Source organism: Panthera uncia, chromosome C2, assembly GCF_023721935.1.
Source record: "Panthera uncia isolate 11264 chromosome C2, Puncia_PCG_1.0, whole genome shotgun sequence".
NCBI classification, from domain to species: domain Eukaryota; kingdom Metazoa; phylum Chordata; class Mammalia; order Carnivora; family Felidae; genus Panthera; species Panthera uncia.
This window is the reverse complement of record NC_064810.1, coordinates 70,219,566-70,289,819: the sequence shown is the minus strand read 5'-3', so window position 1 is coordinate 70,289,819 and position 70,254 is coordinate 70,219,566. Positions and strand designations below refer to the sequence as shown.

Here is a 70,254-nt window from a genome sequence, read left to right as displayed (position 1 = left end):
ATAAATGTCCTTATAGCTACATTAGAAAACTAAAAAGAAATATGTGAAAATGTTCTATATTTAACTCCATATATCCAAAATACTGTCATTTCAACAGGTATGCATTAAAATTACTGCCAAGATATTTTATACTCCTTCAGAGTTAAGTCTTCAAAATCCATTGTACTTCTAGCACATCTCAATTTGGAATACCCGCATTTCAGGTGCTCAATAGCTACTTACGGTGAGTGGACACTGCTGCTGTATAGCAAAAGGCATAATTGGTAGGGCTTGCTTGCTTGCTTTTTTTTTTAATAGGCTTTCTGTGCAATTACCAAAACCATCATACGGTTTCATCTCATCACTACAAGTGCCAGCTGGGATCCTTCAGTATGATTGCAGGAATTGCAGCCCCTAGAATAGGGAGGCTTTTTAATTGCTTCACCTGTGTCCAAGCTTGCCCTTGTGAGAATTAGTAGCCACATGCATATCCTTGAGGAAGAAGCAAGACAGTAATGAAACTGCTTTGTTCTATAGAGGGGAAGTGCCTACATGAAAGATGGTGAGTGAGGAGACAGGCCTAAACAAATATATTTGAAGACATCTGTTTATTTATAAGATACACTTCCCTTGGAATATAATACATCAGAATGGCTTCCTTACGGCTACCAATGGGTTTACTGTTTTAGGTGATTCAGTCAGAGCCTTTACCATTTGCTACATCTAATGCATCTCACATGGATTTCTTTGATTAGTTAATACCTTTTTTGAAAATCTGTACATACTAATTAATGGTCAATGTACAGAACGGTCTGATTGAAAACTTTTTCTTCTTGTTTTTCACAATTTCTCCCTCTTTCCACAATCCCCAGTTTCCTGCGTATACTTTCAAAGTAGTCTCTGCATAAGTGAAAATGTCCATGAAACCTTGATAAAAGCACACACGGGAGGGTGGTTGTTGGTTCCACTATCACAATGGAAATCCCTGCAACCCAACCCTCCGACTGCTTACAGTGATAAACTGGTTAAAATAGAAAATATTCTCTCTCCCTGCCCCTCCCCACTCTCAAAAATAAATAAATAAAACTTAAAAAAAGAGAAGGGGAGGTGCCTGGGTGCCTAAGCATCAGACTCTCGATTTTAGCTCGGGTCATGATCTCACTGTGAGATTGAGCTCCATGGGCTCCACGCTGATAACGCAGAGCCTGATGGGGATTCTCTCTCTCCCTCTTTCTCTGCCCCTCCCTTGCTCCTGCACCTGGGCGCTCTCTCTCAAAAATAAAACTGGGGCACCTGGGTGGCTCAGTCGGTTGGGCATCCAACTTCAACTCAGGTTATGGTCTCAGAGTTCGTGAGTTTGAGCCCAGCGTCAGGCTCTGTGCTGACAGCTCAGAGCCTGGAACCTGCTTAGGATTCTGTGTCTCCCTCTCTCTCTACCCCTACCCCCCTCACACTGTCTCTCTCTCAAAAATAAACATTAAAAAATTTTTTAATAAACCTTTTTTAAAAATAGAAAAAAAAACAAGAAAACCACCCAGGGACTTTAAAAAGTAAATAAAAGCAAACAGACTGGAGGGTAGTAAAACCTGAAGTGTTTGGCAAGAACAAAAAGAAGAGACAAAAAACTAATAGAATAATGGTATTCCAGAGTCCAACCAAATCAATAAAATTACATTATTGATCTATTAACATTCTAATTAAAAGTCTGTTAGTGGGTTAGGGGGGGAAAAAGCTCATTCATATGCTGCCTATAAGAAACACTTTATTTTTATTTTTTAAGATAATTGTTTTTGGGAGAGCACAAGTGGGGGAGGGATAGAGAGAGGGGGACAGAGTATCTGAAACCGGCTTCATGCTGACAGGCTTGATGGCAGTGAACCTGATGTGGGGCTCAAACTCACGAACTGTGAGATCATGACCCGAGCCAAAGCCGGAATGAGTTTAAGGTTAAAAGATGGAAAAAAACAGAATAGGCAAATTAGCATAAGACTAGAGTGGCTATATAAATATCAGGTAAAACAGACTTCAATACAGAGATTATTACCATGGATAAAAATTAGGAACATTTCATAATGATAAAAGGAACAATTCATTAAAAAGATAGTACAAGTATAAATGTGTATGTGCCTAATAGCCTTAAAATATGTGAATAAAACGTTTAAAGAATTGAAGGAAGTAACTGACAATTTTGCCATAGTAGATTTTTTAAAAATTAAAAAAGAATTTTTTTTTAAATAGGCTCCATGCCGTATGTGGGGCTTGAACTCATGACTCTGAGATCAAGAGTCACATGCTCTGCTGACTGAGCCAGCCAGGCGCCCCACTGTAGTAAATTTTAAACACCCACTTAGTAGTTAATAGACAAATCAGGACAAAAGATTTGAACCACTTTATCAGCCACCTCAATCTACTTGACATTTATAGAATGCTACGTCCAACAACTGCAAAACACATTTTTTTAGGTACGCGTGGCATATGCGTCAAGATCCAATGTATTCTGGGCTGTAAAACAAGTGTCAATGGAAGTATTGAAATTATACATAGTATATTCTCTGACCACAGCGGAGCAAGAAATCAATGACAAGATATCCAGAAAAAGCCCAAAACATCAGGAAATTAAGCCACGTTTTTTAAAGTAATTGATGGGCCAAAGATGAAATCACAAGAGAAGTTAGACAAATTTGAACTTCATGATAATTACGATATAAAGTATGCGGATGCAGTAAAGCAGTAGAGATGCGCCGCTCACTACAGTAGCCACTAGCCACACATGATTAAATTTAAATTACTTAGAATTAAAGGTTCCAAATCCTGGGGCACCTGGGTGGCTCAGTCCATTGAATGTCTGACTTTGGCTCAGGTCATGATCTCGCAGTTTGTGAGTTTGAGCCCCACATCAGGCTTGCTGCTGTCAGCCTGTCAGTGCAGAGCCTACTTCAGATCCTCTGTACCCCTCTGCCCCTCCCCTATGTGCACTCTCAAAAAATAAAAACATTTTTTAAAAATCTAAAAAAAAGTTCAAATTCCTCAGATACACTGACCACATTTCAAGTGCCCAGTAGCTACACATGGCTAGTGGCTACTGTATCGGACAGCAGAAAATTGAATATTTCCATCACTGCAGAAAGTTCTATTAGTCATGGCTTAGAGGGAAACTTATGGTTTTAAATATATCAGAAAAGAAACCTTTAAAATCAATGACCTGTTTCCACCTTAACAAATTAGAGACAGAAAAGCAAGGTAAGCCCAAATGAAATAGGACAAAGGGAAATACTATACAGAGCAAAAATCAATAAAGTGGAAATCAGACAATAGATAACAAAGCCGAAATCTAATTCTTTGGAATGAAAAGCACAATTGAAAAACCCCTAGCTGGACTGATGAAGAAAAACATAGGGGTGTCTGAGTGGCTCGGATGAGCGTCTGACTCTTGATTTCAGCTCAGGTCATGATTCCAGGGTCATGAGACAGATCCACGTTGGGCTCTGTGCTGAGCGTGGAGGCTGTTTAAGGTTCTCTCCCTCTGCCCCTCTCCCCTGTTTGTGTGTTTTCCCTCTCTCTCTCAAATAAATAAATAAAAAACATATAAAACAATCACCAATGTCAGGAATGAAAAAGATTATCACCACAAGTCCTTTGGACATTAAAGGAGAATAACGGTATACCATGAGCAACTTTATGCCAGCAAAATTAGACCACTTACATGAAGTAGATACATTTATTTATTTATAATTCAACTTAACCAAAATTAACATAAGAAAAATCAGGAAATCTGAATGGCTCTGTATCAAAGAAATAAAATTTATCAAAACTTTCCAAAAAGGAAACTCTAGACTCAATTTCATTGGTGAATTCTACCAAACATTCAGGGAAGGAATACCACCCATCTTACACAAACTCGTTCAGAAAACAGAGGAAGAGGAAACTGTTGAGGCTAATACAACATACCAAAGCCTAACAAAGATGTTACAAAAACTACAGACCAATATTATAATGAACATAGATTCAAAAATCCTAAACAATACTAGCAAATTGAAAACCAACAACGTGTAAGAGGATTATATATCATGATCAAGTAAGATTTCTTCCAAGAATGTGGGCTTAATGCTCAAAAATCAATGTACACAGCAATATCCCACCTATGTATATACCTCAGTGAGATGAAAACATGTCCACATAAAAGCTTACACGTGAAAGATCGTAGTAGCATTATTTCTAATAGTCAAAAACTAAAAACCCAAATGTGGTATACACATACAATGGAATATTACTTGACAATAAAAAGGAATGAAGTGAAGTAATGTCATGGAAGATGGCAGAGTAGGAAGCCATTCCTTCACGTAAATAGCTATTGAGCTGGCAAGAAGTGTCTGAAGTAATTATTTTGGAGCTCGGGAGTCTAGTTGGATGCTTGCAAAGTCCAGGGTAGAGCTTGATGAAGAGGATAGTAAATTTCAGTAAATTCTAGTCAGTTTTAGCCTCCCCCACTTCACAGCCTCAGAGCAGAAAGCTGAGAGGAGGGATGGTGGCCCATGATCCTGGTGCAGCTTCCTGGAGCCAGGGTAGGCAATAAGGATCTTGTCCTCTAAATATCAAGAGTTGTGTGTTTTGATTGACACTTAGTGCTTTTGATCACTGCTTTTGAGCCCCTGTTGGCTGAAGTGACTTACAAGGGTTTTAAAGAGACATGATTTCTCTTTGGGAAACAGACATTTAAGGAAATCTTTGTCAGGTCACTGGCTGACTGCAGAGATAACAGAACAGAAACTTGAATGACCACACACAAGCAATACACACTTTGCAAAAATAGTTTGGAAATGTCACAAACACATGGCTTTAATCCTTAACAAGCAAGATTTAACAATCTCTGAGGAGTGAGAATTAGATTTCCAGAATTACCACAACATAATGCTCAGTATGTCCAATTCTCAGTAAAAAGAACAAAACAAAACAAAACAGGGAACAGAAAGTACAGCCCACGGTGGGGGGAAAAGTTGACAGAAATCACTCCGGAGGAAGCCCAGATACTGGAATTACTCACTAAAGATGTTAAATCAACTGCTTTAAATATGTTAAATGAGCTAAAGGAAACCATGGACAAATAACTAAAGGAAATTAGGAAAACTATGTAGAACAAATGAGAGTATCAGTAAAGAGATAGAAATTATAAAAAGAAACCAAACACATTCTGGAGCTGGAAAGTAAAATAAATGGAAAACTCACTAGAGATATTTGATAGCAAATTTGAGCAGTCAGAAGAAAAGATCTGTGAACTTAAAGATAAGGCCATTGAAATTATCCAGTATAAGGAGCAGAAAGGAAAAGGATAAAGAAAAATGAACAGAGCCTAAGGGACCCATGGAACATCATCAAATGTACCAGTGTAGGCATTATCCCTGTGCTAGAACCCAGTCCCGGCCTTCGTTGATATCCAGCTGGTCCTCTCAATGAATCCCTTAAGGTGCTATCTCATCACCCCCAACCAAGTGCATAGAGACTGGGCTACATCTAATCCTTATATGTAAGTCCTCAGCTCCACTAAAATAATGTTCACTCTCTTCCACTTGTTTTTGCAGCACAGCTTTGGAATAGCATATACATGTATGTGCTAGAGCAGTTAGGGAGTTGGGTTAAAAGAGAATCAGAGTTTGTATCTGGGTCATGGAAATGCTAATCCAAATTCAGTCACCACTCTTAAATTGTTGGGTATCCTTGGGTAACCTGCTATACCTCTCAGAACCTCAGTGTCCTCACTTCTACATGAGGGGGTTAGGCCTGATGTTCTCTGATATTCCTTGTAGCTCTAACACAAAATCCCTCTCTCACTAAGAATGTGTGTTTCCTCTTTCCAACCCAGATTCAGTTCTCTCCTTTAAGGGTGCCATTATAATCCTTTCTTCTCTTTCCTAAGAGCACAGATGTACTATTGATGAGACTGTGTTAATCTGAATTTATCTTGTAGACATTCTTCAGGCACTTGTTCAGGTATCCTGGGTGTTCCCCTTGGTCTAATGATCTGATCACCTCTTTTGGGGCTGTTGATATTAAGGTGTCTTAGATGACTAAAACTGATATTCCAGAACTTGCCTTTTTACTATGGACAAGCCCACTATTGCAGGAGTTGTAGGTTAGTATCCTTGCTGATGGTGACTTGTATTTGCTGTTCTGGATGCTTTCCTGGTTTCTGACATACTGACTGCCTTATCTTCTGGAAACAGAATTTTCTTAAGTTCTAACCCACAGACCTATCTATCTTGACCTCGTTTCAGCTTGGTGCTCCATCTGGACCCAATTTCCCACTCTATTACCATAACCGATCACTTGCCGTGATTTGCAGACTACCTAGGGGGAAGTGGAGAGCAATTTTAAGTTCTTGAGTAAGGGAGTAGGTTAAGCAGTGTTTTAGAAAGATTAATGGAGAATTAACATGGAGACAGAGAGGCTGAAGTCAGTAAGGTCAGGAAAGAACATTTCCAGTAAAACACCATTCAAGAGTATAAATATCACAGTATCATCGTGTCACATCCTTAAAGTTTCCAGTGAAGGGAGAAACAGAGGCCTTCTGATGAAAGGCTTTGTTCCACTTCACAGGGAAGTAAATGCATAATTAGATACGTAGCATTTCAAAGGTGCTTGATTACTATTTATTTATTTAAATGCTTACTTACTTATTTTGAGAGAGAGAGAGAGAGAGAAAGCGGGGGAGAGGCGGAGAGAGAGGGAGAGAGAGAATCCCGAGTAGGCTCTGCGCTGTCAGCCTGGAGCCCGATGCAGGGCCCAGTTTCACGAACCATGAGATCATGACCTGAGTGAGCCGAAATCAAGAGTCAGATGCTTAACCGACTGAGCCACCCAGGCACTGCCTTGATTACCATTTTTTTTTTTCAACGTTTTATTTTTTTTTATTTTTGGGACAGAGAGAGACAGAGCATGAACGGGGGAGGGGCAGAGAGAGAGGGAGACACAGAATCGGAAACAGGCTCCAGGCTCCGAGCCATCAGCCCAGAGCCTGACGCGGGGCTCGAACTCACGGACTTCGAGATCATGACCTGGCTGAAGTCGGACGCTTAACCGACTGCGCCACCCAGGCGCCCCTAACCATTTAAATGAATAAATGGTGTGGTGAAGGTGGGCCCTGGGCCTGGATTCTCCCTAACTGCGCTGAGGTGGTGGCTGAGAGGAAGCCAGTCTGGAGACAAGGCAGGAGGGTGGAGCCCTGCGGTGTTTGGGGTCTGCACAAAGTGCTATAAGAGTCGCTGGATAAAGATGCTGTAAAGGACCTGAGGCTGGTTTCTGGGCAAATGAGAGAGCTAGGGGAGTAGGGGAGACAGAGCTGGATTTGAGAGTTTGGATTCGGTTGCCCCTTCCTCAGATTGCTGTGACCAAATGCAAGTGTCTGGGAGTCAACATCATCACTCTGGAGGCAGCCACCGATGTGGGAGGCTCTATCCACGCAGGCCTCACTAATTCGGATGTGTGCGTGTATGTGTGTGTGTGTGTGTGTGTGTGGTGGGGGGAGAGGTTAGTAGACATGAGCTCACCAAGCTGAGAGGGTGTCTCAAAAAGCAGCAGGTAGGGGCTTCTCTGGGATGGTCATTGTTGGAGCAGCAGGAGAAAGGAACAGACCACAAAGGACTGTGTTGTGTCTACACTACCAATGGGGAGATTTAACAAAAGGAGAGAGGAAAGGTGAAAAAATACCTCCTCTCCATTTAAGGATAAGCCCTGACAGCTCATTTCCAAACTTAGTACAGTGAATTCCAGGGGAAGCTAGATTTCAGGGACGTAAAGGAGTAGGTAGAGCATAAAAGGAGCCAGGCTTCAATATGTTTAGTCACTAGCAGTTTTTGGATTATGTACATTGGGCCATGTCTTACATGACCATGCCAGACACTGGCTGGACACAATAAAATCTTGAGAACCTGTGCCACTTGGTCCTTGTGCGTTACTAAACTTCAATTCTAGGTGTCCACCAGGGGGCATCGGAACCCAGGTCTGTGGTGTTCCTTTCTGAATAGCCCGTGTTGATCCAGGGTTTGTAATCTCTTGGCTCATTTAGCCCTTTCTCTAGCTGGGCAGAGGGGCAGGTGCGTGGGAGCAGCTGGCAGCACCTCCTCCCAATGCCCTAGTAAGGTTTTGCAACTGTCTGAATTGCTTAGGGGCATATGAGCCGGCCCATCTGAGCAGTTCCAGGGAGCTCTGGCTTGCTTGATAGGGTAAAGGCACAGTGTGTTCTCAGTCCTGGGAGGACATGGCCTGGGCTAGCAGATAGCCCCATGCCTAAGAATTCCTTCAGAAATCCCTCCCCTCAACCTCCTCCAGTAAGAGACAAATGGTCTCTTAGTCTCTTCCCGACTAAGAAATCTTCTGCCCTTTTTCAAATTGGTTTGTTTGCAAATTGGTTTCCAATTTAATTACTCTGGGGTGGGGCCTGGGCATCATTGTTTTTAAAAGCTTCTCATGTGATTCTTATGTGCAGCGTAATTGAGACTCTCTGGGTCCAAGGCCTTGCTGCTCAAAGTGTAGACACTTGATAGGAATGTAGGGTCTTAGCATCCCCTTCCAAACCTGCTGAATCAGAATCTACATTTCAAGAAGATCCCCAGCTCATTCAATTGCACACTGGAGTTTGAGAAGCACTGATATAATCAGTATATTGTTCTGCTTCACCCATGCTCATTACCTGGCCTGAATCGGAGCCTCCACAACTTTCTCAAGCTGGAGCAGTGGGCTTTGGGAGCAGAAAGTTTTGAGTGTGACCTACAGAAAGAAACAGGTTGTATATCAAGAAGCAGAGCACATATGCACGTATAATGAAACAAAAATGTCACAAACACAATACCTTTATTAGCTGTGATGCACTCTCATTCATTCAATATACATTTCTGGCACCTACTAGGCAGTGTCGTAGGTGTCTGTGCCAATCTGCTCGCAGACAAAAACCTCTGTCCTTGTGGAGTTCACATTCTGTGTGTTGGGAGCGGGGAGGAGGGTTGTCAGAAAGTTAAGTCATGAATATGAAGGGTATGCTAGATTAATATAACAGTTATTTAAAAATTAAATTTGTGGAAATGCAAGCTGGTGCAGCCACTCTGGAAAACAGTATGGAGGTTCCTCAAAAAACTAAAAATGGAAATACCCTACGACCCAGCAATTGCACTACTAGGCATTTATCCACGGGATACAGGTGTGCTGTTTTGAAGGGACACATGCACCCCCATGTTTATAGCAGCACCATTAACAATAGCCAAAGTATGGAAAGAGCCCAAATGTCCATCGATGGATGAATGGATAAAGAAGATGTGGTATATATATACAATGGAGTATTATTCGGCAATCAAAAAGAATGAAATCTTGCCATTTGCAACTACGTGGATGGAACTGGAGGGTATTATGCTAAGTCAAATTAGTCAGAGACAAAAATCATATGACTTCACTCATATGAGGACTTTAAGAGACAAAACAGATGAACATAAGGGAAGGGAAACAAAAACAATATAAAAACAGGGACGGGGACAAACCATAAGAGACTCTTAAATATGGAGAACAAACTGAGGGTTACTGGAGGGGTTGTGGGAGGGGGGATGGGCTAAATGGGTAAGGGGCATTAAGGAATCTACTCCTGAAATCATTGTTTCACTATATGCTAACTAATTTGAATGTAAATTAAAAAAAATATAAAATAAAATCAAAACCAATATGGATAGGGCTAGAGAGTATAATGCTAAGCAAAATAAGTCATTCAGAGAGAGATGAATACTAAATGACCTCACTCATATGTGGAATTTAAGAAACAAAACAAACAAGCAAAGGAAAAAAAAAAAAGAGACAAACCAAGAAACAGACTCTTAACTATAGAGAATAAACAGATGGTTACCAGAGGGGATGTAGGGAGATGGGAGAAATAGGGGATGGGGATTAAAGAGTACACTCATGATGAAAAATAAAATAAAATAAAATAAAATAAAATAATTTTAATAAAATATTGAAAAAATTCTGCTGTATTTTCTCTTTGACACAAAAATTGTTTAATAAACTTTACATTTCTAGGTAGAAGAAACTTTGGTTTCTGACTTTTTTTCCTATTTTCTAATTTTACTGTATTTTAGTAAAAGAATATCGTCTGCTTTGTTTTTTTAAAAAATAAATAAAATAAAAATTAAATTTGGAAGTCCTTCTAGATGCTGGTTATGTCCTGTTTTCTGATCTGGGTGCTAGGTACCTTCACTTTGTAAAATGTGCACGTGTTTGCACTTCTCTTGATGTATGTCATACTTTAATTAAAAGTTCAAAAAAATTACATTCTCATATTTTCTATTGCATTATTGTCCTCTTCCACTTAAAAAAAAGCCAGTTAAAACCTACTGAATTCAGTTCGCCTCCTATGCATAGGTTGCAACAGTAGTTTAAAAAAACATTGCTCTATAAAAAACAAAACAAAACAAAACAAAAAAAAACAGAACAAAAACCCTTCAGCCCAATCACTCAGCAACATTCACCACTCTTCGCTGAGCACTTGCTTGCTGGTATGAGCCAGGCTGCCCCATCACCACCTTCCTTGTCCTCCTGTATACCCTGCAGTGCAGTCATCTCGAGGTGGGGATTCTTAAGGGCACCCCACAAACCTCCCTCAAGCAGCTTGGTTCGCCTCCATTTAGAACTAGAACTGACAAGCCCTTCTCCCTGCAGTCACTCTGCTGTGGGCAACCTTCCTCAAGTTCCAGATCTGGGAAGAGACTGGTACAGGCACGTTAAAGGGTTGGGGTTTATCCCCACAGCCACCTTTAAGCTCCTGAGCCTTATGCTTCTAGACTGTGTCTCATTTCCTCTAATATGCTGTCAGCTCCCTGAGGGCAGAGCCGTCTTCCTAGGTGTCTCTAGGCGATAGTACTGGACTCACAGAACAATGCAGGGGAGACAGCCTGAGGGACCTCTCTCAGCATAGCCCCTGGTGCTCAGCGTGGTGGTGGAGAGAGTCCAAGAGTTGGGACTAAAAAGGATGGAGGAAGCTTTTCTGTGAAACTAAAGCTCCAGATAACCTTGCACTAAGCATGTAAGAAGGATGGATCTGGCTCTTGTGGGCAGGTGGAGGGGAGGTGGAAGAATGGGGACTTGGGCTCCCTTAAGAAAATCACCTAGCAGGACTGACCAGGATACAAGTGCTTTGATTCTTTGCTTTGATGTGGAGCTTGATTTACAGGCAGAAAGCTTGCTCCAAATCAGTTGTTTGTATCTACTGACTCCCAAATTTAGTCAGACTGTATACATCCCAAAGTGAGGCTCCTGGGTTTGGCATTGCTTTGTTGTGCATCAGTGGTATAGGGCAGACTTTGGAGTCAAAAACTGGATCTGAATTCTGGTTTTAATGCCACCAGCTGTATGACCTGGAGCAAGTTATTTAACAATGTAAAGTCCATCTTTAAAATGAGGATGGTAATATGTAACATCATTTGATTGTGGTGGCCGGTAGATGAGAATACATGCCAAATGCAGGGCCTTACCCATAGGAAGTCTCCATAAACCTTAGCAATTGTCATTACCGATGTAGTGTAAAGGAGCTTGGGAGAGGACTCCCCTCAGATTCCTTCTCCCTGACTTTTTCCTCTGAGATCAGGCAGCAAGGGGGAACTTGGCTGAACCCAGAGGTGGCGTCAGGAGTCCTGCCTGCCCTAGACCCTCCCTTGGACCAGGTAGGGTGCATTCACCCCATGCTCTGGCTTCCTGATGAAGGTAAGCTGCTACACACACTGTTACCAAATGATTTAGTGGAAAGATGCCCAGTCTATCTCACAAGGCAAGACACCAAGACCCAAATCCACCCAGTCCAGGCCGCCCTTAGGTGTCTCTAACCCATCCGGATCTGCCCTACTGCTTCCCCCACCTCCCGCCAGGGCCCTTGGGCTCAATGCTGGACAACAAGGGTGCAGAAAGAGTCATCCTTACACAGTTCTTTGATGTCTGATCCTTGGGACAATTCTCTCTGGACTTGTTTTATTATCATACCCATTTCATAGATGAGGTAGTCAGTAACAGTGCCAACTGGCCTTAAACCTTTGGGTTCTAAGCACCATGCCTCAAGGCTGCCTCCAACTAGCTAGGATCTGGGTGCGATAGTTGCTCTATCAATGGGAGGAGGAGCTCTGAATTTTCTCCTTCTTTGTGGGTACAGGGAGGAAAGCACCCAAGAACGAGAGCGGTGCAGGAGGGAGGAAGGCCCCCTTTACCTGGGACTGTTTATGCCTGTGTTCCCAGCAGAAAGTGTCACAGGTCTGAAACCACCTCTCCCTTGTTGAAATGTCCTCCTTTGGCCCCAGAGAAAGGATGGGGGTGGCCCGGGTTCCCAGGCCTCTGGGCTGCTGCTGCTGAGAGATTATGACTCAAGTCCACTTCTGCAAACACTCACTGGATTGTGGCCTTGGAAACTTTCCAATCCAACCTCCTCATTTTAGAAACAAAGCAACTGAGACCAGATGGAAGTGACTTTTTACACTGTCACGTGGTAAGTGAGCAGCTGCTACTGAGAATTCGAGACTCCTGTTTCAGTGCTCCTCCACTGGGCCCAGTTAACTGCACAGTCTCAGTGTAACTCCCTACCTTCGACTTCGTCTCTCCTCCGGTAGACACACAGGAAGGCGCAAGCTGTGCCTGGGGTGGGGAGATTCTGGAGAGTAAAGCAGGAGGATGGGTAGTGGGACTGAAGAGAGGAGAGAGGGGAGGAGCTAGCGGGACCTGGCTCCTTAAGAGGGCGGGCCAACCCTGCTGGACTCCGCCCCCCTGGGGCGGCGCAGGCGCAGGCGGGCTCCAGGAACTCAGGCGGGAGGGCGGGCGCTCCTGGCTCCCGAGCCGGCGCGCGGGGCCGCAGCACCTGCGGGGGCCGGCGCTGGGCGCGGCGCCCGGCGGGCGGACGTAGACGCCGGGAGGCTAGGGCGGGGAGGCGGGCCTGGGACGTGGGGGTGGCCGCGGAACCCGCGGGAAGGCCAGCCTGCAGCCCCCTCCCCAGGGGGACGGGGCGGAAGGAGCGGGGCAGGGGGCGGTGTAAGCGGGCGCCGAGGGCAGCACCATCTGGAGGGGTGGGACCGCGCGGCCTCTTGGGGGCAGGCGAGTGCGCTGGGCAGTGCCGGCGAGGGGCCCCGAGCGGGGAGCGCAGGAGGAGCGCGGCGGACTCAGTCCGGCGCTGCCGGAGCAGCAGCCGCAGCGGGTCGGAGTTCTCAGCTGGGGCCCGCAGCTGCTCCGCGGGCTGAAGCTCGGCGTGGAGGAGCAGGGGGGCGTGGGTCCGGCCGTGCAGGAGGAGGGCGGGGTGGGCCCGGGGGTGCAGGAGCGGGGCGGCCGTGGCCACGAGCCCAGCCTGGGGGTGGTGTGGGGTCCGCCGGACGGCGCGGACTGGAGGCGCCCGCCGCCGTGGACGGGCTCGGCGGGCTGGCCTGTGGTGCAGGAGGAGGGGTTGGGGCCCCGCAAGCAGTACCAGGAGAAGGGGGGAGGCAGCCCCGCAGTGCAGGAGCGTGGGGAGGCCCGCGCCGGGGTGCAGGAACAGGGGGAGGGGAGCCCACGTAGGCTGCTGCAGCAGCCCGAGCCGCTCTCCGAGTTCGGGGACCGTACCTGGGAGCGCGGGGAGGGGCCCGAAAGTTCCGGGGAGCCGGGGGCTCAGCACTGGGAGAGCTGCGGGCACCTCAGGCGGGAGGCAGTGGTCCTGGGAGCGGCACCGACACGCCGCGAGAGACTCGAGCTGGTGGGGAGGGCCAGGCCTGTGGGGCCCCAGGGGCCTGAGGGGGAGGGGCGCCTGGGGGTGCAAGAAGCAAATTGGTTGCCCGGGGTGCAAGAAGGACAGGTGGTGCGGGCTGTCCAGGAGACATACCTGGACGGGAAGGGGTCCCAGGAGGGAGAGGGGCCCCCCGAGGGGCACAGGATCCGGAGGCGCCGGCGGAGGAGGAGGTGGTAACCTACAGGCCGGCTGCCCAGCGCCCGGATCGCTCAAGGGCCGTGGTGAGCGCAAGATGTAGGGGTTTGGGGATTGGAGCATTGGAAGCCACTGCCCCAGAGCGGGCGGTGTGTCCTGCTGGATCCTCTTCTGCCACCTCAGCCTGGACATCATCGAAACTGTGTCTGCAGGGAGGCAGCAGAAGGCAGCAGGTAAGGAAACCCAATTCCCTTCCCAGCGGGAGTTGGTGTGTTTTGAAGCAGGGGGCTGCAGTTATTTCAGGAGAGGGTGGTCTCCAAACTGCTCTTGTTCACTTTGCTGTGTTTAAACCTGGGGAGGAAGGAAGCAGTGCAATTTCAACAGCGAGGCAGGACCCCTCCCCCCAGTACTAAAAATGCCAACTAGAGTGATGGGGCATTTCCTTAGAGTCTAGACTGGAGGTGAGACTGCGAGGCTACCAGGCCTGGGCAGAAGGCAGAGAGGGGTAGCCCTAGGCCGAGGTTGCGGAGGAGGTAGTCACCCCTCCATCAGTCTGCCCCTGGAGATAGGAGTGCCTCCGTGCCAGGGCTGGGATGGTGCAATCAGCACAGGTTTTCTCAGGTCCTCAGAACAGATTACAAAAAAGGGAAGGGGCAGCATTGCATTAACCGGACTTTATCTAGTAACCCTGTTAGCCATGTGATGTGAGTGTGGCTGCCAGTGACTTGAGCACGAGCCTGACCTGCTCCCGCCACACCTTCTTGTCACAGCTGATTAATAATCGAGGGCTCAGAGCCAAGGATGAATAGGGGTAGCAGGGCAGAGAACTACTGGTGAGGCCTTCTGTCTGGGTGTGGGCTCTAGGCCTCTAATTTGAAAGGGACACTTTGAGGAGAGGGTGTTTGTACTACTGGACTCTGGGCATTCTCTGTGGCCCAGAGCTCAGCCCCACCCCATGGAGGTGGACAGCTGTGGCATCATAGGTTCTGTACCAGCCAAGGCCAGCTCCTGTCGCAGCCTAGAGGTGGGGCTTACAGGGTGGGGACTAGATTTGGCTTCCTGTTGACTCCTCGGTGGCCCAAGTGCCAGGCCTACTCATTCCTGGCCCATAGGGGGTTGGTTGGCCAGTTTATGGGCCTCATCCTCCTAGGGTTGTTCACGTCTTACTTGGCACTTGTAAGTTCCTGCTCCTATGGCCCTCACGTTGGGGTGGGTGCAGAGTTGCTGCTTGCCTTAGCTGGGTCCTATGTCTGAGTCAGGTGGCCCCAGCCGCTTGTCTAAACCAGAGTGGGTGGAGATAGTCCTCTCTAGTCTGGACAGGGGGAGTGGTGGTGGTGGTGGCTGGGGCAGCAGAGCCATAGGCAGGCAGCTCCTGGGACTATGCTGGAGGAGCCGGTTAGTCTGCTCCTCATGCAAACCCCAAACTGACTGTCAGCTTCGTCCCACGCCTGCCTGTCACACTGCTACCCCAAACACTCATGCACCGGAAGTTCAGCTGCTGTGTCCACCGTGCCTGGCTCTTCTGGGATGTCCAAACTAGTTCTGGCTCTCTGGAGCCAATGGGGAGATTTGTCTGTTCTAAACACATAGACATAAGCATATACCTTTATCCTGTTTCAGGTCAACTTTTTTGAATTTGTGGTAGATGAAGAGAAGCACTTTGACAGTTCTGGGTTTAGACCATCTACTACCTGTGTAACCTCCTGGGGAAAGATAATGTCTCTGGGCTTCAGTTTCTGTGCAGTGGGCCATGGTTTTCCTTACACTGTCCTGAGAGCAGAGGGCTCAGTCCCCTCTTTGGCAGTTTGGTGCCCACTTTCCCGGGACCCCTGCTGGCAGATGTTGGGGAGGAGGTGTCTGTGCTCCCAGACCTTTTCCTCTGGTCCCTAAATTCACGATTATCCACTGTCCTGTGCTTTATTCTGGAGAAGGAAGTGGTTATTCTTTTTGTTTTTAATAGTGGCTTTATTGAGGTGTAATGATATACAATGAATGGAACATATTTAAAACAGTAGGTTTTAACGTATGAATATATTTGTAAAACCACCACCACAGTCAAGATAATGAACATACCTATTATTCCCAACCACCACCCCCCCACCATAGTTCTTTATGCCCCTTCCTAATTCCTTCTTCCCGCCCCTCCTTTGCCATGCCTTTTCCCCAGGCAACAGACTGGTCTGCTTTCTGTCACCATACATTAGTTCACGTTACCTGGAATTTTATGGAAATGAAATCAGACAGCATGTGTCCTTTTTTGCCTGGCTTTTTTTTTTTTTTTTTCAGCATAATTATTTTGAGATTCATGCATGTTGTGTAAACTTCAGTAGCTCATTTTTTATTGCTGAGTAGCATTCCATTACACATATATGCCACAGTTTATCCATTCACCTGATGATGGGTTGTTTTTAGTTTTTGGTTATTACAAATAAAACTACTGTGGACATTAGTGTAAGTTTTTCTATGGACATACTATTTTATTTCTCTTGGGTAAATCCTTAGGACTGGAATTGTGAATCATATGGTAGGTATACATTTAACTTTTAAGGAAATTGCCAGACTTTTTTTCCAAAGTGGTTGTCTTATATTACATACCTACTAGTTGTAGGGCGCCTGGGTGGCTCAGTCAGTTAAGCTTCTGACTTCGGCTCAGGTCATAATCTCGCAGTTAGTGAGTTGGAGCCCCACATTGGGCTCTGTGCTGACAGCTCAGACCTTGGAGCCTGCTTCAGATTACGTGTCTCCCTCTCTCTCTGCCCCAACCCCGCTCACACTCTGTCTCTCTCTCTCTCTCTTTCAAAAATAAACATTAAAAAACTTTTTTACATACCTACTAGTTGTATATGAAAGTTCAAATTCTTCCACCTCTTTGTCAGCACTTGGTATGGTCAGTCTCTTTAATTTAATTTAGCTTTTATTTTTTTTTAATGTTTATTCATTTTTGAGAGAGAGACAGACAGACACAGAGAGCGAGCCGGGGAGGAGCAGAGAAAGAGAGGCGGACAGAGGATTCAAAGTGGGCTCTGCCCTGAATGTAGCAAGCCTGATGCTGGGCTCAAACTCATGAACCTCGAGACTGTGACCTGAGCTGAAGTCAGATGCTCAACCGACTGAGCCACCCATGTGCCCCAGTTTCTTTAATTTTAGACCTTCGAATAGGTCTGCAGTGGTTATCTCCTTGATTTTAATTTGCATTTCCCTAATGACTAATGTTACTGAGCATCTTTTCATGTACTTATTTTCCATTTGTATATCTGGTGATATGTCTGTTCAAATTGTTTACCCATTTTTTAATTGTGAGGTTTTTTTTTTTTGTATTGAGTTTTATGAGTTCTTTATATATTCTGCATACAGATCCTTTATTGAATATGTTGGGATTGGATATGTTTGATTTGCAAATATTTCCTTCCATCTTTGGCTTACATTTTAATTTTCCTTACAGTGCCTTTTTTGATGAGCAGAAATTTAAAATTTTAATGAACTCCAGTTTAACAACCTCTTTTTTTTGTGGTTTATGCTTTTTGGTGTCACGTCTAAGAAATCTTTGCCTAACCCAAAGCACAATGGTTTTCTCCTATTTTTCTTCTAGACATTTTATTTATTTATTCTTAAAACAATTTTATTTTTAAGTAATCTCTGTGTGCAATGTGGGGTGCGCACTCACAACCCTGAGATCAAGAGTCTCATGCTCTACCGCCTTCCCCCTTCTAGAAATGATTTTTAGGTTTTACATTTAGGTTTTACATTTAGGTTTAATGATCCATTTTGGGTTAATTCTTGTGTATGGTGCAAGGAAAGAATTGAAGTTCATCTTTTTTGCTTGTGGAGATCCAACTATTCCAGCACCATTTGTTGAAAAAACGTGTCCTTCCATGGAATTGCCTTTGCACCTTTGTAAAAAAAATCATTGTCTGTATATGTGTAGATACAATCTGGGCTCTCTTGCTTCATTGGTCATTTTGTCTATCTTTATCCTAATACCACACTATCTTGATTATTGTAGATTTATAGTAAGTCTTGAAATCAGGGTAAAACCTTGAACCTTGTTCTTTTCAAAATTGCTTTAGTTATTCCAGCTTCTTTGCACTTCCACATGCATTTTAGAATCAATTTGGGGATAATTTCTATAAGGAAGGCTCCTGGGATTTTGATTGGGATTGCATTGAATCTGTAGATCATTTTGGGGGAAATGTCCATTATCTTAGCAATAATAAACCTTCTGACCCATAAACAATATATATGTCTGTATATGGACTTTTAAGAATTTCACCAGTGTTCTCTAGTTTAAGTATACAGATTTTTCATGTGTTTTGTCAGATATATACTTAAGTATTATGTATTTTTTTTTGATGCTATGTAAATGGTATTTGGCTTTCTTACTTTTTTATCTTAATTTTGATAAAATATATATAACATAAAATTTACCATCTTAACCATCTTTCAGGGTATGGTTCAGTAGTGTTAGGTACATTTACATTGCAACTATCACCACCATCCATCTCCAGAACTTTTTAATCTTGCAAAATTAAAACTCTGTACCTATTAAACAATAGCTCTCCATACCCTCTCCACCCTAGTCCTTGGAACCACATTCTACTTTATATGAATTTGGCTATTCTAAATACCTCATAGGAGTAGAATCATGCAGTATTTGTCCCTTGGTGAATGGCTTTTTTCACTTACCATACATAATGTATTTGGATTTCGTCCATGTTGCGGCATGTGTTAGAATTTACTTCTTTTTTAAGGCTAAGTAATAACCCATTGTATGAATGTGCTACATTTTGTTTATTCATCTGGTGGTTGTTTCCCACCTTTTGGCTGTCGTCAATAATGCTGCTATAAAATGGTATTGTTTTTAAATTTCTATTTCCTATTGTTGTTAGTGTGTGTGTATATATATATATATATATATATATATGTATATATATATACCCAATTGATTTTTGTATATTAATCTTGAATCGTACCACCTTGATAAATGTATTCTAGTAGCTTTTTGTAGCTTCCATTGGATTTTATACATAGACTGTCATGTCATTTGTTAATAAAGACAGTTTTACTTCTTTCTTTCTGATCTTTATGCCTGATAATTACTTGTTTTTCTTGTCTAATTGCACTGGCTATATCTTCTGGTATAAAGTTCAGTAGAAGAGGGGTTACTTGCTCCTTCAGTCTTTTCACCATTATGCATGATATTAGCTGTAGGTTTTTCATATATGATCTTTATTAAGTTGAAGAAACTCCCTCTGTTCCTATTTTACTGAGATTTTTAAATTTTTTATTAAAAAAATTTTTTTTAACGTTTATTTGAGAGAGAGAGTTGAGAGCACGAGCAGGGGAGGGGCAGAGAGAGGGAGACACAAAATCAGAAGAAGGCTACAGGCTTTGAGCTGTCAGCATAGGCCTGACAAGGGGCTCGAACTCACGGACCGCGAGATCATGACCTGAGCCGAAGTCGGATGCTTAACCCACTGAGCCACCCAGAAGGTCCTGAGATTTTTAATAGGAATGGATGTTGGACTTTGTCAAATGTTTTTTCTGGGGGCGCCTGGGTGGCTCAGTCGGTTAAGCGGCCGACTTCGGCTCAGGTCATGATCTCGCGGTCCGTGAGTTCGAGCCCCGCGTCAGGCTCTGTGCTGACAGCTCAGAGCCTGGAGCCTGTTTCAGATTCTGTGTCTCCCTCTCTCTGACCCTCCCCCGTTCATGCTCTGTCTCTCTCTGTCTTAAAAATAAATAAACGTTAAAATAAATGAATAAATAAATAAATAAACAAACAAACAAAAAATGTTTTTTCTGTGACTATGGGATTTTTTTGTTTTAGTTTGTTAATATGTTGAATTACATTGATTTTCAAATTTTTGTTTGTGTTTTAAATGCTTATATTTGAGAGAGAGAAAGAGAGAATGAGCAGGGGAGGGGCAGAGAGGGGGCAGGGCAGAGGATTTGAAGCAGGCTCTGCACTGGCAGCAGTGAGCTTGATGTAGGGTTCGAATTCACGCACCCTGAGATCATGACCTGAGCTGAAGTCAGTCACTTAACCAACTGAGCCACCAGGCACCCCTGATTTTCAAATGTTAAACCAACCTTGCGTTCCTTAGATGAACTCCACTTGGTCATGGTGTGTTATTCTTTATATGTATTGTTGAATTCTGTTTGCTAGAGAATTTGTTAAGAATTTTGCATCTGTGTTTATGAGGATAGTTTTCTTTCCTTGTACTGGCTATGGGATTCATAATATATACATCTTTATTTTAAATAATTTTTTAAATGTTTATTTTTGACAGAGTGAGCAGGGGAGGGGCAGAGAAAGGGGGGTACAGAGGATCCAAAGCAGGCTCTGTGCTGACAGCAGACAGCCCGATGTGGGGCTTGAAGTCACAAACCGTGAGATCATGACATAACCTGAAGTCAGAAGCCTAACTGACTGAGCCACCCAGGTGCCCCAGGATTCATAATACACATCTTTAATCACAGTCTGCCTTCAAGTGATAATAGTATAAAAACTTATATTTTTATTTCTCTCCTCTTACGCTATTATTCAGAAATTATTCTTACACACGTTGTAAACCACACTATTTGGTATTATTTGTGTTTAAACAATTTATTTTTTAAAGTAATGTACATAATAAAAATGTCTTAAGTGTCTACCCCTGTAGTTGCTATTTCCAGTGCTTCATTCTTTGCATAGATCCATATTTCTATATGGTATTATTTTCCTTCTGTCTGAAGGACTTCTTTTGACATTTATGGTAGTGCAGGTTGGTGATGAATTCTTTCAGCTTTTGTATGCTTAAGTTTATTTAGCTTTTATTTTAAAAAGATATTTTCATTGGACTAGAATTCCATTTCATTAGTTTATTCTTTCAGTACTTTAATGATGTTGTGCCACTGTCTTCTCATTTTCATTTCTGCAGGAAATCTGTTGTCATTTTTTTTTTTTTTTTAAGTAAGCTCTGTGTGCCCTTCATGGGGCTCAAACTTACCACCCGAGATCAAAAGTTGCATGCTTTCCCAGCTGAGCCAGCCAGGCTCCCCCTCTGCTGTCATCTGTATCTTTGCTCCCTGTCTATAACATGTCTTCCTCACCCTCCCCAGCTACATTTTAAGATTTTCTCTTTATCACTGATTTTGAGCAATTTGATTATGAGGTATGTTGGTATAGTTTTCTTCATGTGTCTTGTGCTTGGAGTTCATTGAACTTTTTGAATCTGTGGGCTTATAATCTTAATCAAATGTGGAAATATTTAGGCCATTATTTCTTCAAATATTTTTTTCTGTTTCCAGCTCTCTCTCCTTTCCTCAGGGAACTCCAACAATACAAATGTTAGGCCACTTGAAATTGTCCCACTGCTCACAGCCGCTTTGTTCATTTATTTTTTCTCTTTTAAATTTTTTAAAATTTAATATTTATTTTGAGAGAGAGAGAATGAGCAGGGGAGGGGCAGAGAGAGAGGTAGACACAGAATCCGAAGTTGGCTCTAGGCTCTGAGCTGTCAGCACAGAGCCTGACATGGGGCTCGAACCTATGATCCGTAAATTCATGACCTGAGCTGAAGTCAGATGTTTAACTGATTGAGCCACCCAGGTGTCCCCCCTATTTAAAAAAAATTTTTTTTTCTCTTTTTAAATTTTTATTTAAATTCTATTTAGTTAACATACAGTGCAATATTGTTTCAGGAGCAGATGCTTTGTTTATTTAAAAAAGATTTTTTTTTCTTCTCTGGAGTTAATTTCAGATCATTTCTATTACTGTGTCTTCAGGTTCACCAGGTTTTTCTTCTGCAGTATCTAATCACCTTTAATTGCATTCAGTTTATTTTTTTCATCTCATGCAATGTAGTTTTTATTCTAAAAGTTCAGTTATATTCTTTTTAAAAATATATGTTTAAATTTTTAAAAATCTTTATTTATTTTTGAGAGAGAGAGAGAGAGCGAGCAAGTGGGGAGGGGCAGAGAGAGAGAGAGGCACAGAATCTGAAGCAGCCTCCAGGCTCTGAGCTGTCAGCACAGAGCCTGATGCAGGGCTCAAACTCACAAGCTTTGAGATCATGACTTGAGCTGAAGTTGGATGCCCAACTGACTGAGCCATCCAGGTGCCCCTTAAAAAAATATTTTTAATAGCTATATAGTTTTATAGTAATAATAGTTTTAATAACTGTTTTAATGTTTAATTATTTTAATGTCCTTGCTAATTCTGCCATTTGTGTTAGTTCTGAGTTGGTTTTGATTAATTGCTTTATCTCCTTATTATAGGTCCTAGTTCCTGGCTTTTGGCATGCCTGATAATTTTTTATTGGATGCCAGACAATGTTAATTTTACCTGGTTGGTTGCTGGATACTTTTGTATTCTTATAACTATTCTTGAGCTTTATTCTAGGATGCAGTGACTTGGAAACAGTTTGATTATCTTGGGTCTTGTTTTTAAGAGTTGTTAGGACCAGAGCCATGTTCAATCTAAGGCTACTAATTTTCCTGCTGAGGCAAGACCCATCTGTGAATTGTACCCAGTGCCTACCTTTTCCAGTTTGGCTGGTGGGAACAGGCACTTTTCCCAGCCTTGGGAGCACCAGGCATTGTTACTTCTAATCCTTTTGGGTGGTTATTTTCCCTACCCTTGGGTAGTTTCTACACATTCACATAGATGATTAGTGCTCAGCTAAATACTTGAGGGGAACCCTTTATAGACTTCTGTGGTACTCTCTCTTCTTTGCTGCTCTGTTCTGTGAACTCCGGCCCCCTAAGACTCCCCAAACTCTAAGCTCCATCTCCTCAACTCCTGGAGTCTTTTGGGGTCTGACAGTTTCCCTTCTCTGTGCTGTAGCCTGGAAACTCAACCATAGGGCTGACATCTTTTATTTCCTGACTCACAGGTATCACTGTCTATCTGGTATTTTCAAAACCATTTTGTATATTTTGTCCAATTTTTTGTTGTTGCAGTCAGGAGAGCAAATCTGATCCTTATTATTCCATCTTGGCCAAAGATGAGAATTTGAATTTAATTCCCCCATTGCTACGCTTCTACACTTCCCATCCTTCAGTCTCTTCACTCTACTGTCTGTGTTTATTGTTACGGTATAGTAAATTGTGATGACTTTTCCTTTCCTGCACAACTTTTTGTTCTTCCTGGAGTTGCTTTTGTTTGTTTGCTTAGGTTTCTGTGCACCTTTCAATTAGCCAAATTCCAGTAGCTAAGTTTCTCAAGATGTCAGTTCCATCAGATATTCTATCAAATTTATCTTTCTGAAGAAGTCTCTTTCAGAGCCTTGTGCCCTGAAGCAACATGGTCTGGTTGGTGTCTATCACAGGTGCTTAGCCATCCTCTTGGAACCTCCTTTCAGCATCTGGGCATCTCCTTCACTGCTCTTCTGTGTTGGATCTCCTGCATCCCATGTCTTCTCCTTTGTTGGTTTACTCTCTAGTTTTGGTAGAGTCTGTCCTTTAGTAGCTTCCTGAAGGAGGAGGGTGTATGGGTGGGAGATTATTTGGAGACCTTGCCAGCCTTGCTATTCACTCAGCTGAATATAAAGATCTAGGTTGGAAATTGCTTTCCTTCACATCTTGAGGATATTGCTTTTAGATTCTAGAATTAACACTGAAGTCTAAGGTCACTCCAAATCCTGTGTGGGACCCTCTCCCTTGCCCCAAAGTGTGTAGGATCTTCTCTTTATCTCCAGTATTGTGTTTTGTAATGATTTCCTAATTAAGTAGCTTAGTATGGGTCTGTTTTCAACTTGTGCTGTATGCTCAGTGAACCCTTTTAGTTTGGAAACTTGTACTTCAAGTCTGGGAAGTTTTCTTGTATTATTTTGGTCATCTCTCTCTCTCTCTCTCTCTCTCTCTCTCTCTCTCTCTGTCTCTCTCTGTCTCTCTGAACTCCTTTTGTTTAGATATTGGACCTTCTTATACTGATCATCTGGTTTTCTTTCTTTTTTTTTTTTTTCTCTCCTGTTTGCCATCTTTGTGTCTTTTGTTCTCTGTTGCAGAAGATCTGAACTTTATCTTCCATCCCTTCTATTGTAGTTTTAGCAACTATGATAGCAGTAAATGTCTGTTGATACTATTTTCTCCCATGTGTGACATGGATGAGGTAGACACAAAACTACTAAATTCAACTTTAGTAATAGAAACCTTGGGAGAATGGGTTAGGATTTTTGATTAGGGAATTATCCACATTTCACTAAAAAACAAAAACAAAACCTCCTTCCCCAAAGGGCTTATTAACCTGATAAAGTTTCAAGGTCAAGGGTAACAAAAAATTAGATTAAGATAAGTGTGAGAATTTAATAAGGAAAGCACTCTCAGAATGAATTTATTGAGAATTCAGTAGAATGATTTTTTTCATCCATATTAATGGGACTCAGAATTGAGAATCACTATCAGTATAATAAGTAGTCTCATAAACTGATGCTCATGGCTATGATGAGAAGGGCCTTTGAGAGAGTGGTCAGTGTCAATAATGGGAGAGAACATCTGAGAACAGGACTGTTCTGGCCAGGTCAAACGAATTGGCACAATTACAAGCTTTCTACAGAGCAATGGTATTCAACCCCAGTCTGGATTCATCTGAAGAGGCTTCAAACTACGATGTCTCAGGGGGCGCCTGGGTGGCTCATTTGGTTAAGCATCCACTTCTTGGTTTCAGCTCAGGTCATGATCTCACTGTTCATGAGTTCAAGCCCCACATCAGGCTCCACGTTGACAGCACAGAGCCTGCCTGGGATTCTCTCTCTCCCTCTCTCTCTGCCCCTCCTCTGTTCTCTCTGTCTCTCAAAATAAATAAACTTAAAATAAATTAAAAAAAAAAAAGATATGCCTCAGGGATGCCTGGGTGGCACAATCAGTCATTTAAGTATCTGACTCTTGATTTCAGCTCAGGTCATGATCTGACTGTTGTGAAATTGAGCTCCGGATTAGGCTCCACATGCTGAGTGTGGAGCCTGCTTAAGATTCTCTCCCTCCCTCTCCTTCTGCCCCTCCCCGGCTTGCGTGTGCACTTGTGCGCTGCCTCTCTCTCTCTCTCTCTCTCTCTCTCTCCCTCTCAAAAAAAAAAAAAAAATGACACCTCAGTCTCACCTAGGTCAAGTTGATTAGAATCTCAGTGGGTGGGGTCTACACATTGACACTTTCCTAACTCCAAGGTGATTTTAATGCATAGCCAGGGCAAAGAGCACCTCCAGAGTTTATTGAAGACCCTTGCTTCTCAGAGTGCGGTCTACTGGACCAAAACACGTGTCACTTGGCAGCTTGTTAGAAATGGAGAATCTTAGGCTCTACCCCATATCCATGGAATCTGTATCTGCAGTTTAACAATATCCCCAGGTGATCTGTATGTGCATTGAAGTTTGAGAATCACTACCTCATTTATCCATTCAACAGGTATTTATGAGCGAGCACCTGCCATGGGCCAGACTCTGCTGGGTGGGTTGGGGATGGATCTGTTGAATTTTGTATGTCACCTATTGTGTTTGTAATTTTTTGTTTCCCAATAATATCCTGTTCTTATTTTGAAGATACACTATCTTGTGTCTGAGGGTATATTAATGAGCATTTTTTGGTCTGAAATTTTCTTCTGCATAGTCTGTTCCCTCTTGGTTGCTTTTTTCTGTGTGTTTTGCTCTCTCTCTTCCATGTTAGAGGCTTGTCTTGGGTGTCTGGTAATTTTGTGTTGTCTGCTCTCAACGGAGGATGGGGAACTACAGCACTGAATGGTCTTGTTGATGGAGCTTCTTTGTGTGGTGACCTAGACGGGCCATTTGTTGGGAACTCCTAGTGTTGGTATCTTTATATCTTTCTTGGCCAGGTCAGAGTCGCCAGAAAAGACACTTGTGTCTCCTGCCAAGATGTGGAAGCCTGGCTCCATGTTCCAGGAGCAAGTTGAGAAGGGGTTTGGGATCTCAACATCCATGCATGCTTTCCTTGTTTGGGATGTAGCACCTGCCTGCTGCTCCCGCCCACCCCCTTGCCATCTTCCATGAAGCCCACTGTGCCAGTCTCAAGATGTTCGATTTATCTACTGTAGGGAAATCCCTGTTTTTTGCAGGGTGGTAAAGGGACAGTCACCCAGTGGCTCTGTATTGGGGAAGGAGTATGGTGGTGCTGGTGGTGGGGTCTTACTGCTTATTAAATAGCTTTTAAATAATCCTCTATATTTTTAGCACTTCCCTCTCTCACCTCTTCTTCTTGTAGGGGTTTCTGGGGCATCAAATTCCCAGGCCATTTGAAGATTCTGTGGGATCATTCAGGTGCTTCTCACCTTGGGAGTTGTGGCTTTTTTTTTTTAGGTTCTGCTCCCAGTTGTCGCTGGCCCATCATCTGCTTTCTAGCTTGTTGTGGTTGTTTCCTCTGCCATTCAAAAAATTTCTCTTGAGGGGCGCCTGGGTGGCTCAGTTGGTTAAACATCCAACTTCGGCTCGGGTCATGATCTTGTGGTTTGTGGGTTTGAGCCCCATGTCAGGCTCTGTGCTGATAATTCAGAGACTGCTTCAGATCCTCTCTCCTCTGCTCAGATCCTCTCTGCCCCTCCCCTGCTCATTTGTGTGCTGTCTCTCTCAAAAATAAATAAATATTTTTTTTTTAAATTCTCTTTAGAAAAATAAATTCTCTTTAAAAATGTAGTTTTGGAGGGGTTTTGAGAAGGAATGGAATTTTGTGCATGTGTGCAATTTACTGGTTTTTTTCCTGGAACCTCTGTCCCCTCTTTAAACTTCCTCATAGAATCCATGAATTCATTCAATATCCAGTATATATTTAATGAATAGGACTGTAACTCTGCCCTCCGTGGGCTCGTGTCATTGAGCCAAGAAATTTAGTGTGCATTTGTATATGGACTGAATCCTGGCTTCAGCTCTTACTCTCTGCATGACCTTGGTCACTTCCTCAGAACGTCAATTTCTTCATCTGTAAAACGGGGATAACGTAGAGTAATAAGGGGAAGTTTTTAATCAGTTAGTGAAGATAAAGCTTTTAAAGAACTGCATGTAGGGATCCCTGGCTGGCTCAGTTGTTAGAGTGTGTAACTCTTTGATCTTGGTGTTGTGAGTTCAGGTCCCACATTGGGCTTAGAACTCACTAAAAAAAATAAAAGTAAGTAAATAGATAAAAAAAACATTGCTTTCTATTAAAAAAAATAAAAGAACCTGCACATAGTGTCTTCTTGAGGACCCAGAACATAACTTCCCTTTCCTATTTCCCCAAAACCCTAACACAGAGTGAGCACATAGAAGGTGCATGGTGAGTGACTGAGGCGGGGTTTGGAGTGAGAGTTTTGGCTTAGTCTCTTCCTTCAGCAGCTGTATCTCCTAGGAGCCCCGAGCCAAGGGCCTTAGCTGGGTGTAAGAACAGTGGGCTCTTCCTGTCTCTGCCTGTCTCCTGTATGCTGTGTCTTCTAATAAGTCAAGGCCTCCTCTTCCTGGGTCCTTACGTTTACTAATCCCTGACCTTGGTATGGCTGCTCCTCTGTGTCTACAATCACCACCGCTCTGAACTATTGATCTCCCCTAGTTCCTAGGGATCTGTTTCCAAAGATAGCTCCGTAAGTGCCTTGTTTCACAAGTCCCTTCCCCTTTTAGGATCTCAGTTTCTTTATTGCTAAAATGGATAGGCAGGATATAGTGGGAAGGTAGTCCAACATTTCTTTTACTCCTGGGTTCAGTCCCTTTGTCTCCTGGGCCCTGCAGCCTGTCCTTCACTGGGTGTTGCTAGCTCCTGGGGTTCTGGTATGGACATGGTCCAGAGGGGATGAGCAGTCCCTCTTGCAGAATAAATGCTGTACCATTCACAGCTCTGGCTTCTTTCCCCACCCCACCTCCAGGGCTCAACAATAGGCCCCTTCAGCTCTAGGCTCTTGCTGAAGGGGTGGGGGTGGGGTGAGGCCTGAGCCAGCAGGCAGAGGACCAGCCAGGCAGCCTCTGCGCAGCCCCAGCCCTAGAAGAGCTCTGGGAGTGGCTGGCTGCTGGGAGCTGTGCTGCATCCTTCCTCCGTTCCCGGGAGTCACTGCATTGCTTGGTGTTGTGATGATGCCTGGGCCAGAGGATTGGCAAGAGGCAGCTCTCTGCAGTGCCCTGCATCTGAGCCCTGGCACCAGGGCGTGCATGGTGTGCATGTGCACCAGACCCGGACAGCTGCCGGAATTTATCCTCTGTCACACATGAGTAGGGTTTTGTTGGTGGGAGGAGTGCTCCAGGAATGTGTTAGGGCTCTCAGTGTCCTGTCTCTGAGTGTCAGGGTTGGCATGCCAGTCTTGAGCCGCTGGAGCATGAAACAGCAACTAAATACTTTCAAGATCAAGTTGGTACATGTGGGGAGGTGTTGAGTTTAATGTGGGTCTGTATAGTGGATAGGTTCTGTGTAAAGGTAGATTTTTTCCTTTCTTCTCTGAAAGTCACACCTCCTTTTCTGTTGGAGTCGAAGATGAGGCATAGTGGGTCCCTGTATCTGATCTGGGTCCCTGCTTCTGTGCCCTGCCTTCCCACCCTGTTACTCCCTTGACCCCCATGGTGAGGCTGGGATGCCTGACAAACTGAGCTTCCTTCCCATCAACATTGTTGTATCGCCTACCCCAGCTGTCCCTGCAGTCTAGTGAGAATGCAGCCTTCTGCAGAAGGCCGATTCCTGGCCCTCCCTCTGCATAAGCAACTGACTGGCCTTGTCATCCCTGGTGCTGAAACGGCTTTGTGGGAGCAAAGTAGCTTACTGGGACTGGAGTGGCTGTAATGAGATTGGCAGCCCCTCTTTCTATGAAGGTGCTTGCTTTTCTGGATTAGAAATACTGGGAGGGAGCAAAGCCTGGGCGGGGGTGGGGTGGGGGAATGAGGCTTATTTCTGATACCCTCTGGAAGTAAAGCAGGCCCCCTTTCTCCAGTGTCCATCTTATGGGTTTTAAGTCTCTTTCAGCAAACTCTTCTTGACCACATACCTTGCCAGCTTCTGCCTTCAAGTTGATAGATAAAAACAGCTGGTTACTTTACAGGGTACAAACTACAGTAGAGGTGTGTACATAGAATCTCTCAGTAGAATTATATATTGATACAGAATGCTATAAGAACAGTGAGCCTTTAAGGATCAGAATGTGATGAATAATTTGAAAATTATACATTGATTTGGCTATTTTCCACATGTACTACACTATAGTTGACTGTTGAACACGTGGGGGCTAGGAGTGCTGACCTCTCACACAGTCTAAAATCTGCATATAACTTTTGACTCCCCAAAAACTGAACTACTGATAGCCCACGGTTGAGTGGAAAACTTAACCAATAACATAAACAGCACATATTTTACATTTTATATGTATTATGTACTATATTCTTAGAATAAAGTAAACTGGAGAAAAGAAAAGGTTGTTATTAAGAAAATCATAAGAGAAAATACATTGTACTGTACCGTATTGAAAAAATTCACACATTAGTGGACCCGCACAATTCAAACCCATGTTGTTCAAGAGTTAACTGTATTGTGTGTTTATACCATTCCTGTTTTCAAATATTATTTTAACAGAATAACATGGGAAGCATAGCAAAAATAACCATTTAGAGGTAGGAAATGGCAATTTACAGAGGAGATGACATGGGTCTTGGGGGATGTGTTGGAATTCATCATGTAGACAAAGAGAAGGACCGTCACAAAGAGAATAGCTCAGAGACATTAAAAATTTTTAAATGAGAAATGTTCTTTTTTTTCTAAAGTTTTCTTTCTTTATTTTTGAGAGAGAGAGAGAGAGAGAGAGAGAGAGAGAAAGAAAGAGCAAGTGGGAAAGGGGCAGAGAGAGGGAGAAAGAGAGAATCCCAAGCAGGCTCCACACTGTCAGCACAGAGCCCAATATGGGCTCTAACTCACGAACTGAGATCATGACTTGAGCTGAAATCAAGAGTCAGATACTTAATTGACTGAGCCACCCAGGCACCCTGCCCTGAAACATTAAGATTCAAGAAGGGAGTGGGGCGCCTAGATGGCTCATCGGTTAAGCGTCCAGCTTCAGTTCAGGGTCATGATCTCAGGGTCTGTGGGTTCAAGCCCCGCGTTGGGCTCTGTGCTGACACCTCAGAGCCTGGAGCCTGTTTGGGATTCTGTGTCTCCCTTTCTCTCTGCCCCCTCCCCTGCTGTCTCTGTGTCTCTGCCTCTCTCAAAAACATTAAAAAAAATTAAAGAAGGGAGTGTGTGTAGGGAAGGGCAAGTATTTAATTTGGCTGGAATATGGACATTTGAAGAAAATGATGAGGTATGGAGGTGGACAAATAGGCAAGGGGAGGATCTTGAAGGGCCTTGTATTTGGCTCAATGAGGAGTTACAGAAGGATAGAAGCAGGGGAGGGACTTCAGATGACAATAATAGCAATAGGCAGCTGTGTGCCCGGTGCTGTGCTAAGTGTGCTGTTCATTATCTCATTGAATCTGCACTCTGTGAAGGAGGTGCTGCTATTTCTTCCCATTTTACAGGAGAGGAAATTGAGTCTTAGAGGTTAAGGTATTTGCCCAAAAGTTGCTCAAGTACAAAGTGACAGAGCCAAGATTTCAGATCTGGTCTGTCTGACTCTTGATCCTAATGGTATTCATTGGGAGGACTAATGAGGAGGCAGAAACAAGATTTTGTGTCCTGCCCAGTGAGGAAGGTAGGAAGTTATAGTTGCAGGGGGGCCAGGGGTGAGGTTTCTAGCCTGGGTGGCTGGCATTGGCTTGTGATATTTTCAGTTGGGATATAGGAGCATGCCTTAGCTAAGTTGAAGGGGGTGATGATGAGCTCAGTATGGTTATACAGAATTTGTGGTACTTGTGCATCCTCCTGGTGGAGCTGTCCTGTAAATGTCTGTAAATGTGGGCCTAGAGCTTCAGGTGGTCAGAAATAAAGACAGACAGCACACGGTAATTGGAGCCCTGGGGCAGGGGAGGGAGAGGAAGTGACCCCCCAGGGAGCAGAGCATCCACTGAGAAGAGAAGGAAGGGTGAGTTCAGAAGTCTTGGGGAAATATCGATAGTTAAGGAGGACGGGAAAGAGGCTCCAGGGCTAGACTTGGGGCCTATGGGCCCAGCACCACTAGCAAATATGCCTCAGCTTTGCCTCTCCTCAGAACCACAGCTGCCAAGCTCTCCTGGGAGGGAGTGGGCCCCTGTGTCCTGGAGATGGAGAGGGTGTGGACAGCCATGGTGTGTGTCTGAATCACCCCCTCTCTCCATTGGCCCCAGGCCAGCCTCCTCCCCAGATCTGTGTGATGTCAGAACTGGGCTGACCTGAAGGTGTGGGGTTGCTTGATGCAGTTCCCTCTGGGATGAGGTCCCAAGGGGAGCCAGCCTGGCCTTGGTCCAGAAGTTTGGGGCCTGTGTATGGAGGGGTGAGTTGAAGTTGACTGGGCTTTGTGGGGCTGGCATGTGGAGGCAAGATAATCCTCTGGCTGGGAGAGGAACTATAAGCACCCCCCCCCTTCCTCCCAATATGTTGTTTTCCCTCTAGAGCTTAGAGAAGAGGGAGGCAGGGGTGGAGAGGGCTGGCTTGGAGGTGAGGTTGGCATATATTCCCAAGAATACGGTAGATTGTTTTGGAAAAATCTCTTGGCCGGAAATTACATGTCATGTCTGCTCCTCAGTGTGGATTTGTCACTTCACTGATGCTGCTGGAGAGGCTGGGGGAGGGGAGTGGACAGCAGAGGCAAGCTGGTTCCTGGCCACTCCCATCTCTCTTTAGAGATATGGGGGCAAGTTGTAGACTACAGGGGTATACATGTAGGGTAGATCCCCCAAGTCCTAAAGGTAGTTTGGATCCTGTGGGAATCTTGGCAGGATGGCATTAGGAAGGGAGGGTAATGGGGGGGTGGGGGGTGGGGAGGAGATAGGGAGAAAGCAGGAAGGAGGAATAATTTGGATCATACCATTCATCCAGTGAAGGGAAGAATGGATGGGCCTGGCATTTTCATGCTCTTTTTCTCTGACTTTGGGTCAGGACAGCTTCCTGACTTTGGCTGGGTTCTTGCAGCTTCCCACAAAACTGCTATAGCTGCTGTAAGATACCCAGGGACTTCTGCCTGGATTAGATCTCCTGCCTGGCGGGTCATCCCCTACCTCAGCATACTTCAAGGTGAAGGAACTTGTGAGGAGATTGAGCCTTATAGGAACTCACCCAGTATCCTCCTGGGGTCCCTTTCCTTAGCCTCAAGGTTGAGTTGGTTGATGGGAGGGCAGGTGTCTCAGCATCTCCCTCCTCCTCTGCCCCAACCCTCCCGGAAGTGGAGGGTGCCCTGAGCTCAGCCCTAAATACCTGGTACTAAGGAGTCAGTGGATACTTCAGATGCCAGCACAATGAAAGGGTGTGCGTGGGGCGCCTTGAGGCCCTCAGGGCGGGAGGGAGAGGAGGAGCCTCTGCAGTAGGACTTCCTGATCACTAGGCAATGGCCTCGCCCCAGTGCTGGGTGGCAGAGCCCGGCGTGGGCACGTGTTGGAGCAGCTCCTACGGCGGGGAGTGTGGGCACTCGAGGCACTCTTCTGAGGCCAGAGGTCAGCCCCAGCACTGTGCCCTGCCCTGAGCTCCCGTGCGCACAGCCTGTGCAGTCTTGGGGGAGGGGGACGGGGAGGCTAGGGAGATGTCAAGGCCGGGCTGGGAAGAGGCGTGGGGCAGGGGCGGGCTGTGGTCTCCCTCCTGGTGCCGGAGGCGTGGCTTCTACGACTGGGCAGGTTCTCGGGGCGCTGAGCGAGTGGAGTGCAGTGGAGTGCGGAGTGGAGCGGCAGGGAGTCCGGCAGGTGGGCGCATGCTTGGAGCTTGGTGGAAGCCAGGCGGATTGGGGAGATAGGCTTCAGGCCCCAGTGAACGGAGGGGGGGGGGGTCTCAGGCCGAGTCAGGATGGGGCTCCTTTTCTGTGAGCCTCTTGGATGGACCTCCTTATGTGGGAGGTCTTGATTCCCCAGGACCTAATTGGTGGCAGTGGAGCTCAGGGATCATGGAGGTAGCCAAGGGGCTGAGGGGAGCTGTGACCCTGCGATCAGTGGAGGTGGGGTCGAGGCACCTGGATGTCTCCGGGGGTCAGCAGGTGGTGCTGCGGAGAGGCGAGAGGCAGCGGCTCCTTGGAATGGAGGCTGGGGACGCGATTGGGGGAGGGGCCGGTCGCAGGCCCGGCATAGGTGACGGCGACCATCCAACCATCCGGGCTCGGCTCGGGCACTGGCCAACCAGCGGTGGATATGAGGCTGTGGGTGGGTATGCTGTGGGGTACGGACCGGCCTTCTCGGTTGAGGCGCTCAAGCAGCCCCTGCCCTCCTTCTGGAGGATGCTGGAGGCCCGGCCCCTCGGGACGCAGGGCAGTGACGCTGCTGCTGCCGGTGCCGCTGGAGGGGCGGGGGCTGCGGGAGGGCTCTGCTCTCCTCCCTGGCTCTAACACCCGGGAGTTTGGGTGCCATGGGGGAGAGATCTGCATATCAGCGCCTGGCTGGGGGTGAGGAGGGACAGCAGGTAATGGGAGAGGCCTGGGGGATAGCCAGGTAGCTGGGTCCTAGACCCTATCATCTGCCAATGAGCTGAGGGCCCAGCCCTGCTCCGCAGCAGCCTCTCAGGAGTGAGGGGCGTCTGTGCTTCTGGGCCCCAGGACAGATCCTGGGGATTGAGAGGCTGGGTAATGAGGTGTTTGTGTGTGTATGTGGTGGGTGAGGGGCAAGTCAGTGGTGGGAAATTACTGATGCTGCCACCTGCCTCAGTGTCTCCGGTTTCTCTGGGACCCAGTTAAATTGCCTTTTGGGCTTTCTTCAACAGCCGGTGGGAGCACCAGAAGCAGTGCCAGGCTTTGGGTGTAGTCTTTTATGGGCACTGAGTCCTTGTTCCCTGGACATTCCTGCTTACTTTTGAATATGCATATCAAGCTAAATGCCCTTATTTGCTTTAGGAAATATGATCGTTATTCGTGGGGCTGCTTCCCTTCTGCTTGGAGATCAAGCACTTTCTCTCTTGGTCGGCAGAGGGCGATAGCTGACAGGACTAATGGGGACAGAAAAGGTGGAGGTTGTTTTCCGGGTCTGAGAGAAGGGGTCCCAGGAGTGGCCTGAGCTCTGACCAGGCTTTGCTTTTCCTCACAGCCTTTTGCAGCTGGATTGCTGACCAAGTTGCTGAGGCTTGTTCTTACCCAAGGTCTAAGGGAAGAGTCAGGCATGGGGTTCTGAATGATTTGGGACACATCTTTTGGGGGTGGCTAGACTCTTTAATCTGGCCATTCTGATCCAGCAGCCTCCCTTTTGCAGTAGAGGGAGTAATTTTGCTTAAATTGTCCCCTAAAGTCAGGTCCCTGGGGCTCCTTCAGGGTGGTGCCTGGTGGGAAGTAGGCAGTAGGCTTCTCTGAGCCAAGGGCATTGTCTGCCAGGGTTTTGGGAAAAGTCATTTCCAGTGTGATCTCAGCCCGGCCTTATCTTGTCTATTAGCTCTGACCCCAGCCTCAGACTGGTGATTCACTGGACCAAGGGGAGGCTATACCTGGCTGGATCCACGAGCTTTGTGTGGTAGATGACACAGGGATGAGGAGGAGGGACTGAGAACTTGAGAGCTGGCATGTCCCCCAACACCCACACCCCCTACCCCTCCACAGGGCTGGACCAGGAAATGGCTGACCTTTCAGGTAACCTCCCTGCTAAGAAGGCTGGGCACTAAGAGAGGCCCTGGAAAGAGAGCCTAAGATGCTAACTCCCCAAAACTCTCACCCAGCTGTCTGCCCCACCATCCAGCTGGGGTTCCCAGAGCTGGTAGCCAGCTGGATAGGGACAAGAGAACAGTGTACAAGAAACGGGCTCTCTGGACATGGCTGCTGATGGGGGGAGGGGTTGCTGAGGGAGCCTGCGAGGACTTCCTGCAGCTGTCAGGTGTGTCTGGGGGCTGTAGTGAGGGGGGTGTAGGAGCAGCTGGTACTCTTGAGGAGGGGCAGAGGGATCATTTGTCAGCTGTAGGAACATGGGGGGCCAATGGGGGCTTGGTGGAGTTTCTCCAGTTCTTTTTAGCTCAGGCTGTTGCCTGTGTTTGGGGGTGCTATACAAGAAACATCCTATAGCCTAGAATCCTATTGCTTTGGAATGAGGACATCCCAGCAGGGTCTAGGGGCATATTTGTTTGTTTAGAGGGGCTTTGGATCTTAGCTAGCTGGTCTGGGGGAGGAGGCACCCTGGATGTTGTGGGCAGTGCAAGGCAACCCCAGGGGAGGGGGTGGAGATTCCTCACCCCCACAACCCCCCTCGCTCTTGGCTGGACTGCCCCACTCTGGCAGGCTGCCGACCTCCTATTTCCGTCGGGCACCAGGGTAACAGGGCCACATTAGGGCCTGAGCCAGGAGACACCCAGCCAAGACTGGGACTGGGAGATGGGGGAGGGTCTCTGAAGGTTCTGCCTGCAGGGCCCAGGAATGTCTGTCTGGGGTCCAGGCCCTCAACTCAGGCTGTGTTCTAGCCCCCACAGCCCCAGACAAGCCCATGTAGGAGCCTGTAGCCCCTCTTTGTACATTGCTGCTTGATTCACATAGCCCCCACCCTAAAATCCCAAGAGTTGTCTGCAGCTATGGGGGCTGGGGTGGAAGCCAAAGACAGGGGGCCTTGTGTATGGGGAGGCAGGGGGGCCAGCGCGGGTGGCTGGGAGGAAGAGTCCCCTCATTCCCGCCACCCTTTTGGCAGTGATTCAGAAAGGTCCTTTTTCAGCCAGTGTCAGAGCTGCTCAGCCGGGGAGGGAGGGACAAGGGAGGGAGGGCAGTCAGGCGGGGGAGCCAGGGAGTAGGGCTGAGCTGTGACCACTGCACTGAAGAGAAGTCAGAGAAACAGGACAGAGGACCCAGGCTGAGCCAGCCCAGAGAAGAGCTCACCTCCTGCCAGACTAGCCAGCTGTGGAAACAGCTGTGCAGCAAAGAAAAGGAGCCCACCCTCTTTTTCTGCCCCATTTCCCACTCCTGTTGTGGGATTTGGGGGACTCCTGGAGCAGGTCTTTGGCCAACTTCCCTTCTGGGCAGAACCTTAAATTCAGGAGCTAAAGGCTCTGCTCCCTCATATCTTGGGCCAAAGTCCCAGGGTCCCAGTCAGGGGGTCCAGCTCCGTGGAGATGCCAGCAGCCCGTCGGTTCCCTGGCCTGGAGCTTTCTTTCCCTCTCCTGGCCAGACTACGGCGACGCCTGTACACAGTGAGTGGGGGCTGGGGATGTGGGTAGGACTGACTGGGGACTGGGTCAGCCCCTCAGAGCCAGCACTTCACTGAGGAGCAGAGGACAGGACCGGGAATGGCTGAGGGCTTGATAGGGGTTCTGAGACCAGGGCCTCTCCCCTCAGCTGCTGCATTCTGGTTGGTGAGCATGTTAGCAAAGTGTATGCGGGAATTGTGCGTGTCTGGAGAGTGCCACGCCACACGTCAGACACAGGTGTGGGACTGTGGGTGCGCTGGGGGCCAGGCACACGCACAGCTGGAGACTGTGAGCAGGGTGGGGGGGAAAGCTTCAGAGACAAAGAAACTTGGCGGGGAAGGGGCACTTAGCCAAGGGGAAGGGGCTTATCCAGGGTCACGCTGGGCCTGGTGGTAGAGACAGAACTAGGACCCTGATTGCTTTCTTCTCACTGGGATCCCAGTGTTCTTCCCTGTCCCCCACACACCCCTACGCAGAGCAACCCTGTCCCTGGGGCTGGTGAGCAGGGAGGGGAGTGTCCAGCTGAGCAGGGAGATCTGTTAGCTGGTGTCTCAGGGAAAAGGAACATGCCAGACTGTGTGCTTTCTGCACAGCTTCAGGGGAAGGGCTGTGTGTCTCCCCAAGTCCTGACCACCCAGGGCATGGCTTTGAGCAGTTGCCCCCAGAGGAGGGTGGGAGTGGGGAGTCTAGAACCCTGAGACTTGGAGACTGGGCAAGAAGAGGAGGGAGACTTTAAACTGCTTGCCCTGCTGGCAGGCCACATCATGGGGCATGTAGTGGGTGCAATTGCTTTGCTCCAGGGACAGGGTAGTGATGGTGGAAGTGCTGGCTGGCCCTGCCTGGCCAGGCTGCGGAGAGACACGGCCTAGGTCAGTGATTTTCACAGTGCACCTTTGGGGCCTTCTTCTGGAAAGCAGCAGTGCCCTGCCCTCTTAACGTCCATGCACTCCCTTGTGTGTAACAAATGGTTTTGTTGAGGATAAGTGAGTTAATACAGCTAAACGCTTAGAACCGTGCCTGGCATATAATAAGTGTAGTTGAAATGTTAGAGTTATTTTTATAGTTCTTCTTAAATAAAAACAATAAAAATATAACTTTTTTACTGTGTGTGTGTGTATAGTCAACACGATGTCACCTATAGTATAAAGGAGAAATAAAAGGAAAGTGATGATAGCATTTCATGTATTCTGGTATGTCTGTACACTCTGACGTGATGAGGTAGTCAGTGCTAACACCTCTAGGAGGACCACCGTGGAGGCAGCATCTACAAGTGCTGACCGAGAGTGGGGTTTGGAAATAATAAGGGCAGGTTGCCTTCAGTGACATTTTTCTGATTAGTGAACAACTTTTGCTAAGTTCTGAACAAAGCAAAGGTCAGTGTTCCCTCATTTTACACCATAGTTCTGTTCTAGGAAGATTCAGTGTGTATTAAAAACCAAAAAGTACAGGGGCGCCTGGGTGGCTCAGTCGGTTAAGCGTCCGACTTCTGCTCAGGTCACGATCTCGCGGTCCGTGAGTTCGAGCCCCGCGTCGGGCTCTGGGCTGATGGCTCAGAGCCTGGAGCCTGCTTCCGATTCTGTGTCTCCCTCTGTCTCTGCCCCTCCCCCGTTCATGCTCTGTCTCTCTCTGTCTCAAAAATAATAAAATAAACATTAAAAAAAAAAACCAAAAAAACCAAAAAGTACATTTTTGCTCATGTTAAGATGGAATTCGATTCTAGGTTCAGATGTTTATAAACCAGTTTTTCACCCGCACAAATTAAGTTGTGTGGGATTTGGGACAATGTGTGAGACTCCCCGGCACATTACAGGATAACTTACATTCTTGTCCCCCAGTCACCCACTAAATGCCACTAGTGGCCCCCCCAGCATCCAAGAATGTCCCCTAGGAGGCTGCACAGACCTCATGGGAACCATCTAGGTAAAGGGTCACAGCTTGAAGTTTGAAAACCCCCCTCTGGCCCAGCTGCCTTGGTGGAAGAGCCAGGGTTTGAACTGAGGGCTTCTCATTCCCGTTTGTCACTCTTTGCGTTGCCCTGAGCTGCCTGGGAAGCTCTGATGTCCTGCTGCTAGGCTGGCAACACCGCTGGGAACTGTGGGGGCAGGAGGCTCATGCTCCGCCTGGGCTGCAAGCGCCGGCTTCTCTTGGTGAGCCTGTGTTGAGAGCTGGAGGCCAGGGCCACCTCTGACTTGTGGGGTGTCGAGGGGCAGCTGGCCTTTTCCTTCTTGTGGGTTTTCCTCCGTGGGGATTGAACACAGGTCACGGGCCGGCCTGGACAAGCTCTCAGCTCTGTCGGGTCTTACTTGGACAAGGATGGGCTTGGTGTCCAGTGGGCCAGGCTGCTTTGTGTTATGGGTGCCCTGTCTTCTTTCTCTGGACCGCACAGAGTGTAGGTCAGAGGTCACTCACTGGTGGCCTATTGGCTGATTATAGCCTGCACATGTGTTTTGCTTGGCTTGTACAGCGTGTGTGTGTGTGTGTGTATTTCAAACTTGAATTAGTCGATATAATTAAAAAGTCAAGAGAAAGATGTAATGTTAAGTGAAAAGGAACAGAATGGTGTGGGTAATGGGTAAATGTGTGTGTGTGTGGGCAAAACAAAGTCTGGAAGGATGTGTAAAAGTCATTTATGGCAGCTGGTTTTGGGGACAGGGGGCTAGGTGGCTGTGCAGTATGGCAGGGAATGAGACTTTATGGCTCCTGTGTGCTTTTTGAATATCTTACCATGTGCATATATTACCTTTTCAAAAAGAATTTTAGTGGTCACATTTCACATATAGATTCAGATTTCCAGTATTTCTTGAAAAAATTAAAAGCTTTGATGACATTGGGCAGTAGTCTATGGTGATAACTGTTGATGGAGCTAAGCAGGGCTGCCTCTTTGAGCTGGCATCAGAAAGCTGACCCCAGCCTTTGCCTGCCTCTTGTCTTCCACTCACTGTGGTTCTAAGGGCACTTGAGTGGTCTGTGGGATGGTGAGGGGACAGCCTCTGGTGGTGTCAGGCATTGGGTGAAACTTAGCTAGAGCTCATCTAGTCCACAGTGCTTTCTTTCCCTGGGGTCCATCAGGTCCAAGGAGCCTATGGATAGGTCTCAAGGGACCCTGCACCCCCCCCCAATTGTTTTTTTTTTTTCTATTTTTTTAATGTTTATTTATTTTTGAGAGAGAGACAATGTGTGAGTGGGGGAGGGGCAGAGAGAGGGAGACACAAAATCCGAAGCAGGCTCCAGGCTCTGAGCTGTCTGTACAGAGCCAGACATAGGGCTTGAACTCATGAACCGCGAGATCATGACCTAGCTGAAGTCGGATGCTTAATCGACTGAGGGGAGGCACCCCTCCCCAACCAATTGTTTTTTAAAATATTTTAAAAATATTTTTTAAGTAATCTCTACAATACAAAACCCTGAGATCAAGAGTTGCATGTTCGACTGATTGAGCTAGTCAGGCGCCCCACCCCCCAATTTTTTAATGGAAACTTCATGAGTAAGAATGTGTATGTTTTCTTGGAAACATAATCGATAGTTTTCATTGTTCTCAAAGGGTTTGTGACTCTCTGAAAGCAGAGAGGTTGATCTCATATCACTCAGCCACAGATCACTAAGTTTGGGCTTAAGACCCTGACTCCAGGGCCTGGGCTGTATTCCAGTTGCCCTAATTCTACCCTTGTTGCTGGCAGGAAGAGGGGCACAGGAGTATAGGCCATTCTGTACAGCTGTTTTGGGGAGCAAGAACATGGTTTGAGTCCTTCCCTTGAAGCAGTTTAGTAGAATGTGGGTGAGCCTAGGACACTCAGGACAGGGTCCCCTGCCACCTCCCTGTACCCCTTGGTCCCTGAGCCATTCTTCCCTCCCCACAGAGGCTGGGGAGCAGCAGCATGCAGCCCGAGGAGGGCACGGGCTGGCTGCTTGAGCTGCTGTCCGAGGTGCAGCTACAACAGTACTTCCTGCGGCTCCGTGATGACCTCAATGTTACCCGCCTGTCCCACTTTGAGTATGTCAAGAATGAGGACCTGGAGAAGATTGGCATGGGCCGGCCTGGTAGGTGGGGATATTGGCCTTGCTTGTTGCTTCCCCACTGACCGTTTACCTCCTCTATCCTCAGGATTGCCAGTTGGAAGAGCCCTCCTCCTTATTCCTTGGGGTGGCATAGCTGAGAACTCTCGCTGCATCAGTAGATGCTGCACGCAGTGAGTGCATGAGAACAGTTAGCAGTTGTAAAGGTGAACTGGAGTTTGAGGAGAATGAAGTCATACTTAAAGCTCTGGATTCTCAGGATTGAAAAAATACTGCTTTTGGTTTGTTCAGACGTTTGTAGGATGTATTTCCTCCATCTCCTCCTCCTTTATAAACATGGCATTGAGTCTGCTCTGTTCACCATTCTGAACATCAGAGGGGTCAATGTCCAGAGATCTGTATGGAGAAGAGAAGATTAAAAACCCTCAGATGATTTGCAAATTTTCTCTTAATCTGTCTCTTTTTCTCTCTCCCTCACAAAGATCTGCTTTAAATTGAACTCATTCTGTCTCTTTCCCATGCACAAAAATATGCTCTATAAGTTTTTATCCTAAAAGTAGTGATCATAGCATCTAGAAGCCATGGTATTCCTTGTAGAGCATTAGAAACTTATTAGTATATTCAACTTAAAATAGCTGAATAAGTAATAACGTGCTAAATTAGACACTGACATAGACTACTTTGGGATTGGATAGTTGGTATCTGATGCAAGTAACAATAAAATTTTATGGGAGAAAAACACAAAATTGGGTAAATCCTACATATTGCCTTTTTTTCCCCCCTTGAGGGTTGGAAAAAGACCACTGCTGTTCAATTTTGGTGGTTAAACACCTCCATCTAGTTCGAGAACCACTGCCTAGAAGTGGAATGCTGTGACCATCTGGCTAACTATGGCCCCTGGTTGGTTAGAATGGTCTGTTTCCTTGGTGTCATTGTGCTGGGCAGTATCTAGTGGTGGGCCCGCCCCAGGGGGACCAAGGAAGCATGCAGGTGGGGGCCCTGAGGGCTGTGAACTACCTTAACAGCATTTGATTCCCCTTTTTTCTCTGCAGGACAGCGGCGATTGTGGGAGGCTGTGAAGAGGAGAAAGGCCATGTGCAAACGCAAGTCTTGGATGAGCAAGGTGCGTGAATGAGGAACAAGATGGGGTGGGCAGCCTTGCAGGCCCAGCTCTGATGTTAGTCCTAGGAAACTCCCCCATTCCCAGGCAGGTATGATCTTGTATTTTGTACAGACCTCCCTCCTCCAAGGTCTTACCGGGCAGGGTACTTGTAGGACCACCCAGCTAAGTGTCTGTCTCCACCAGAGATGGCACGTGAGTAGCCTGTGTGCGGCGGCGATGGCTTTACCTCCCCTCCCGCTGTGCAGTGGCGCTGGGTGTGGAGCAGGCACCCGTTGACAAGTGCGCCGTAACTTGAGCCCTTGCTCAGTCTGAGTGTTGGGGCCAGTGTCCAGGACAGAGTGGTGGGGACTGTCTGGACCTAGCACATCTTTGCCTTGCTTCCCTCCCCCGCCTCCCGCCCTCCCTAGTCTGCAGAGGGTTTCTCTGGTCATCTGGCCCTGCTGACCACTTCCTTCCCCACAATCTGCCCCCCTTTCCCTTTGCCCTAATTTGGGTCTGTGGAGTGGTGAGTCCCTGGTCTGACTCAGTGGAACTTTGCCCATTGTCTGGAAGACAATGTGAGAGGAAGTGAACCAGCCAGGGGCCTTCCCTCCCCACTTCTGGCCTCAGGGCTGGGATGGGGGGTGGACAGGGCAGAACAGCTGGACTAGGATTGGGCAGCAGAGATTTCCTGGCTACGATCTGGCAAAGGGGCTGTCTCTTGGGAGCCTGTGGCCTTTTCTGGGGACACTGTCCTGGTCCCTTGCCCAGGTTTTAGGGAAGGATGAGTTTGTCGGGCGGGTGAAGGTAGGAGGGAGGAGCTGTGCGGTGTGCCAGGGTTCGGGGATCTTGGACCACCATGCAGGAGGTCTTCAGGTCAGTCAGCGAACCTCTCCAGACTTGAGGCATGTCTTCAGTAAAACCGTGGTGGTGGCACTTGTGCCCAGCTCCCCTCACGGGGCGGCGGAAAAGGTCCCTGGAGATAAAGGCTGTGAAGGGCCTTGTTAGCTGAACACTGCTTACAAACATAAGGGATTTCAGTTACTAGGATGAAGGACGGAGCAGTGGCTAGAAGAGGCTCTCAGATTGGAAACGTGCCTACCCCATACGGACAAGGTTCTGCCAGCCTTTGAGGGGCAGGGGCCCAACTGGACAGAGTCTGCAGCCTCAGGCCAAGGCTTTGGAAGCCCCAGTCAGACTAATGGGGCCAACTGTGCTACTCAGGGTCTCCTTCCTCCTGTCCCTTGACCTTTGGCCCCTTCTCTCCACATCCCAGGTCACAGAGTCACCTCCAGTCTTCGTTTCCCAGCTCTCAGCTCTAGCTCCTCCAGAAGCCCAGCTGTCTTCCCAGGCCTTTCCCCAGCAAGACCTTGCTTCATCTGCACATACACCCCCACCCCCACCCCGCACACATTCACGGTCCAACCTCAGGCTCAAATTATCCTCTCCCCTGGCAGGATGAAGGGCAGTCAGCTCCCCAGGGAGGGTGGAGACAGACAGCGCCAAATGGGCAACCCAGAGAAGGGGCCAGGGCTAAAAATGGACAGGGAGGTGTTTGTGGAGGGCCCCTCAGGCTCCTGCCCATCTGCTCTGGTTAGGGGCCCAAGTCTGTGCTGGGTAGGGGGATAGGGAGGGACAGGTGGTGCACAAGATGGGTCTGGAGTGGCTTTAGGCTGTCCCTGACCCTACAGCTGGGTGTGGGGCTATGGCAGTCATGAGCTACATGCCTGTCAGTCCATTTCTGGCACATACTCTGAGGCCACACTGAGACTGTGGGTTCCTGTTTGAGGGTGTGATCTGGAGGTGGGGGGTGGGTGGGCCTCCAGCCAGGCTGCCCCCTGGCAGTTTGGCAAAGCCAGGACCTCTCTGGAGGCCTAGCCGAGGATCCTGTGGGCCGGACTGAGTGACTGGCTCTGGGACCTCAGAGTTCCATCTGGCCCCTGGCTGCCTTCAAACAGGTGTTCAGTGGAAAGCGACTGGAGGCTGAGTTCCCCCCTCATCACTCTCAGAGCACCTTCCGGAAGACCTCGCCCACTCCAGGGGGCCCAGCAGGGGAGGGGCCCTTGCAGAGCCTCACGTGCCTCATTGGGGAGAAGGACCTGCATCTCTTCGAGAAGCTAGGAGATGGCTCCTTTGGCGTGGTGCGCAGGGGCGAGTGGGACGCCCCCTCGGGGAAGACGGTAAGCTTTCTGGGTCATGTGGGGTGAGCCGGAGGGACAGGCCCCTAAGAGACTCTGGCAGAGTCCATCCCCACTCTCCCTCCACCCTGGCCTTCCCCGACTCTACCCTCTGAGGCAGATCTTTCCCCTCTGCTGGGATGGTGGTGTGGCTGGGCACAGATCAGAAAGGGGCTTCCTCTGGACTACATGCTCAGGTCTAATTAGACACCTCTGTTTCTTTTTCCAATTATGAAAATAATTTACTTACTGTAAAAGTTTGAAAACTTTTTAAAAAATAAGAAAAAACAATTGTTTGTAATCCCCTCACTCAGGGAAAGCAGAGTTAGCATTTCTGCTTTTTTTCACCCCAGGTATTTTGTTGAATTTGGTGAAGATACAAATTTTGAATGCAACTTTTAAAACCTTGCCTTTTCATCTTGGTATTCTAAACATTTTCCCCAGAAAGATAGGTAGCATGTATACAATAAAGCACATAGTTCTTGAGTGGACAGCTTAGTGAATTTTTGCATATGCACGGACCTATGTGACCACTGCCCAGATCATGATTAAGAGCAGTTCCAGCACCCAGAAGGCTCCCTCCTGCCTCTTCTACTGAGTATCCTCTTTATCCAAGGGAAGCACTATTCTGATTTCTGTCACTATAGATTAGTTTCTTGTCATTATATTTACAGCATTTTCCTTCTACACCAAAAACATTTTAATATTCCATCTTATTACAAGATTTTAATATTCTGTCATCATACTGATCATCTCTTATTTTATGGTTGCTGTTTAATCTGGACGTTCCCCCAGGAAGGAGAGGCCCAAGGGAGGGCTGCCCTCTCCCAGCCAACCTACAGACACCTGTGACATACATGCTCATCCATCCAGATGAGCAGATCTGAGGCAGGGATATTTGGGCTGAGTTGGAGGGAGGGACAGGTTGGCTCAGAGTGTTGGGGCCTGGGACCTGTCCTGACTTCTGCTCCCTACTCTGGGCAGGTGAGTGTGGCTGTGAAGTGCCTGAAGCCTGATGTGCTAAGCCAGCCAGAGGCCATGGATGACTTTATCCGGGAGGTTAATGCCATGCATTCCCTGGACCATCGAAACCTCATTCGTCTCTATGGTGTGGTGCTCACGCCGCCCATGAAGATGGTGAGTGCTGTGGGCAGAGGGCAAGGTGCTCAAGGAGGGTCTCTGGGCCCCCCAGATCTGCCCCTCCTCCTGCCTGTGTGGTGGTTACTCCCTCCATCCTGACGAAGATGCTTTGGTCCCCCACCTGATGTGGCAGACTGACTCCTAGGGGGCCCAGCCTGGTACTGTGTCTGCTGGAGGCCATGTCTGTCTTTGGATTTTGTTTGTGCTCATTGGCAGAGAGTTGCACTCACAGGAGGGACTGGCCCTAGGGTTTATTTTTTATTTTTTATTTTTATTATTATTTTTTTTAGAGTTTAGTTTTTAGAAATTCTAATCTGAGCCTCTGTGGGTTGCTTCTCTCAGGCCTCAGGTTCCCACGTTACCTGGAGGGAGAGGCTTGGGAAGCTGTAGAACTCTCAGAGGTCCCCTGAGGGCAGGCCAGGAAGGAGCATCCAGCTTGGGGCACTGAGGGAGGGGCAGGGCTCAGCCACGCTTATTCCTCCTGCCTCCTCCATGGCCTCAGGTGACAGAGCTGGCGCCGCTGGGATCGTTGTTGGACCGGCTGCGCAAGCACCAGGGCCACTTCCTCCTGGGAACTCTGAGCCGCTACGCCGTGCAGGTGGCTGAGGGCATGGGCTACCTAGAGTCCAAGCGCTTTATTCACCGTGACCTGGCTGCCCGAAATCTGCTGTTGGCCACCCGTGACCTGGTCAAGATTGGGGACTTCGGGTTGATGCGTGCACTACCCCAGAATGACGACCACTATGTCATGCAAGAGCATCGCAAGGTGCCCTTTGCCTGGTGAGGGACAGGTGCTGCCGGCTCACAGGGCCTGGACCCTGTCCTACCCCTCCTGGTCCCTGTGTACCTGGGCCTCAGAGTTTCCAGGCCTTCTGTAACCACAACAGCCTTTGTCTTCTCTGGGTCTGGGATGCCCTTCTTGTGCGCAGTCCATTCACTCATTCATCCAGGAATTCTCTGGGCCCATGTACCAGGTACTATGGTGCACGGGGGTAAGTGCTGCGGGAGTTCAAAAAGGCATCCTATAGGACTCCGTATTAAGCTTCTGAAATACCAGAAGTTCGCCAGGCAGACTGGTTGGCAAGTATGTTTCAGGTAGAGCTAGCTGCAGGCAGGGCCAGACCATACTGGGCCTTGTAGATTGACCAGGGATGTTTACCTGCACACTGAAGTGCTACCTGGCCCTACCCTAGCTCCTGTGTGAACTCATCCTGTGCTGACACCATCGTGGTCCACTGGCTTTGGAGGCACCCAGAGGAGTGTAGTCTCCTTGTTTTGGGGTGGGAGGAGTAGATCTAGTTCTTGCCAGAGCACCCTTCTCACCCAGGATGCACGGTCACCCTAATTAATAACTGATTTTATATGTAGAGTGACCATACATTTCAGATTACGTTATGCCTGTTGTTCTGGAGTAACTAATAGCACCCCCTTCACACCCAAGCATCCTGGTTTGGATGGTAAATTATAAGGTCCCCTTATCATAGCACTGTGAAATAAGCAGATTATTGTTACTCGCATTTCACAGATGAGGACCGTGAGGCTTTAGAGATCTTGAGTGACTGTCCCTGGGTCCCACCCCCTTTGAGTGTCAGGGCCAGCTCTCCAGTCCCAGGAGAGAGTCTTTGATTCTCCATTCGGTCAGCTTCCCCGTTGCTCTGTACCTCACCCCACCCCGGAATACCCCTTTGCTGGCCTCACTGCAGTGACATTTCTCTTCCTCACCTAAAAGGGAGTCCCAGAGGGAGTGTGGGATGTTTGGGTGAAGTGAGTGTAACTATTTCCACCCGTTTTGGTTCTTCCCCAGACCCTATCCAAATTTCCCACCCACACCTTCCTGCTGAAATGACCCAAATCCCAGGATCCTGCCCCAAATCCGGAAATTGTCATCCTCCCACCACAATTAGAAAACAGCCTGAGATCTTATCCCCTCACCAACTCCTGTAGCCTCTGACCTCCTGGCTTCCCTGACCTGGGAATTTCACCCTCTTCCTACCCCAGGCTTCATGTGAATAAAGACACGAACATAGATGATTTTCTCCATCTGTGCACCCCATAGTCAACATGTCCTGTCCCTGTTCACTTTGCACGTGTCCCAATACTTGCTGTTGAGCCTGGCACACAGGGTAACAACACGTTTGTTGAATGAATATGTTCTGTCCATTGGGCTGATGTGGGTGGGTGTGCTCTGAGGGGCCTTCTTTTTGACCCCTGCCTCTGCCAGGTGTGCTCCCGAGAGCCTGAAGACACGTACCTTCTCCCATGCCAGTGACACCTGGATGTTTGGGGTAACGTTGTGGGAGATGTTCACCTATGGCCAGGAGCCCTGGATTGGCCTCAATGGCAGTCAGGTGAGTGGCTGGAGATGTGCTCCCTACAGGATGGGTGAGGGCTGATTTGATTCCTGGTTCCCAACCTGGCCCTGTTGGAACTAGCTCTTATTTGCTGGAGTTCCTGTCCCCCTTGCCCGGTGTCTGCATGACCTCTCAAATAGTTGAGCAAAGAGAAGAGCCTCCAATGGTCAGGAGAGGGGCAGACTGGGGCTTGCTCACATTCTTTTCCCTTGTAATAGCCACCTACCCAGAGGCCCCAGCCAGGGGATAAGGGTCAGAGGCCCAGGGATAGGCTCCTGGAGACAGACCTTTTCTTTGGGGTGCAGGCATGGCAGCCCACAGCTCCAGTTGTTCCATGGGCTGGAGGGAAGGTGGGAAGTGAAGAGCTGGGTGCTCTGCTTGTGCTCAAACTGCACCACCCCACCGCCAGATTCTGCATAAGATTGACAAGGAGGGGGAACGTCTGCCGCGGCCTGAGGACTGCCCACAGGATATCTACAATGTCATGGTTCAGTGCTGGGCTCACAAGCCAGAGGACAGACCCACCTTTGTGGCCCTGCGGGACTTCCTGCTGGAGGTGAGGGCTGGTCTGCCCATGGGGGCTGAGGTATCCCAGCAGGGGTCAGTCCCAGGGTGGGCAGTGACGGGTCTCCGCCCCCAGGCCCAGCCCACTGATATGAGGGCGCTTCAGGACTTTGAGGAGCCAGACAAGCTGCACATCCAGATGAACGACGTCATCACCGTCATCGAGGGAAGGTAGGGAGCGTGAGGCTGCGCCTACGCTGCCTTGAAGGGTGCAGGGTGGAGGGGCCTGCTGGCTGAGAGCTCTTCTGCCTCCAAGGTTCCCATGGCAATACAGGCTGTGGGGAGCCTGAGCTGTGCAGTAAGGGGAGGACAGGCCCGGGTCCAGTCTTGAGTGCCTGGGGTTAAGTACCAGATGCTGCTGCTAAGAGGGATTTTCCCTGCCTAGCACCACCCTTTCACCCTTTTCCCACTCGGCTCCAGCCCTTGCTGTGTGGGTCAGAGCCAAACTGCCGATATGGTGAGGCGAAGGAAGTGGCTCAGCCTTGGCCCTGGGGCCACAACTAGGGACTCTGGAACTCCTGAACATTCCTCTCATCCTCTCTTTCTTCCCTTCCCACCTCCTCCCAGGACAGGGACTCTAGACCTGTCAGAACCCCAAAGCAGCCCCACCCTCTTCCTGGCAGCCTCTGCCCTCCCACTGAGCCCCACTGTCGCCTCCTGGGACTCCCCTCCATTTTCTGCTGGGCTGCCCACCTGGGCTCCTTTGTCCCCAGTCCCCATTCCTTACCTGCCCCTGCCCAGACACCTGGGACACACGTCTCTGCCTCCAGGCAGCATCTCCTGAGTCATGTCTCCTACCTGTAGCCCCCATTCAAGCCCTTCTGCTAAGGAGGCCCTACCCACCACTCACCCCACCCTCTGTTATCTGATCCCCAGGGCTGCCGAGGAACTGGTTGGGGCAGGGCGGGGTCGAGGTGCCTTTGGGGTAGGGGGTGAGCATGGAGGACCAGGAAGAGGAGCAAGGCAGAGGAAATCCCCTGTGCTCCCAGCTCCTCTGACTCAGAGCCAGGCAGGGATGAGGACAGGGTTCGCTTCCTACAGAGCCCTTTCTACCTGGGCTTCAGGTCTGGGGGTCTGGGGCCTTTAGTTCATTCAGTCTGTGCCTCATGTTGGTGTTGGTGAGAGGGGAGAGCTTCTGCGTTTGGTCAGAGTGATAGAGTAGGCCCTGGAGCCCAAGCTGGTTGTGGAGGAACATGACCTACCCTCACTGTGGCCCCAGCACCTCTTCCCCAGGCCAGGGCTTGCCTAGCCTTTGGGCCCAGTCTGAGAATATGAATGACAAACCAACAAGTTGTGGGGGTGAAGTTTGGGGAGTTAGTGGTGGTAAACGAAAGCAGAAAGCTTTCAGACTGAGAGAGGCTCAGGGGACAGGAAGGAAGACAGTCTGTGGGTTTGGGGCTGAGGAGCCAGACAAGGGACTGGGGAGCATTCCGGAAATAGGAAGATTAGGGTGAGGGCCTGTCTAGAGGGGCATGGCAGGGTGTTAATTCAGAAGTCTGGACCTATATCCATTCCTACCTCCAAGAGCAGGAGGACCTTGAACCTGACCCATCTTGTGCATCGTAGCCCTCAGGTTTTTACCTCCCCCATCCCTTGCTCTCAGTGGGGACCCAGTGGTCCCCAGCGGGTGACTCAGTTGCTTCTTGTGTTCCTGGGGTGTGTGTCTCTGGAGCTGGCACCCTGGGTTACCACCAGAGCTAGGCGGGCAACAGGTGGGGCCCCAGGGGAGCCGCTCCTCTTGGGAGGCACTGTGGTCGTGCCCTGCCCTGCCCTTGCGTCACAGCCTCCGGTTGGCCTGGGCTGCTGGCTCCGCAGCTGCCTGCCAGTGTGGGCTTGCTGGGCTCCTCCTCCAGGGCCATGGCCGACTTGGACCACAGCGCCTGCTCTTGGTTCCTGGAGCTGCTCAGGAGGTGGGAGGTGAGGGGCAGGAGGCCACAACAGCTGGTGAGGCTTTGGGAGTAGGCCTGTATGCGGATGGTACCAGAGCTTTAACTCTGCCCCCTTGTCTTTCAGTGCCCAGATGTCTCTATGTTTGTTTGGCTGACTCTGTCTCCATGTCTCCTAGTGGAGGGGCTCTCTGTTCGTGTGTGTCTTTTTGGGTCTGGGCTTGTACGTGTGGGTCTCTGTTTCTGTGTCTCCTCTTAGCCTGGCTCTCTGCTCTGTTTCTGCTCATCTGTCAGCCTTGGACTCCTCTTGCGGAAGCTGTGCCAGTGTTTGTTTCCAAGTGGAGTCTGAGAGCCCCCTTGTCCCTGGCTCTGATTGGTTCCGTAGGCTCAGTGTTTCTCGGGGTAGCGGGCGGTGGGCAGAGACAGGACACCTAGATGTTTTGCTGAGCCTGTGAGGTGCTGTCTAGATGGAAGGACAAATGATGATTTGGGTCTTTTCCATGGGTTCTTACTTGGAAATTAGGATGGCTGGCAGCTGTTTCATGTTCCATTTTTATAGATCTAAAGAAGGGAGACAGAGGTTTTGAAGTCCGTCTTCTGGGCCTTGGCCTGGTCTGGCCTGGTCCCTGGATCCTCTGCTCCCAGTGGTAGGTAGGGGAGGGGGATGCAAGGGCCTAGGTTGTCTCTCAAAACCAGGGGCTGCCTGGGTCTCTCAGAGAGAAGTGAGTGGGGTGGGGTTTTGAGCAGAATATTCAAGCAACATTTATCAGCCATTTCTGAACTACTTTAGGCCAGGAGTGGGACAGAGGTCTGAGATTTCCAGAAGCTGGTCCCAAATAGAGCAGGGGCAGCCTGCGGCATGTTCTCAGCTCAGGCCTTGGCTTCCCAGGTGCCACTCCACTTTGTACTTGTCCCAGGATACTGACAGGTAGCAGGAAATAGAGAGTTCGTGCTGGAGGTGCTGGCCCCTTCTCCTGTTCCCCCAAGGACTTCTGTCCTCACTGCAGTGTCTGCCCATGGTAGGCCTAGCCCTCCCATTGCTATGGAGACCCTGGCCTGTTCAAGGAGGGGGAGCGGGTGTGGCCAATGCAGGAGGGTGGGGAGGGTGGCCTCAGTCCTCTCTGAGCTGCTGGTACTTCGGCCCTACTGATTCTCAGAGGGGCACAGGTAGGCAGCACGATATAGCATTGGCCATCTCAAGACTTACATTTGAGCCTTGTCGAGAGGATGCTGCTTCTGAGGGTGTCTGTCTTAACACTTGCCCTGCCCTCCAGCTCCCCTCCCCTAGTAGCACAGATCTTTTGGGAAGTGATGTCGGGACTCCCAGCAGTCCTGGAGGCTCTTGCCTCAGCCATACCTATAATAAAGGGAGGTGGGTTGGCATCTCTCACTCTCAGAAGTGGGTCCAAAGGAGCCCCTGTGTGTTCGGCTGTGCTGGCAAAAGGAAGGGGGTGGAGGGAGTGACCTGCCAGTCTGGCCTTGCTCAGGGTCGACACAGGGAAGATAGGGTCACAGGGTGGAACTGGTCTTGGACATGCTTCTGTTCTACTTTGAACTATCTCTCTGCCTCGGTTACCTCTCTCACCCAGGTTAATGAGCACCTCTGAAGAGGTGTGGGGAGCAGAGTCCAATGTCCAGCCTGGGGTTGGTGTTTAGAAGGTCTGTTAAGGGGTACGCAGAACCCAGGGAGCCGTTGGGTGCAGGGGTGGGGGGGGGCAGAGAGCAGCAGGGGGTCCCCTGGTGTCAGGCATCCCTCTTCACCCTGCTTCATGGGAGGCTCTCGACCTCAGCCAGTCCCCGGGACTGGGGTGCTAGGGGACGTTCTCTTCTCGGAACAGCCCTGCTGTTTTCCAATGGGCTTTGTCCCTTCCTGGGTGTTGTCCTCCCTTCTTGCTTCCTTTCCTGCCCTTCCCACCCTAGGGCAGGGTGTAATCACAGGGCTGCTGTGTCTGGTGGTAGGCTGGTCAGTGGCCCTGTTTATGGGGAGGCTGGGCTCCCAGCCCTCTGCCGCCCCACCTCTTGGCTTCCCAAGCACTGCTGTGCTCATGGGGTTTGACTTGTGATCTCCAGAGCAGGCTGATTGAGGTCGTGCTGCCCCAACGGGCCGTGTCACCTCATGGAGGAGGGTCCAGGAGCTCAGCCTCCATCCACCCTTGGTCCCTGTGGTCTGGCTCCAGTTTGGAGGAGACCTTGATGCTCCTGGCTGCCCAGGTGGGGGTTGACTGGGTGTGTGCATGTGTCCACCACAGCAGCATGAGGCTGCACTACCTCTGCCTTAGCTCAGATTCTGCCCATGTCATCTGGTGTGAGCGATCCTAGTGTCAGACAAAGGAGCTGCATCCTGCCACTTGAAGTGTCCAGGAGGGCACCATCCTACCCCAACCCCCACCCCAGGCTCAGGCTTAGGCTACGTCAGTAGAGGTTCTGTGTCTGAGATCAGAGTGCGGAGGGGGTGGTCCCACAGTCCAGCCGCACTGGGAGGCTGGGTCCCCTTATAGACCCCTTATTTAAGACAAGAGTAGAACTCCCCAGGAGATGACCGGGGTTAAGGGCACAGGTCCCACAGCCCTGCCTAGAGGTGGTGGAAGACACTGGAGATACAAAAACTGGTGATGGGAAGGCATGGGTTGCTTGCAGTGCTTCCAAATTCACAAGGGGCTGCATGCAGGAGACAGAGTGTGGCTGGGGGGCTTGGCTCCAAGCCCAGTGCTAAGGCCATGGTGTTCCCTTGGCCACTGCAGCTCAGGATGCCCGGGAACTGGGCTGAATAGCAAGGTCAGGTGGCCAGAGGGTAGGGGTACAGGCCTTGCCGGGGAGGAGGGAGGCAAGGCAGATTTATAGGAAGGTTGGTAGCTGCAGACGAACAGCCAAATTTGAATCCTGAGTCTGCTATGATCTGTCTGGGAAGTGTAGGCAAGTCCTGTCACTTATTTGTAACCTATCTGCTTATTTGTAAACTGTCGGAAAAGGTTGTCTGACCCACCTAAGTGTCTTAGGGTAAGGAGTGTATAAACAGACAGGCCCTGTACTGGGAGAGTGACAGGTCGTGGGGCAGGCAGGCTGATGACAGACCAGCCTGGTCTCAGAGCCATAGCCCTTGGGTCCCCTCCTGCCAAGATAGTCAGATATATTCTGGCTGGAGAGAGCTTGGAATGAAAAGGGTCCCACTCCCTGGGGCCACCTCACACACCCTGGTGTTCACCATGTCATCTCTGTTGAGCAGGGCTGAGAATTACTGGTGGCGTGGACAGAACACCCGGACACTGTGTGTGGGACCCTTTCCTCGCAACGTGGTGACCTCCGTGGCTGGCCTTTCAGCCCAGGACATCAGCCAACCCCTGCAGAATAGCTTCATTCACACGGGACATGGCGACAGTGACCCCCGCCACTGCTGGGGCTTCCCCGACAAGATTGATGAGTGAGTGCATTTGTGGGGGTGGGGGTCACCTGTGGCTCCAGAGTCAGCAGCTCCTCCCTGGGTATGCAGGCTCTCACTGCCAAGGTCCTTGTCACAACAATAGGGCAGAGGGTCTCTTATTGCCCGAAAGCTGTTCCCTGTAGGCAGAACTGAGGTTAGGAGCTTCAGAGGATGGAGGCACACTTCTGTTTGGTGGAACCCCCCCAGAACACCGACCTTAGGAACATGGACTTGAGAACAGCCTCTGGAATGAGTTCAGCAGGAGGGTTTCTGTCATGCCTCCTAGTGTTTGTGTAGAGTCTGGGAGATGGAGCCTGCTGGGTCAAGCCCTGGGGTGTGCACAGGTGCCAGGGGGTGAGCTGGGGGCCCAGAGAAAGAGCTCCCTGTGGGGAAAGCCCAGGAGGAAGGTTAGGCAACACCCCCCGCCCCTGCGTGCTCACTCTCTACCTGGCAGGGGGTTCAGTCTCCTTTAAGTGAAAGGATGAGGTCACTGGGGACCTGTCCTCTGCGGAGGACACAGAGGAGAAGAATTAGTCACTTCCTGGGTGCCCTACCCCAGCGAGCCACCTGGCAGCTCCTCAGCCCAGGCTTCATGCCTCTCTGCTGGCCCCAGGAGGCTTCGAGGCAGCCCTTTCTCCTGACTTCTCCTGACATTCGGTTCTGCCCTGAGAGGCACAGTGAAGCAGGCCTGCCCTCTTGCCCCCACACACCAGAACCTGAAGCCCTGGGAGAGCAGCTGGCGTGAGCCAGCACGGGCCTGTGGGAATTGGGGCGAGGTGTGTAGACGCCCTCCAGAAGGTGGCCCGGCACCCTCTGCCCTGCTCCTGGCGTGCTGCGGCCAGCCCAGCCCCATTCCTCCAGGCTTTCATCAGCTCAGTGACTAAGTCCCAAGGCCTGACAGTCAGCACAGGGTTTGAGAGGGTGAATCGGGAGCAGGGTAAGTGGCCCAGCCCCTCTCCCACCTGGCAGCGGGGCAGAAGGGTGCCTCCTACGCACCCCGACAGGGGAGCGGGCCCGGCAGGACAGGAGAGTGTGCCAGCAGGTGGCTGCTAGACATTGGGGTACCATGGCGGTCATGGAGGGCCAGCTCTGCCTTTGTAGGGTATTGTTGGAGCCCCTTCAGTCCAAGCCTTTCACCCTGCAGTCAGTTCTGTCTCTGCCCTCTCTCCATAACACCCTCCCTGAGTACTGTCTTCGGGGAATTGCACGTCCTGTGCTCCAGACCCAAGTCTGTGCGGGGCTTGGACAAGATGGTCCCCTACATGCACTCAGGGTTTTGTTCTCTGCCTGACCCCGGGCATCTCCTCCTGAGGTTCCCCACGACTGTCACCACTCCACACCCTTCCCCCAGGCCCCACCCTCTGACCCGGTTCTCTCCCCACAGACTGTACCTGGGAAACCCCATGGACCCTCCTGACCTGCTGAGCGTGGAACTGAGCACCTCCCGACCCACCCAACATCTAGGAAGGGCGAAAAGTAAGAGCCTGGCTCCCCAGTGCCCCCTAGTTCATCAGCTGCCCAGGAAAAGGCACTGTCTTGTGCAGGCACTCCGAGCTGGCTGTTCTGGCTCTGGGACAGTTGGGCCAGGGCTGCCGGGGGACAGCTGTGACCCGGCTCCGGCTGGGTGTGGGGTGGAAGATGAGAAGCAGCTGTATCCGCCGAGGTGGGCATCCTCGGCCGTCCTGTGTTGGCCTGCCCACCTCAGCTTCCCTCCTCCCTCCTTCCCGCCGTGCTCAGATCCTGGCTTTCCTCACCCCCCCCCAATCCTGCTGTCCTCTCCCAAGCCAAAACCACCCCACAGGCTTCATGTTGGCCAGGAGCCTCATCCATCTCCCGGATCCTGTGCCTGTTGTTCCGGAACCCGTTTTTCCCCATCCTGCCACCCCATTGCTTCCCATTGCTCTTGGGTGTGTATGTCCACTCACTCCTATTCACTGCCCTCTCTCTGTCTCTCTCCACACTCTGCCCTCTTGTCTGGCTGTCTTCCCTTCCCCCCGTCCTCTGTCTCTCCCGCTCTGTCCCCTCTACTCTCCGCATGGCCTTTCTTGCAGGGGAGCCTCCACCTCGCCCACCTCAGCCTGCCATCTTCGCTCAGAGTAAGTGGGGCTGCTCTCGATGCCTTGGCCCCTGCCCCTGCCCCCTCTCTCCTCTCATTCCTCCTCTCCTTCTGAAAGGTACAGAGCCCTGGTGGGCTGGCCGGGCGGGAGGGGAGGTGGGATGTGTGCTGTGAGCTCGTGCCGCTGACCTGGCCCAGCATGCCTGCCTCTCCCCCGCCTTGCAAACACCTGGGCTCCTGGAGCAATTGTGTGGTCCTGGTCCCCCCCTCTCCACCGTCACCTGGCCCTGCTTCACTCCCTTTGGGGCCTGCAGAGGCTGTGTCTGGGCTTTCGTGGTGGCTAGTCAGGAGCTCTGTGCTCTTCCAAGGACAGCTCCTGTTGCCCTTAATGGTGGAGGATTGCCCATAGCCCGCTGCCTGCACTAGTGGTGTGCTGTGTGCCATAACGGAGTGGGGACAAGGGATTACCAACAAGGCCCAGGAGCCCGGGATACCTGGGGTCTCGTGTGTTGGGGTATTAGGCAGGTGTGGGGTGTTGCTTGCTCTAGCTGAGATGGAGGCAGGGGCTCATTAGCCTGTGTGGAGAGCTCATGGCGTCCAGAACAGGTCCTGTCCTCCCGTGTGAATAGGGTTGGTGTGCCTTGAGAATTTTGGCAGCTGAGGGCTAACCTCTGGGGGCATTAGGAGTGGGGAGTTGGTGGAAGACACTTGTCTTTCTTCCCGTCCCCCTGACACTGCCTTCTCGTTAGGATCTCCCTCTCTATCCTAGAGCCAACCTACGACCCAGTGAGTGAGGACCAGGACCCTCTGTCCAGCGACTTCAAGAGGCTGGGCCTCCGGAAACCAGGCCTGACCCGTGGGCTGTGGCTGGCGAAGCCCTCAGCTCGGGTGCCGGGCACCAAGGCAGGGCGTGGCGGCGGGAGCGAGGTCACACTCATTGACTTCGGCGAGGAGCCCGTCATCCCCGCCCCCCGGCCCTGCGCACCCTCACTGGCACAGCTGGCCATGGATGCCTGCTCCTTGCTGGACAAGACTCCACCGCAGAGCCCCACTCGGGCACTGCCCCGGCCCCTGCATCCCACACCTGTGGTGGACTGGGATGCCCGCCCGCTGCCCCCGCCTCCTGCCTATGACGATGTGGCCCAGGATGAGGACGACTTTGAAGTCTGCTCCATCAACAGCACCCTGGTTGCTGCAGGGGTCTGTGCTGGGCCCAGCCAGGGTGAAACCAATTATGCCTTTGTGCCTGAGCAGGCGCAGCTCCTCCCTCCCCTGGAGGACAATCTGTTCCTCCCACCCCAGGGTGGGAGCAAGCCGCCCAGCTCGGCCCAGACCGCACAGATCTTCCAGGCGCTGCAGCAGGAGTGCATGCGGCAGCTGCGGGTCCCGGCTGGCTCCCTGGTCCCTTCACCTGGCCCAGCCCCAGCGGGTGAGGACAAGCCCCAGGTGCCCCCCCGGGTGCCCATCCCCCCGAGGCCCACTCGCCCACGCGGTGAGCTGTCACCAGCCCCCTCAGGTGAGGAGGAGATAGGGCGGTGGCCTGGACCTGCCTCCCCTCCCCGGGTGCCTCCCCGGGAGCCCCTGTCCCCTCAAGGCTCGAGGACCCCTAGCCCCCTGGTACCACCTGGAAGCTCCCCGCTGCCGCCCCGGCTCTCAAGCTCACCTGGGAAGACCATGCCCACCACCCAGAGCTTTGCCTCAGACCCCAAATATGCTACACCACAAGTGATCCAGGCACCCGGCCCACGGGCTGGTCCCTGCATCCTACCCATCGTCCGTGATGGCAAGAAGGTCAGCAACACCCACTATTACCTGCTGCCTGAGCGCCCACCCTACCTGGAACGCTACCAGCGCTTCCTGCGTGAGGCCCAAAGCCCTGAAGAGCCGGCCCCCTTGCCTGTGCCCCTGCTGCTGCCCCCACCCAGCACCCCAGCCCCTGCCGCCCCCACTGCCACTGTTCGACCAATGCCCCAGGCTGCCCCAGACCCCAAGGCCAACTTCTCCACCAACAACAGTAACCCGGGGGTCCGGCCACCAGCCCTGAGGGCCACTGCACGGCTGCCACAGAGGGGCTGCCCTGGGGACGGGCCAGAGGCTGGACGACCAACAGACAAGATCCAGATGGTGAGTACCGGGCCTGGCTGCTGGTTGGAGGGGCGGGGGCCCAAGGGCCCGGGAGGAATGGGCCCAAGTGGTGCTGATGGGTAGGTGGGTGGGTGTGCCCAGCTGCAGGCCATGGTGCATGGGGTGACCACAGAGGAGTGCCAGGCGGCCCTGCAGAGTCACAGCTGGAGCGTGCAGAGGGCTGCCCAGTATCTGAAGGTACCACCACCTCCTGCCCACTCTGGCTTTCAGGGACCCTGAAGACTGGTTCTGCCGCTCTCCCCTCCTTTTGCCCCTCCCTACCATCCTGCCTCTGGCTCTCCTCTGCCCCTACCCTGGCCGGTGCCCTTCAGCCCCAGTGTGTCCCATGGCACCACCCTCTGCTCCTCAGGTGGAGCAGCTCTTTGGGTTGGGTCTGCGGCCGCGAAGCGAGTGCCACAAGGTGCTGGAGATGTGTGACTGGAACCTGGAGCAGGCAGGCTGCCACCTCCTGGGCTCCTGCGGCCCCGCCCACCACAAGTGAGTGAGCCCCTCGGGGAGCATACCCCCCTAGAAGAGAGCCCCACGCCTCGAGGGCCTCGCAGGGCCTCGCAGGGCCAGGAGACACAGGGCTGCCCAGCTGGGAGGAGGGAAGGCAGCCCCCACCCTGGGATGCAGGCAGTTTCTGGGTGAAAACAGTTTCTCCTCAGTGCATTTAGACTTTGTAGCCACTTGGTGCAAAAGAACTAATAAGTAAAGAGAGAGCACTGGAGCCTCTCCCCTTGTGGGGGCTTGCTTCCTAACCCCACACAGCACCCTTGAGCCTGCGTCAGGGAGCAGCAGTTTAGGGCTCAGTGATTTCAACATATTTCTCACCTCTCCATTTCATATTTCAGTTTAAAGTTTTAATGCCATTTTAATGGAACGCTTAACCAAAAATAATCCCATTACTTTCCTGTTAAAAATGTATATGTGGACATGTAACAAATGATACAAATGATCTGTAGTATAAATGTAAATATATACATCATAAATGAGAATTGTATCAAGTCAGAGGTGGAGATATGAGTAGATCCCAGCATTGTCCTCGGAGGGATGCTGGTGGGTGGGGGGTTTTGGAGCTGGTGGGCCCTGGCAGCAGATAGCTGGAATTAGAGCCCAGCCTTCCGCTCAGGGACGGAGTCAGCTTGGGCATGTTTCCCGACCTCTTCAGCCTTATCTGTAAAACGTGTACTAATGAGGGCCTGGCTGGTTCAGTCAGTAGAGAGTACGATCTCGGGGTCGTGAGTTTTAGCTCCACATTGGGAGTAGAGATAACTTAGGGGGGAAAAAAAATCTGTACAAATGACAGTATCTACCTCATAGAAATGACTAGAAGAAACGAGGGATGCATCTGTCAAATCACACAGCAAGCGTCTGGCACATGGGACACCATCACCGAGTGTCAGCTGTTAACTTGTGGTGATTCTTCCTAATTTGCATCCAAAGAAACTTAGGCTTTACCGTACCTATTGCCCTCTGATAGTCTAATACTCAGTAGTGCTGTTCTCTCTTTTTTTTTAATTAAAGAGAAAAAGGCATCCCAGGATGATAAGTTCCAAAATCATTGCTGACTTTTCAACCGATTAGCCCACCATCAAGAGGCCCTCTTGTGCCCACGCACTCTAGACACTCTGTTGAATCAGCCCCTGTATTGATAGAGGGGCTTTCTTGTTGTTTCCTGTCCTTTAGGCGCTGAGATGTCTGAAGAGCCAGAGGGTCTGCCCTGAAGGAATCACTTGAGCCTGTCCATCTGACAAGGGTGGGGAGAAGACCTGCCCAGGCCTGGAGGACCTGCTGCCACTTGCCGTGGCAGAGCAAAGCCAAGGCAGCAGGAGACTGGGAGCCCCGCCTTGCTGTCCCTCCCTCACCCAGTGCTGTCCCTGCAACTTTGGATCAGCTCTTGGTGCCCTTAGCCAAGGGGTGGGAAGGAACCCCATGAAGGCAGGCCTGGTGGCCGCCTCAGCAGGCCCTGCAGCTGACCTGCTTCTGGCTCCAGCCCCTGGTTGGGCCTGTGGCCGGAGTGTGTTTCCATGCTCTGCCGGTGGGGAAGCCGGGCTTGACTCGTGCAGGGAGGATGTGTTGGCCACACAGAAAGGTGGACCAGCACCCAGCAAGCCCTCCCCAGGGTAGGGCCCTTCTCCAGGGATCCCCTGGAGGGCAGTTAGGGTGTCGGAGAGAATGTGACTTGTGGCCTCACCATGGATATGTTATGGGACTAGGCTGGTCTTAGGATCTTGTGCCTGGAAATAGCCCTGAGTGGCTCAGGAAGCAGAGCGAGGGTGCCAGATTGTTCTCTGGCAGGGACCAGGGCCCAAGGCCCCAGGGTTGGAAGGAGACCAAGGGGGCAGCTGCCCTGGAGGGATACCAGTGCTTCCTCTTTGACCCAGCTCCTCCCCTGTGCTGTTCTGTGTTTTCCTACTAGCCTGTGTCGCCAAAGTTGCTGCCCCAGCTATGGATACCTGCTTCTTCCAGAGAAATAAAGTTAGTTTCTATTTTATGTTACTTACTTGTGACTGTCTGTTTCTTTGACTCTTGGTCAGCAGCCTGAGGCCCCGGGGCTTCCCAGGCCACCACCATCTGTCCAGGGTGGCAGTCCTCCTGGTGCCACCTGTGGACAGAGGGAGGAAGTGCGGGCCCCGGGTGACCCTGGCAGAGGGGCAGAGCCCCTGCTGATGTAGTCACTGACTCTGTCTCCATGGTTTTGCTCGAGAGTTCTATAAGGCCATATATACTGCAGGAGAGAGCATGTACGATAACTCACCTAGTTAGAGCTAAGCCAGAACCTTTAGTAATGGAGGAAAGCTTCAATATGTATTTTGTTCTTCTGAATATTTCATATGGTTCAAAATTCAAAAGGTGTTGAAGAGTCCTCAGTGAAGTCTACTGCCCCAGCCGCCACCTCCCCTCCCCAGAGGCTGCCTTCTTGTCTGGTTTTTTTCACAGTACATTCTGAAGGGTCCCATGGCCATACTGAAAGAGTGTCCCCATTCTTGTTCAGGGGTGCCTGGGTGTGTGGATGTACCATAGTCTGCTTAACCAGGCCCCTTGGGCTGTTTCCAGTCCTTTGCAATTATAACCGTTGATGCAATCAATGGCGTATATGGATTATTTTGCACCTGCAGGTCAGTCTGAAGGATGAGTTCCCAGGAGTGGAACTCCTGAGTCCAAGAGTTTGTGCAGTAGTGATGGGTGTTGCTGAATTGCTCTCCACAGAGGAGCTCATTCCAGCAGCCACAGCCACCAGCGTGTGAGAGCTCTCTCCATGTGTTCCAGAGCTTTCTGATTTTGGCCAGTGAGATGGGTTTCTGTAGTTTTTGCATTTCCCCAATGGGTGAATAAACATTATAAAAAGTGATTTGGGCCATTTATATTTCCTTTTCTGTCAGCTGCCTATTAATACCCTTGGCCCATTTAAATTTTTTTTTTTTAACGTTTGCTTATTTTTGAGAGAGAGAGAGAGAGAGAGAGCATGAGCGGGGAAGGGGCAGAAGGAGAGGGAGACACAGAATCTGAAGGAGGCTCCAGGCTCTGAGCTGTCAGCACAGAGCCTGACGCGGGGCTCAAACTCACAAACCGCGAGATCATGACCTGAGCAGAAGTCAGATGCTTAACTGACTGAGCCACCCAGGCACCCCTGGCCCATTTTACAAAGTAAGTGATTAGTCTGTTACTGGTTCTTAGGAAATGACTGGATGAAGGGAATTAGCTCTTTGAGCTTTACCATGTGATCTGAACTTTAGGAAGACAGCTAAGTCATGAGAGGGGAAGCTGATGGTTTAGTTTATTAAAAACCACACAAAGGCCATTTAGGATGGGCCTGGGTGCTGTCTGTGTGTTTGCTGTTCCAGGCTGGACTGCTTGGTGGGCCCTCAGGCCTGGGAGGTCTGGGCCTTCAGATCCAGACATGTTCTGAATACCCTGTGTACTAAGTTAAGAATTCAATTATATTTTACTGCAATTTAAAAATATTTAGTCAAGAGGTGCCTGGGCGGCTCAGTCAGTTAAGCATCTGACTCTTGATTTCAGCTCAGGTCATGATCACGCAGTTCGTGAGATTGAGCCCCATATTGGGCTCTGCACGGACAGCTGACAGCATGGAACCTGCTTGGGATTCTCTCTCCCTCTCTCTCTGCCCCTCCTCAGCATGCAATCTGTCTCAAAATAAGCATTTTTAAAAAATAAATAAAAATATTTAATCAAAATATATCACCCAAAAGAAAACATTAGTATGGTTAACTTTGGACTTTGCTGTTAGACCTGGATTCCATTCTCAGTTCTGTTTGATCTTGGAGAAGTTACTTAACCTTTCTCAGCCTATAATCTGGGGGACAGTAATCCTTGCTTTTTAGAATGGTGGTGTGGATTAAATGAGATTGCACAGGTAAAGTATTTTGCCTAGTGCATGGGCCATGATACGTACCCAATAAACTATAATCATTATACATTTTATTTTTTCATATTGCTGCTATCAATAGCTTACATTCACACTGACCACATCTCTTTGCGTGCAATTGTCTTCTCTTCCCATTTCCCCTTAATTTCACTTTATTTTTTTGAAATAATTTTCTTTTGCTACAAAGTCATTCCTTTTTTATAGATCATGGACATTTTCCGTTTTTTTTTTAATTTTTTTTTTAAACGTTTATTTATTTTTGAGAGAGAGAGAATGAACAGGGGAGGGGCAGAGAGAGAGGGAGACACAGAATCTGAAACAGGCTCCAGGCTCTGAGCTGTCAGCACAGAGCCCAACGCGGGGCTCGAACTCACCAACCGTGAGATCATGACCTGAGCCGAAGTCGGACGCTTAACCGACCAAGCCACCCAGGGGCCCTGATCATGGACATTTTCAACTCCCTTTTTAAATGCTGTTTTTCGGTAAATGATGGCAGAGCTAGTACATTTTAGATATTTTGCAAGGGTGACACCAAAGGATCTGGGGGCTCCTCAGAGGATTGGGAAACCCCATATACTTTTCTTGCCAGATACATAGCCCCTAAATCCTAGGGGCTTCCTGCTGTTTTTCTCACTTCTAACCAGCCTGCCAGTTCTTACGAGCATCTCCTGGGTTTGTTGAAAAGATCTTAAAGGAGGATGTTGAGAAAGCTGGCCCAGGTTCGTTTGCCAACAAGGAGAATCAATAAATCAGCAAAAATTCACTGGGTATCTTACTGAGTCAAGCCCTGAAGAGGGAATACAAGCTGAACAGTCTGTCCACAGGACTGTGACATTATAGCAAGGTGATAAGTGCTCTAAGATCACAATGTGCCCGATGCCTTGGGAGCAAAGGAGGTGGCTCCCTGGAGTAGGTGACCTTGTGCTGACTTGATGGGGAAGAATAGGCATATGTCAGGAAGGTGAGGGGGCGTGCAAATATTGCAGGTGGAGGGACTTATGTAAATGCTCAAGTTTGGTAAGGCTGGAGGCCATCCTTTGGTTGTGTATTTGGGATGAGTTGGAGGTAGCTTTTATGTGATCCTGATTCTGGTGGAGTGAGGCAGTCCTGGATCATGAAGCCGCTGGTGTGATACCCGGAGGCCTTTTGACCTTGTAGATGAGGGGAGACAGCAGAGAATAAGCAGAGCAACGTAAGTCTATGTTTTTAAGAAGAGAGCTCTGCTGAAAAGTGGCTCACTGCTCCACTTTAACCATGAGTGGAAGAAAGATCTAGTAGATGTGTCTCACTGCACACTGGGAACACAAATGTGTTCTTAATTTGAAGCAAATGAATTTTACAGAAATTTGACCTTGGGGAATGGAACGACCTCCAACTCTGGAATCCTTGACTAGAGCAAGGGTTCCCAAAGGCCAAGCCAGTGCCAGTGGTGGTCTCGGGTCAAGTTTTGGTCTGAGTTGAAATGGTAAGAATATGAACCATATGACAGTTTTTCTTAAAAGGTATTCAAGTTCAAAGTCTGCCTTTGTTCTGAGATTTTTGTCTTCCTGCATTTTTGGTATTGAAATGGCTATTTTTGTCTGGTGATGATAGTGATACTGGCAGGTGACAGATTTGTCGCCCTGCCCTTATGTGGTGATGCTATATCAGCACACACTCTCCAGCAATTATTGTAAGGATCCCTGAAATCTAGCCTCAGAACCGCGGGACAAAAGTGCTTTTGTGTTACGCAGCACCACCTATTGGCCAAAGAAGACATTGCAATCAGGCTAAATTTCAGATGACAGAGAGAGAAGATTGTGTGAAAGTCATTGCCCAATAAATACATTAAATCCAAAAGCTGCTGGCCCAGGTCCATGGGTGCTAAAAGGGACTCGTCCCAGGGAAGCTGGGAGGGGAGGTAACTGGTTCTCCCACCATCTGGAGCCAAATGGAAGCCAGCTAGGATTTAATGGCGGGAAAAGGGACTGGCTCTGAAGACCACCCCTAAACCTAGTAAAGAAACCTAGGTTCTTCCTAGGAAGAAGCCTAGGAAAGAAACCTAGGGGCTCCCTGGGGGGATGCTGTGGGCTGAGGAAGTGCATGCAGTCATTCACCAGTGAAAAGTCCTGGGATGACACAAGTGCCCTTTGGGAAGCCCCAGCCACTACTATATATAGTTATATATATACAGTATATATATATAGTATATACTATATATACTGTATATATATAACTATATAGTGTATATATATATATAGTAAATATATATATATATATTTAAATGTTTTTATGATTGCCACACATGCTCATTGTTCATGGAACATTCAGAAAAGCACTGTGAGAAAATTAAAATTACCCAGAAAGGCACTTGGAATTTTGTTATATTTTCTTTGAGTTTCTTTCCTGTGCATGTATGTTGTGTGTATTACAGTTTCATAAAGGCCATCCTGCTTATACTGTTTTGTAACCCCTTTTTACTTAATATTTTATACCACAGGCAGTTTTCTATATCTTGAAACTCATTTTCTCAAGGGACATTAAAACGCAGCATAGTTTTCATTCTATAGAAATGAAATGCAGACATCGTTATTTAACACCTTGTTAACATTTTTATTTTGCAGCACATTATTTTAACAAATACTGCTAAATGACTTTTCAGAAAGATTTGTCTCTTTTATTAAAACAAAGTATATGTGTTATTAAAGAGAGGACTTGTATTTTGGAGATAACGTTTTAAAATATTTCTGAATGAAGTCATCTGTTGAGGAAATGGATGGTTGGAGGAAATGGGACACGGGTTGATAATTGTTGAAGCTGATGATGGAGTATGAGGGCTTATTGTAGTCCTCAAGATGAGGGATGTTCCTTTCCACAATAAAAAGCTCAGCAAAAATGCACGCGTTCTCCAGCTAGGGACATTCCCACTGGTCCAGCCGTCTTCTCTGAAGTCGCCCCTTGGAGGTTTCTTTGTTTCCGTTGACACAAGGCAGACCCCAGGGATGCGTAACTTCCACCTTTGTGGCTGTGGCACAGAGTGTTCAGAACCTCCTTCTCTTGCTAGCTTTTGCAAGGTAGAGTCAAGGTGGAGTTTTACAAACCACAGAGCCAAATCCTGAGGGAAATATCTCCAGTCCTGTCACCAGCCTTGTCACAGACCCCATCCCGTGTGTTCACCCTTTATCCTGAGGCCTTGCTACTAAAAGGGCTGCACGAGGTCCATCCACATCAGCATCACCTGGGAACCTGTTGGAAATGCAGAACCTGAGCCCTATCCTGGACCTACTGAACTAGAATCTTTGTTCTACCAAGATTCCCAGGAGGGGCACAGAAACGGTCAAGTGTGTGAAGCCTTCAACTAAGGCAGCCCTGCTCTAATCCCAAAGAGCTGGTGGGCCTTGGGAGGCCCTGCCTGGCTGCCAGGAGCCCCTGGTCCCCGTAGGCAGGGCTGTGCTACCTGTGCCCCCTCCCATGACCCATCACCCAGCCTAACTGCCCTTTTTTGAATAAATAATTCACTTAAAACTATATGCAAGGAATTTAGTTGCCAAGTATTATCGTAAATAATTGGAAACCATCAAAATGTACCATCATAGGGGATTGGTTAAATATAACTGTTTCATCCACAGAATGGGAAATAGCACCACAAATCAAAGAATCCTTAAAAAGACCATTTGATTAATAATATTAAAATCAATTATTTTGAGATATGAGATTGTGGCTTTTTTTTAACTTCTACATTATGTTCTGCAAAATGGCTTCCTATTAGTTTTTTTTTTCCAATTATTTTGGTGGTAAAATACACATATCATAAAACTTATGCTTTTTTTTTTTTTAACTAGCTCATCCTAATGAGCATGAAGTGGTATCTCATGGTTTTGATTTGCATTTCCCTAATGATTAGTGATGTGGAACATCTTTTCCTGTGCTTGTTGCTTATTTGTCTCCCTTCCATTTTTTAATTGGGTTGTTTGTATTTTGTTGTCCTAATTGCCCTTTTGCCAGACACCATGACCTATGCCCCATCTCTCACCATCTGGTTTCACTGGCCTTGGGAATACTGCTTTCTGCCTTTCTCCTCTCTGCAAGCACGTGACGTGGGCTTGGTTCTCCCTCCATACGCACAAGCACCTTCTGTCGTGGCTGTTCCTTTTTTTGAGGGAATTATCAGCCTGTTCTTGGAGGAGCAGGACCATGCATGTGTCTCTCGGAGTCCCCATATCTAGCCTGGATCTACACCTGTCCAGAGACCGCTCGCAGTCCTGCTGATGGTCTCCAGCCCTTGTGAAATGCCACCGCCCCCACGGCTGTCTGTCCCAGCCCCTCCAAGTTCGGCTGCTCTTGTGCACGCGTGCATGGCTAGCAGCTGCCTAGTGGTTGTTCACGGCGGTCCTGCCAGCTGCGAGCTGCCCTCTGGAGCAGTAACTAGGTTCTGTGGGCTCACAGTGAGCGAGGGGCAGGGCCAAGTTAGAAGGAGCAAAGATCAAAAATCACAGAAGCACTCGTGTAGTAGAAAATGGTGCCTGGACCTGGGTTCAGGGAGGCAGGGGAGAGCCCAGAGAAGAGTTGGAAAGGTGACCTCAGGGGATGGTTTTGTCTCTATGATTAGGTTTTAAGCTCTAGAGAGCAGACTTGTATCTTATTCCTCCCTAGGTGCTCTAGGAAAGTGTGTCAATTACTTGCTTTCATTGTTTTCCAGGTTAGCATTTCTATTTCATTTCCCTGCCTCACTCCTTCTTCCCTTCCTCTCTTCCTTTCCTCCCTCCCTCCTTCCTCACTCCCCATTGGAACTGAGTGGCTTCCTTTGTGTACCTAGGATACATTAATTGTATGACATGAGGTCTGATGGTGGCAAATTGCTGGCTCCGGGTCCCTTTCTCCCCTGCCAGCACTAGATGGCCACATGGGGCAGTGAGCACCCCTCTGTCCTGTCAAGGGCAGGCCTTGTTGGCCTGTTGGCTGCCCACCTCTCTCACTTACCTGCTTCCCCTTAGAACCTCAGGAAGGTTCTGGCCATGGAGGTAAGGGAGAGCTGGTCAGGAAGGATGGCCGAGCTGCAGAAAATCCACATCTGGCCCATGTTTTGGAGGAACGGTTTGGCTGCCGAAAGCCCTGGGGTTCTGAGCACTATGTCATGTCTGATGGTCACCCTGTTTTCCCTACAGCCCAACCCACAGGTGAGAAGGCTAACAGTTTTCTCCAATGCTCACTTATTTTTGTCTCAGTTGCACAGCTCCCGTTTGGAATAATTCTCATTTTCAACTCCTTTATGTCTCTACTAGGTATTTGGAAATTTCAAGGATCAACTATTTCCACATATGTCATCCAACCAACTTATTCAAACAACATTTGCCTGCATTCCTGCCGGAGGTACAGTCAGAAGCAAAACGGGGATAGGCTCCCGGGCTTGGCATTTGCTTAACGCCAGACAAGCTATTGTTCCAGCTACGTCCCCTACCAAAGAAAAGGAGTGTTTGTTTTTTTTTTCTTCCCAAATAAAACATTTCCTTCTTTGCCAAAAGGACATTCTCATTTTAGAATTTCTGGAACACCAAAATAGAAAATAATAAAAAAAAATAATAATAAATAAAGTCTTTAGCTCAAGTGTAGTCTGACACTTGAATATACAACCACCATGTAACATCTTGGTTTTGTCTTTTTCTCCCCCCTCTGCGTTCACGTCGTGGTACATTCATAAGCACAATCCACTGAGTACATGTGCCAAAATGTCCTTCTTAGTCATTCCCCTTTGGGCGGGCATACAAGTACTTCCCATTTTCCTTCTGTAGTTCTTATTGCCAAAGCTAACTGTTAAATCTATTACTATTTAATCCACTTCACTTGGTGCTTAACGTTTCATCTGGTGTATTCCAAAATACACTTACAAAATAATTACCCGTCATGACCTGAGCCGAAATCAAGAGTCAGACGCTTAACAGACTGAGCCACCAGGCACCCCTCATCATGCTATTCTAGCTAAGTATTTATTAAGCACATCTACACCTAAGAACTTTTTTTCCTTGAATGGTACACATTTTGGCAAAAATGAAACCCTTAATGAAACTTCAGGAAGCCTTATTGTACTTAATTCCCCTTAGATATAGACACCTCAGGAAAGTGGGTATTTCTGCCCCTGGTTGTATGATCTTAGCCAAGTCCCTGTCCTTCCCTGGGCCTGAAATTCATGGGCCATAAGGGAGCGGGTTGGAGGAGGGCCCTCACCAGCCTGCCAGGCCCAAGATCCAGTGTTCTGTCCCAGGGAGGAGAAGCTGATGCTTTCGCTCTGCCCACTGCACTCCTCACCCTTGTCTCTCTCGTCTTCCCTAAGGGGCCGGGGTCACAGACGGAAGCCCTGGTGAGGCCCCAGGCTGCCATTCCTGTGCAACCTCATTCCGATCTTTTAATCTCTCGGGAGCATCGGTTTCCTCATCTTGAAATGGGAGTGAGCAGTTTTGAAGCCATACATGTGTCAGGGCTTCTGGCGTGGCGGTGAGGTTTTATTACCCGTTACCTTTTGCTTCTCCCCCAAAGCCCAAGCTGGAGGTGAGTCCTTAGCTTCCCAGATCCCCTTTTGTGCCTCCCGCTGTGTGCAGGGCATTATGAAGAGAAAGGAGAACCACAGTCCTTTCCCGGTAGGGAGCTTACACGTGGGTGGGGAGGCCGACTCACAGAGGAGGTGGGTAAGCAAACACGTAAGGCGAGGCTGGAAGGCACAGTCGAGTTCTGAGACAGGAGCTGGTGTGGATGGGCCAGGAAGTTCTGGGAAGACTCACACATATGTAGGCCACACGATATGCACATATGCGCACATATGCAGCCGCACTAACGGTTCCGGGATCAAAGCCGCTTGGTAGGGTGCTGGCCTTAGTGCCTCTACCCTAGTCTGCCAAATCTGAGGAGCATGAGGCGCTGCCTGTGGAACTCCACGGCTTGTGGCCCATTCTGATGTTACGCCCCTCCAGTGAATTTTTTATTTAGGTTATTGTATTTTTCACTTCTATAATTTCCATTTGGTTCTTTTAATTTTTTATTTCTCTCCTGAAATTATCTTTTTATTCAGGTCAAGAGTGTTTGTTGTTATTTCTTAAAACAAATTTTTAAAAAATGTTTATTCATGTTTGAGAGAGAGAGAGTTGGGGAGGTGCAGAGAGAGAAGGAGACACAGAATCCGAGGCAGGCTCCAGGCTGTGAGCTGTCAGCACAGAGCCCGATGCAGGGCTTGAATTCATGATCTGTGAGATCACGACCTGAGCTAAAGTCAGATGCTTAACCAACTGAGCCACCCAGGTGCCTCTGTTTGTTGTCATTTCTTGGAGCATGGTTATAATAGCTGCTTTAAAGCCTCCTAGATAATTCCAACATCTGCCTCATCTTGGGATTGGCATCTCATTACCTTTTTCTCTGGGAGATGTTAAATTTTTTTGGTTCTTTGTATATGGAGTAGTTTTTGATCATGTGTAGACATTGTGAAAATTATGTTCTAAGACTCCAGTCTTGTTTAAAGTCTGTGGAGAATGTTGTTTTGTTTGTTTCAGCATGTCCTTGATTTAGGTAGGTTCAGGCCACGAGTTTCCTCGCCTTCTGTAAGCTGTGTGGTTCCAGTGTCATCTGATTTTCAAGTCTTTGCTAGTGCTTCGTAGCGCTATCCTGATCATCCCACGTACACATCACCTGGTGGCCAGTTTGGGACCTGGGTGGCCGTCTATCCCATAGTTCAGTGCCCAATGCCTTTGGAGTGTTGGTTAAGGTTGGATCCATGCCTGGACAGCTTGGGGATGGGCCCAGGAATTCAACTACACCTTTATGGGGTTGATGTCTTGAGCCTCCTCTTCACAATCAACTTGGCACTTTTTGGTTCTCACGGACCCCCCTTTCCGGTTCTCTGGCGTGACAGCCAACGCTTGAGTTTGCCTGCTCTACCATGCACTTCCCATGACTGCGGCTGCCTCTGACCAAGCAAAGAGAGAATGGAGAGAGAGGGGAAAGCGATGGGGGTTTCTCCCATCCTTCTGGGACCGAGCGTCTGGTCAGAGAGAGTCCCCTCCCTTGGAGCTTTAGTTGCCTATTCAGCTGTTGCTGCCGCTGCTAGCGCTTTCCTTCCCCAGCCCACCTGCCATCGTTTACTTTTCCGAGTCTCAAGTAGCAGGCCTCAGACCAGACCAGGGATCTCCCTCCAGGTTAGCACTCCTGAGGGTGTACAAGTAGGAGAAAGCCACAGGCCAAAGATTGATCCTGGTCTGGAAAACTTACATTGGCCCTGTCACTTAATTAACATCAACCTGATGACCCCAGTCCTACCCAGCCACAAACTGCATCTCAGAGGCTAACACTATCTTCACGGAGCATTTACTAAACGGGAGGCACTTGCCTTATCTCATATAATACAATAGTCTCAGAAATTAGATTTTCTCAAAAATTGGATTTTATTGGTCCCATTTTACAGACAAGAAAACTGAGACTCAGAAAGGTTAGGTGATTTTTTCCAAAGCCATGGAAAGGGATGGTATTAGAATCTAAATTCAGATCTGGGTTACACTAGCACCCACATAGCTGCCTGCTGCATAAGCACCCAGCATGGCCACCAAAGTGGATCCTGGGAAGCCAGTCATGAAGAGTCAGAGGACAGCTGAAGAAACCACGTGACTTCTTGGAACCTCTCCTAGTGCCCAGAGCACACCTGAGGGGATGAGATGGTGCATTCTGGCCTTCTGGGCAATCCCCTAAGAGAGTCCTTTTGTTGCCCTCTGCCCCTACTGATCAGGGTGATCATCCATACCAGTTTCTCTGGCACATTCCCATTTATGTCCATTGCTCCTAAGTATTGCTAATAGCAACCCTTTTCACTCTCAAAAGCATCCCAGTATAGACGGTAGGTTATAACAGAGTTGCCCTACCATTGGGTGACGCTTAGCCGTGCCTCTGGCCATATGCTCAGCCTTGTTCTCAGGAAAGAATAGGCACTAGCCCCTCCAGTTAAACCTCTGCATGGACCAGAAGGTGTTTCCTGAATCTTCCCTCAGCCTCTTCTCCAGCCTGGGCAATCCCCAGAGGGCTTCCGACAGGC

General features: G+C 49.1%; 1 protein-coding gene across 12 annotated transcripts; it reads left to right on the top strand.

Annotated features, from left to right (window-relative positions):
- The first annotated feature begins 13,808 nt into the window (after positions 1-13,808).
- Positions 13,809-59,320, top strand: TNK2 (tyrosine kinase non receptor 2). 12 transcript variants are annotated; one of them, XM_049629470.1, is made up of 16 exons: positions 13,809-14,106; positions 39,844-40,024; positions 41,053-41,123; positions 43,061-43,282; positions 44,264-44,416; positions 44,922-45,199; positions 46,641-46,767; positions 47,180-47,326; positions 47,411-47,505; positions 52,444-52,638; positions 54,023-54,114; positions 54,690-54,734; positions 55,464-56,818; positions 56,921-57,016; positions 57,189-57,316; positions 58,508-59,320. In XM_049629470.1, exons 2-16 carry the CDS (start codon positions 39,862-39,864, stop codon positions 58,512-58,514), a joined length of 3,174 nt encoding a protein of 1,057 aa, XP_049485427.1. In that variant the 5' UTR covers positions 13,809-14,106; positions 39,844-39,861; the 3' UTR covers positions 58,515-59,320. The 12 variants fall into 12 exon arrangements, with proteins under 12 accessions (XP_049485427.1, XP_049485428.1, XP_049485422.1 ...); XM_049629465.1 differs by lacking the exon at positions 54,690-54,734 and having other exon boundaries at positions 14,022-14,106; XM_049629467.1 differs by lacking the exon at positions 56,921-57,016 and having other exon boundaries at positions 14,022-14,106.
- The last annotated feature ends 10,934 nt before the right edge of the window (positions 59,321-70,254 follow it).

Excerpts from the sequence above, each read along its gene's own strand:
- TNK2 (XM_049629472.1), top strand. The coding sequence starts at position 35,912 with ATGCCAGCAGCCCGTCGGTTCCCTGGCCTGGAGCTTTCTTTCCCTCTC. Across the intron at positions 52,639-54,022 it reads TTCCCCGACAAGATTGATGA|ACTGTACCTGGGAAACCCCA; the intron begins GTGAGTGCATTT and ends CTCTCCCCACAG. Across the intron at positions 56,819-56,920 it reads CAACAGACAAGATCCAGATG|CTGCAGGCCATGGTGCATGG; the intron begins GTGAGTACCGGG and ends GGGTGTGCCCAG.